Consider the following 72,089-nt stretch of genomic DNA (forward strand, 5'->3'; position numbering starts at 1 on the left):
TTCGGAATGAATTCATTCTGAATGAATACATGATGGTCCATGTACCCGCAGCCATTGGGGTGTATGGACAGTTCAGAAACCTGTCTACCAATGACATCATCGCTGGGGATTCCAATCTAATTGAAACAACAGCCTTTCTCTGTAACTGGAAAGTTAGCATGTTGAAATAAAAGTAATTGTTCATGATCAAATCTGAACTGCTGTTTCCAAATGAGTAAATCAGTACCGCGTCATCAGTGCCCATACCCTAGGTGGGGTTGGTGAAAGGGCATTTCTGTGTGGAGTTTGCACTCCCTGTGTCGTAGGTACCCTCACAAAAACATGCAGTAATCCTGGTCTCTATACTGCCTCCCCCTGGTCAGCCGGGCGCCTGATGGAGGGGAAAGGAACTGGTTGGAATAACGCGCTACGTCCTACCGGGGGAAACTCCCCCCTGTCAGGTGATAAGAAGCGGCCTGCTCACTCCTCATGCATTGAAGGAAGCATGAGCTCAGTTCAAAGCTCTCCCCAAGCTGGCAGACGGAGAGTAGCGCCCAGGATTACAAGCTTAGGCCATTGGCACTGGGTGAACAAATGGGTTACAAAATCGTGGGATAAAAATTTACAAACAAAACAAAACCAACATACAGTATACGTGTATACAGGATATCTGCACATTTCTCAAATATTATCTAAGAAATAGGCAAAAAAGTAGCCGATCTTGGCGTTGTGAGCTTGTAGATCGGCTATTTTCACGATATTTATCTGTGGAACCGAGTCAAATATGATTATTTTGGGGGGTCGCAGACTGAAAAGATTGAGAACCATGCTGGCTTAGAGGGTAGAGAGGCCATCTGGTTACTACTGCTCCCCCTGGGCACTCATCATAATCATCTGAGCAGCCATCAGCATGGCTGAAGCTGAAAACTGAATTTAATCAAAGAATTTTCCAAGTCTAAACCTTTCTCATTGAACGAACAAAACAAAACCCCATCCCATGCAAACTCCTCATCTGGGAGATCTAAAGTCCTGTCAGTCTGGAAAAATAACAAATTCCCTGAGGAAGCACTTTTGTCTTTTAACATTTGTTTCATATCCAGAGAGAGAGAGAAAATTGAATATGAGCTAATACGCCTACGCACTGTCTTCATACTCAAATCTTTTTTATTTGACGCAACATTTTTTGTGACTGGGACTTGATTTCAGGCATATTTCAACCAAATAGAATGAAATAATATAATTTATAGTTTAGAGTATAAATTCAGCTGGATGCAGTCCTTCTGTGACTGCTTGTCTACAGAGTGGCTTCTAATGTATAAAAAGCTGCCGTACACTGTTATGTCCTCGGTGTTAATTTGACCCTTATAGGGATTCATTCGGGTACATTATTTTGTACACAAGTTAAAATAACACGCAGGATTTTACAGTGCAATCTTAGTATGCAAATGTATTCCCTTTCATTTGCTTGCAATATATGCCTTGAGAAGGTCCCTAACTGAATCTCTGCTGACTACAGCACGATTTATGCTTTTGTCACACGACGGTGTCGAGCACCGAAAAAAAATCGTGGATCTACAAGCTCACAATGTGTCATGGATGTGCCGTGTTGTGAGCTTGTAGATCGGCTGTTTTAGGCGACAACGACACTGTTGTACAAGTATAAATTAGGCTTAAAAATACAGTGAGTGGGTGTTGTTTTCCTCATTATACAGACTGCTGTGCCGTATACTGATAGAAAGTGTACCAAACTCTTTTGTTTCAGGGACAAAGAGTCAAAGTTCGTACAGGGGGTGTTATGTCCCATAGGCCTACAGTATGTCACTTTGAGCTTCCTTTGTTGGGGGTGTTATGTCCCATACCTCACTTTGAGCTTCTGTTTGTTGCCATATACGTAGTTAGGATCTCAGAATCATTACATACACATAATTTCCTTGTTTTTTATTTGATTCATGTACATTGGTTCATGCCTGCAGATTTCCTGAGGCCAGCCTATGTGCAGTGGTGTAAAGTAAGTACATATACTCAAGTACAGTAGGCTACTTCAGTACAATTTCGAGGTATTTTTGGGCGGTGAAACCGCCCCTATAAGTGAGATTTGGAAAAATGTACATTTTCCTGCGCTGTGATCTGGGCCCAGGAAATTAGTAGAATTATCCTGCGCTGTGATTGGCCAATCACAGCCTATTCAGGACTGTGATTGGCCAGTGTCACATGACACATGTGCATAGCCCTATATAAGCAACCATAACTTGAAAAAAACCAAAATTTGGTTTTTTTCAAGTTATGGTTTTGTCCATCATAAAGAGTGTTTCAATAAATGTATTTATCCTTTGTACATGATTGATCGACTCCATTCAGTATTGTGATTAGCTAGCAAGACACCGCCCACTTCACACAGGGTGTGATTTTTTACTTTACTGGAGTATTTCCAATTTCCTGTACTCCACTACATCTCAGAGGCAAATATTGTACTTTTACTCCACTACAATTACTTGAAAACTTTAGTTACCAGTTACTTTGCAGATTTGGATTATTATTGCAAAACATACATTAACCACCTCAGCCCTATATATTTCGGCCATTTTAAAACAGCCGATCTACAAGCTCACAATGCGTCGCGATGCCACACATTGTGAGCTTGTAGATCTGCTATTTTCAAAAGATTTTTATACATTTGAAAACTTGTGAAATAGGACATTCTGCATGATGAGGCGGCCTACTTTCTACTTTTAGTACTTTAAGTACATTTTGATACCAATACTTTTGTATTTACTCAAGTAAATTTTGAATTCCGGACTTCTACTTGTAACAGAGTTACATTGCAGTATTGATACTTTTACTGAAGTAAAAAAGGCAAGTACTTTTTCCACCACTGCTTAGTTAGGATCTCAGCATCTTTTACATCCATCATTTCCTTGTTTTTTTTTATTTGATTCATGTACATTGGTTTATGCCTGGCCTGCCGATTTCCTGAGGGCAGCCTGCCAGCCTATGTGTGTAAAACCAAATTACTGATTGCACTCCAGTGATCTACAGCACTGAAGTGACGTTAAGTCCAATCCACTTCAGTTAGCAAACCACTTCATTTAACAAGCCTAATCAATTTTGATGGGCCATTAACCACTTGAACCCTAATAGGCCTCGCGTCCCTATTCCGGTCATGTCATCATAGATCACTGGTTCTCAACGTCGGGTCCAGGGACCCACCAAGGGTCCAAATGGACCCTTATGGGTCTGTGACTTCTCACTGAGCATTTTATAGTGTAGATTGACTAGGGTCCCAGAGGTAAAACATTGTATTGAATAGGGGGTCCGTGCTGATAATGCACAATGAAACTCGGGGGCCCTTCAAATGAAAAAGGTAGAGAATCATAGTCATAGGCTAATAGGCAAACATGAATATAAGAACGCTCGCCCCAAAACACGCTCGCCCCGTGTCAAATCCGGCGACCTCGGAACGGTTGCCACCAGGTATTCCTAAACGTAACATCAGTAAAACTATGCCTGAACCTAACCTTATTCCTAAACTTAACTTAACCTCAGTAAAACTATGCCTGAACCTAACCTTATTCCTAAACTTAACTTAACCTCAGTAAAACAATGCCTGAACCTAACCTTATTCCTAAACTTAACTTAACCTCAGTAAAACTATGCCTGAACCTAACCTTATTCCTAAACTTAACTTAACCTCAGTAAAACTATGCCTGAACCTAACCTTATTCCTAAACTTAACTTAACCTCAGTAAAACTATGCCTGAACCTAACCTTATTCCTTAACATAACCTCAGTAAAACTATGCCTGAACCTAACCTTATTCCTTAACATAACCTCAGTAAAACTATGCCTAAACCTAACCTTATTCCTTAACATAACCTCAGTAAAACTATGCCTAAACCTAACCTTATTCCTAAACGTAACCTCAGTGAAACTATGCCTAAACCTAACCTTATTCCTAAACGTAACCTCAGTAAAACTATGCCTAAACCTAACCTTATTCCTAACCTTAACCTCAGTAAAACTATGCCTAAACCTAACCTTATTCCTAACCTTAACCTCAGTAAACCTATGTCTAAACCTAACCTTATTCCTAACCTTATCCTCAGTAAAACTATGACTAAACCTAACCTTATTCCTAACCTTATCCTCAGTAAAACTATGCCTAAATCTAACCTTATCCTCAATAAAACTATGCCTAAATCTAACCTTATCCTCAGTAAAACTATGCCTAAACCTAACCTTATTCCTAACCTTATCCTCAGTAAAACTATGCCTAAACCTAACCTTATTCCTAACCTTATCCTCAGTAAAACTATGCATGAACTTAACCTTATTCCTAACCTTATGCTCAGTACAAACGAATACAAGAAGAACTGCTGGTGGCGAGTGTGTTTTGGAGTGAGCCTTCCGGTTACCACAAACATTTGGGGAAAATAGGAGAACATTTGGCCGAAGTAGCCGATCTACAAGACATTATAGATTGGCTATTTTTGGTGAAGAAATGTGGTGGAGGGGAAAAAAGCAGGGAACCAAGTAGGCTATAGCAGTGATTCTCAACCTTTGCAGGACGCGACCCCCCAAAATAATCATATTTGAACTGGGGACCCCCGAAAATAATCATATTTGAACTGGGGACCCCCCCAAAATCATCATATTTGAACTGGGGACCCCCCCCACCCTGACAAGCACTTGGAATTGTATAGGAATTGAGGCATTAGCGTACATTTAGTTTGACTCGGTTCCTCAGATAAATATTTTGAAAATAGCAGAGCTTGTAGATCGGCTATTTTCACAATTGTTGCCTATTTCTTAATACTATTCGACAATTTGGTTAACGTTTGACCAGTTTTTATAGGAGGCTGTAGGTTGTTGATTACTTTTGATGCAGTAATGTTTTTTTAGGTATTAAAAAGGTCTTAAAAGTCCTTAAATTGTCACTTCACCCCCCCTGGGGTTCCCGACCCACGGGTTGAGAACCACTGAGCTATAGATCCCTGGGGGACCCCGGTCAACGAAGTATATAGGGTTTCCATTAGACTCTATCAGCTGGAACATGCATCTCCTGTTACAGACAGTCATTCATCTTTAACAACTGAACCCAGGCTTTATGTAATACTATGACATGTTCTCCTCCTTCCCAAGGTCTGAGAGATCTGGTAATTAATCATTTATAGATGTTGCACACGGTTGCTGGGAGAACAAAAGAAAAGCGGTGGGTCACTCAGTACAGAGGCACACCGGCACGCACTCACCAGGGAATTACATCATGGGTATATAGACGTACTGTACTGGGACCTTACAGTGGTGGAAAGTAACTAAGTACATGTAACATTGTACTCAAGTACAATTTTGAGGTATTTGTACTTTACTTGAGGATTTCCAATTTTCTGTACTTTTACTTCTACTCCACTTCATCTCAGAGGCAAATATTGTACTTTTTTTATCCACTACAATTATTAGAAAACTTTAGTTACTAGTTACTTTGTAGATTTTGATTATTATTACAAAACATACATTAACCGCTTCAGCCCTATGTACATTTCAGCCTTTTTAAAATAGCCAATCTACAAGCTCACAATGCAACAGTGAGCTTATAGATCTGCCATTTTCAAAAGATTTTTATACATTTTCTTCTTGTCAAATGGGACATTCTGCATTATGAGTACTTTCTACTTTTGGTACTGTAAGCTCATTTTGATACCAATACATTTGTACTTTTACTCAAGTACATTTTGAATTCCGGACTTTTTACTTGTAACATAGTATTTCTATATTGCAGTATTGATACTTTTACATAAGTAAAACATGCGAGTAGGCCTACTTTCTTCCATCACTGAGTACAGAGGCACACGTACATACTCACCAGGGAATTACATCCTTATAACAATCTGATTCTTTCTCAATCTTACTGGATTCCTATCAAAGGAGACCTATTTCCCTAAGCAGTGCTCATCATGCAAGATGAATGCAGAGCTGGCACTGAACTCATTTTAACCCGCAGTGTTTTAGTTTGTTGCTAAATAACGCATTCAAATGAGTGAGAAATACTGGTGGTAACAGAGGATTGAGGGACTCATGGTGTGTATATAGAGACCATACGTGCCAACATCAGACCGTGAAAAATAAGATTTTCCGGTGGGGGGTCTTAGTATTTACTTAGTGAATACTGAGTCAGTGAATACTAAGTCAGTGAATACTAAGTGAATACTAAGTCAGTGAATACTAAGTGAATGCTAAGTGAATACTAAGTCAGTGAATACTAAGTGAATACTAAGCAGTGTTGGAAAAGTTACTAAAACATAGTAATATATTACTTATTACATATTACTTGTTTTAAAAGTAATATAGTTACTTTACTTATTACTCCCTGCCAAAAGTAATTAGTTACTTTACTAGTTACTGGAAAAAAGTAATATATTACTTTAAGTTACATATTACTTTATAGTTACTTTCCAACACTGTGTTGGAAAAGTTACTAAAACATTACTTTCCAACACTGTGTTGGAAAAGTTAATAAAACATAGTAATATATTACTTATTACACATTACTTGTTTAAAAAGTAATATAGTTACTTTACTTATTACTCCCTGCCAAAAGTAATTAGTTACTTTACTAGTTACTGGAAAAAAGTAATAATATTACTTTAAGTTACATATTACTTTAGTTACTTTCCAACACTGATACTAAGTCAGTGAATACTAAAGTGAAGAAGAAATTCTCATAAAGATAATTATGCACTTGGTAGGCTAGACCGAGTGGTTCTCAAAGTGGGGTCCTTGGGGGGGGGGGGGGGGGTTCTAGGGGGTCCCCAGCTAAATGTGTTCATACAGCATTGCAATTATTTTAACCGCTTTATCCATTTATACGCTGGCTATTCGAAAATAGCAGATGTACTACAAGCTCTCGTCTGCTATCTTTTGAACATTTTGTTAAGTGCTTGAAAAAACACAAATGCAACGCGTTGTGAGCTTGTCGATCGGCTATTTTCTTGCACAAGCTTTCCCCACAATAACAAGAAAACAGAAAAGACCCTAGTATAGAGCCCTGGGGGACTCCGGTGACGGTCAACCATATGGGGTTTAAGTGGTTAAATCGATTAATCGTGCACACCCCTACTCTTGTCAGTCAAACCAAATAGTTTGGGGCTGTATGTACGTACTTATGTTTTTATATGCGAGACATCTACCCAACGAGCACCAATCCAGAATTACACTTGCTCAGCATAATGTATTATTGATTTGTGTGCATGTCCCCCAGAGGAGATGTCAGTCAGATAGACAGCCTCCTCCTCTCTGCTGCTGTGATGTGTTGATGACTGACTACTGAATAAGGGATTCAGTGTTGCCAGATCTTGCGAGAGAAAATCAGCAACCGGTTCTAGAAAAAACAAGCCCAAAAGAAGCAACTATTAGGCCACATGAGCACTTCAAACCTATATACTGTACAACATCGGCTATTTGAAAGTAGCCAATCTACAAGCTCACAGTGAGCTTGTAGATCTGCTATTTTCAAACAAATCTTGAGGAATAAAGTGAAAAATGTCGAATATTTTGGGAAATAATTTACAAGACAAATCTGGTACGGGGGTCCCTGGCACAAAATGTTTTCAGATGGGGGGTCCTTGGACAAATATATATTAATTTGGGGGTCCTTTATTTGAGAACCACTGGTTTAACAACATTTTAGGAAACAAGCCCAAATAAGCAACTTAATTTTACAAACAAGTCCAAAAACCCACAACCTGGCAACTACCAATAATTTACAAGCGACTTTACAGAAAAACAAGCCCAAAGTCGCTTATAATAAGCCGACATGGCAACACTGGTGATGAGCGACTACTGAATAAGGGATTGCTGCAGAGCCCTCCAACCTGTCAGTCATTCTTCCCATCGGCCTTGCCTTGGGTAACAGGCAGCCCATGGGTTTCTAGTTTCTAAATGATTGTTTGCCTATTAAACAGCTGTATTACTAAGGTGGTTGTCAGACTTTTAAAGCCAGTGTTACTTTCTGGAGTTGCGGTTTTATTCCCCCAACTGGGACAGAAACTTTGATCAATTAGTTTGTATGGTATTAGATAATGTCTCCCATTTTGTGAAGTGAAGGCCTTTGTCAAATGAAAGCTCACTGCATACAAGGGTACCAACTATAAGTATAACAGTTGTTTTCTTTCAGAACAATACTGCCTCCTACTGGGCGGTTTGAAATTCTGATCATTTAAACCTCGAGCCATACTTTATGTGGACCCATTATTCCTCCTAGTCAGGGGTCTTCAACGTTTTTCAGGCCAAGGACCCCTAAGCTGAGAGAGAGAGGCAGGGACCCCCCCCCCCCACTACATATTTCGACCACCTAAACCCTCAATACTTTAAACTGGACCTTTAGCTCCGTGATTGGTCTGCTCTTTTTGCCCTGTTCACCAAACTTCTTGCACGAGTAGCCAATCTACAAGTTCACAATGCATCAGACAAGTTGTGAGCTTGTAGATCTGCTATTTGCGGCTAATATTCTCCCCAGAATAGGGATGCTACAGTTCAAGTGGTTAATGTAAAAATAAAAATAAAGTTTCCTGTCACACAAAGATTTGGCAGCCCCCCTGCAGTTTCTCTGAGGACCATCAGTTGAAGACCCATGACTCTAAGTCATGAGAAGGACCGTGGCATCTAATGGAAAAAAGCCAAGTGGTTACGCATTAAAAAGGTCCTATACAAATCCTATAGGGTCCTCGTATCTCCAACCCAGGGGTCAATACTTGGTCCCCTCCTTTTTTTCGCTCTACGCCACATCTGATGCGTTGTGAGCTGGACATGCAAGGAGCGACCAGAGAAAAATGCTGTTTTAGGGGTTGCTAGAGCTATATACATGAAAAATGTCAGAACCACTTTTTCTTTAACTATATTTACATTTTGTCTCAGGACAAGTATAATTCTCACAACAAGTGCATGTGCTAGTATTTTGTGGATGAAAAATAAGACTTCCGCACACCCAGTTCCTTTACAAGCAGGTGCGTAGGCGGCAAAAACAGTAGGTGAGGTGAATCTGGAAAGATTATACCCGCACACTGCCAATAGCAGGTTCAAGAGAAGTTTATTACAGAAACGTTTTGGTCGTGTAGACCTTCCTCAGGTTTGTGGATGTATTATTTGAATATCATGGGGGTACAGTAAATTCTGATGGGTTCAAGAGTGGGTTTGAACTATATTCCATGTATGAAATTCTGAAAAATGTATCCGATACATATATACACATACATATTCTGATATTTTGATTTGTAGGTGGAAAATAGGCAAAATATAGGTTTAGACAAACACTGTCAACAAACTAAACTATTCCAGGCCCAAATAAGAATTAACAAATAAATAAAAACTTAATTATCTTGTGTGGTTAGTAAATATTGGCATATTCTCTTTTTCTTTGATGGCGAGTCTAACCCTTTGTTTACGTTTGTCACAGATTTGGCCTTCGATTATTATATATTGTAAATGAAAGAGAAGGCTTCTGCGTTAAGCAAAGGACAGGAAGACGACAAGACACGCTCTGGTCAAAGCTGTTTTAATAGTTGTCACATGGAGTAAAAGGCTCCCACTGTTAGAATCCTCAATCTTTATGTGGGTGCTTTAAGAACTCGCTCCCCTCAAGCACTCATACCGCCATCATCATCATCATCAAGTATTGACATTTATCAATTGATAATCAACACAGTGTTGTTTGTCTTTTTCACAAGTTCAGCATCAAGTCCAGTCATTCATTTCTCAACAATTAAACAGGGGAAGTTTTGGGTGTGTGCACCCAAAAAATTACTTATGTTCTATCAATTACACACCTCATGAAGCCTTATTTGCTTTTGTCGCATTCCTGATTCAATAATTTGATGACCGGGTCATCAGTCAATAGGACAACAGTCTTTGAGACTCCCCCGGTCATAAAATTATTGGCTTAGGAATGCAACAAAAACAAAAAACTCAATGGATTCGAGGCTTCATGGGGTGTGTAATTGATAGAAAATAAGTCATTTTTTGGGGTGAACTACTCCTTTAAGGGTGTGTGCACCCCGCCACAAATTTAAACCAACGATATCTCAGTCTTTGTTATGTTAGTTGCAAGTCTCGCGAGCCAGACTGTTGCCTCCCACAATTTTCAAATGCTTCCGTCTAACAGTCTGGAGCAACGGAAGCTCTGAAAATGATCCGAGGATAAAGCGGATGTGACGTCTTTACAGTCGCGCAAATGTGTCCTAATATAAATCAAAATCATCAAAGCATGTATAGCTAGCTGCTTAGCAGAAATGGAAATTCAACATTCTTTTAATATATTTTCGTGAACGGAAATGACGAAACATGCCAGCTTCCCGTCTCGGATTTCGGGAGGTGATAGTTCCAGACTCTACAGTATATAGCGTTGTGGAATAGTTGTCCGGCTACGCGAGACTATGTTAGTTGAGAGTTGAATTCACACAGATGGTTGACTGATGGGTACAAGGTGTAGACGGGCGAACGAGCTATGCCAGCTAAAAGTCTTCCTGTGGTATACCTGAGCTCTGAATGATGGCTGAATTAGACTATGTTCACACTAAGCAGCTCAAATCCGATTCAGACTGGAACTTTTGCCTATTCAGACTGGAACTAGATAGGTTTTATGATGAAGTCTGTCTGAACAGCAAAAAAAAAGAGACGCACGAAAACTAATTTTTGTGAATTCAGATTTGAACCATATTCCTAGGTGGTTTGAAATGTGATTCGAATCCAATTGATAAAGTCTCGATCTGGACACTCGGGACACCGAAACCGGATTTATAACTCGGTGTAGCTCGGCAAAAAAAATAGCTGATCTACAAACTCTTTGCGACGTGTACGTCCTAAACTGTTACTTTTCAGGATTCAAATAAAAAAACGGCAAAAGCAGCAGATCTACAAGCTCAAAACGTGCCACGTCACGCCGCCGTTTCGAGCTTGTCGATCTGCTTCTTTTGATGTTTTTGTGTGACGCTGTAGTGTGATCAAGAAGGGTGTTAATTTACGGCAAAAACACAAAAAGTTAAAATATGGAGATAAGAGGTTACTGTCAGTCCTTAAAAGATCCAGATTTGAGAAACAAAACCAGATTTGCCTGCAGTGTGAGCAATGTCTCAGACCGCTGCGTCTCTGCCTACCAGCCTCCGTAACGTCAGAAAAATGATTCCGCAGCGGCGCGTTTAGCTAGCGTTCAGCACTACCTGTCAAACATAAGGAGGATTTGTTTTTTCATAGACGTTTTTCCTATACCAAACATTTCATTAAGAAAAATACACCTGAATTCTCTTTTGTTATGTACAACAGAAAAACAAAACATTAACCTGCATAATTCCAAGATTCATTTGAACATTATGTATATATATTTTTTGTTTCTGTAATTAGAAATATCACTATTTTCTGAAATAAGGAGAACCTCGAACTAGTGTAATAATCATGATCATTTCACCCATAAATCATTGAAGTACAATATTTACATATATAATACAGAGCCCATTTAAATCGAAACAATATTAAAATAATTGTTTAATAGATACAAAGGTTATTTTTTTTCTCTTTTTTTTCTTTTTAAATTCCATTCATATTTCAACAACCTTGTCAGGGAGACCTTACACACTCCAAATTGTAAAGCCGTTTCTCCTCTAACAAACTATGTAAGTGCAAACAATTTTCTGTCTTTTTTTATAAAAACAAAAACCAACTATTGCCCGATTTACACTTCCGTCGCACGATGGTGTCACACGCACGGAAAATAGCCAAACACCACACTGTAAGCTTGTAGATCGCCTTATTTTCCTTGGTGCGACACCGGCGCGCAACTAAGTATCCACAAGTTTCCTAGGGAATTACGGGCATCACTTCCTGTCGTCGGTCATTCAATTCATTCCAGGGATCAAATCGTCAACAATAAGGTGGGAACACAACCTGACAGAAATCAAAACGGGGTCATATTAAGTCTGACTACTTACACTACAACAGTGCTTTTCAACCGGTGGTCCTTGAGGGGGTTCCAGGGGGTTCCCCAGCAAAAGGTGTTAATAGATTTTCACCCCTTTATCCATATTGTATAGGTTGGCTATTCAAAAATAGCAGAAAAATAGATCTGTGAGCTGTAAGCTTGTAGATTTTTGAAAATGTATTTTTGAACATTTTCGAAAAATCTTGAAAATGTTTGAAGAATTTTGTAGAATTTTGCATTTTTTTAACACAAATCTTCTCTTCTGGGGGTCTCTGACACAAAACATTTTCAGATGGGGGGTCCGCGGCCAAATGTATATCAATTTAGGGGTCCTTGGCATGAAAAAGGTTGAAAACCACTGCCCTACAAGACCTCCAAGATACCAAGGGCTGAAGTCACTTAACAAGCACCATTGAATCCCCATGCAGAGATTCGGGTGTCACAGCAGCGACAGTAGCCAGTAAGAATGAAACAAACGGGACAGGAGTTTTAGGCTACTGCTAAAAGAGCAAGTGTCAGCCATTGATCATTCATTTGAATCAGCTGTGTGGAGGGAGATCATTTAGGGGTAAGCGGGCAGACTAATGTGACCGTTTTTTGATTCCTGTCAGGTTGTGTTCCCACCATTATTGTTGACCGACACGGCTCATTGAAATTAATTGAATGACTGACAACGGGAAGTGATGCCCCGTAAATCACGCAATAATGCCCCATGGGACACTGGAAACTCGTGGATAAATTAGGCATAATGATTGCAGCATCCAGCGTTGAGACAGGATTATGAGTAGCTATATCCCAAAGTGCTTCCAAAGCAGTCTTCGGAAAACAAAAACTTTTTTTTTGCATTTGAGTTCTGCCGTCATTACAAATTCAAAATGAAGCGGAGGGGGACAGGAAAAAAAAGAAAGAAATCAGTGCAAAAAATTCAAAACTGTGATATTTCCAATAAAGATTAAAAGCTCTTTTGTCAAAGGAGGCAAAACGTTGCCTCTTTCTTGAACACACCCCGGGAAGCTTCCTTCTGGGAGGAGAGATGGTCCGAGATACAGTTAAGTATCGATTGGAGATAAGCCCCCCCCCCTCCATCCACCCTAACAAAACAAACCATCACTCTATTCTACATTTTATAGGTCTGAAGAAGAAGATGTCCGAACAAACCCAAGAGGAGGACGTGAGCATATCAAATCTGTCTCCAGATCCTTTCATAAAACAAAAAGGTTTAAGCCGATTCAAATCCGGGAACGCATCTGTGTCATTTTAGATTTTTAGCTATAACCATTATTTTATACATTGGGCTATTCAAAAATAGCAGATATACAAGCTCATAGCGCAGCACTGAGTGACGCGCTATGAGCTTGTAGATCTGCAATTTTTTAAAAAATCGTGATAAAAATATATATTTTTTACAGCCAACATTTGTAACTCAAATCTTTGCTTCTGGGGGGTCCCTGGAACAACATATTTTGAGATGGGATGGATCCCATACATACATTACATATCATTCCTTGACATGAAAAAGTTGAGAACCACTGATATTATAGCAACATAGGTTTTTCAGAAACCCGTTAAGGATTTAGAAGACATTTTGTAGATGCGTTTCCCAGATTGAATGGGTTAAGCTAGAAGACAGTCATACCGCTTTTTTACATCTCGTCTAATCTCCTAAGACCTACAGGCACTAAGGATGGGGTTTTTAGCTTCGGAACTAGATGAAGCATTGTGATTGGCTGATACACTTCAGCCAATCACCTCTCACCTAATCCAGTGGTTCCCAAACCTTTTCTGGATCAGGGCCCACATGATTATATATTTTTTTTCTCACAGCATGTTTGGTTTAATAACCAATTAATCGATTGTGTTTCCGGCTTGGATCAACAACAGTGTACTTTAAAGTTCACAATATATAGACTAACTGTTTTTTATTAAGGTTTTAAAGAAGCATTTTACATTATTCTTTTTTATATTAACGTTAATAAAAAATAAAATCGTAGTGTTTTTGCCAATTATTTGGGGGCCCTCTTGCAACTTGCTCTGATCTAAACCGATACCTGCATGTTTTCAAGCCCGTCCTTTCTTGAACCTATAGCGCCCCTCCTCCCCCTTCGTCTAGTCTACCTTACCCCCTTGTACCTAAACTTTTTGGGCATTCTTTACCATTTTAAAATAGTGAAAATAGACGATCTACATCGACACGCTGTGAGCTTGTAGATCGGCTGTTTTAACTAAGTTTAAACGTTTTTCAAAATAGTAAAAAAAATAAGCCAATGGAAGACAGGGCCCATCATCTCTGACCGTACCAAATGCCGTCTACATTTCTGAATAATAAAGTATTCAATCAATCAATCAATACTTTCTAGAACATGAACAAAAACTGGTAGAGAGAGAATCTGGGGTAGGTTGTGGTTCTCAACGTGGGGGTCCGAGGGGGTTCCAGGAACCCAAATTGATCCATACAGTTCATGAGAGTTTACAAATGGAACCATTTGTGAACTCTCATGGTATACCGAGTGTAGATTGGGATCCCAGAGATAAAGGGAAGAAGAAAAAAAAAGTATCAAATGGGGGTCCGAGGCCTAATGCAGTGGTTTTCAACCAGTGGTCCGGGGACCACCAGTGGTCCTTGAGGGGGTTCCAGGGGGTCCCCAGCAAAAGGTGTTAATACATTTTCACCCCTTTGTCCATATTGTGTATGTTCACTATTCAAAAATAGCAGATCTACAAGCTCAAAGCACGCCACTTCGTGCCGCAATGTTGCAGATCTGCTATTTTTGAACATTTTCGAAAAATCTTGATTTTGCATTTTATTTAACACAAATCTTCACTTCTGGGGGTCTCAAAACACGGACACAAAACATTTTCAGATGCGGGTCCGCGGCCAAATGTATATCCATTTAGGGGTCCTTAGCATGAAAAAGGTTGAAAACCACTGGCCTAATGAACTGGGGGGGGTCATTGAAATAAAAAGAAGGGGAAAAAAAACGGTTGAGAACCACTGGCGTCGATATCGGGAGGTGACGACGGTTTGCGAAAAGCAAAGCTGTTGCAGGGGAGGGGAGGGGAGGGGAGGGGGTCTCGGCCCGGGGTCGTCGCCCAGTCCCTGTGGCGTGATGGAGCTGCTGTTGGTTAAAGCAGCGCCACAGGACCGGGGCTATACGACCGTCCCACTGGGAGAGTTGGCTGTGTTGTTTTGAGACGAGAGCAGTCCCTGTGGAAGGACACACACACACACACGACAGGCACAACAAGACATGTTGGAGACAAAAATGAGACGGCATCTTTTAACCACATGAACCCCCCTACTAGCGTGGTCTCATCATAGGTGGAACGTTTTGCGGAAGAAATAGCAGAACGTTGGGGCGAAAATAGCCGATCTACAATGCTTGTAGATTGGCCATTTTCGATTTGTAGTGTAGAGGGGGAAGAACTGAGTGGACCAAAGTATAGACGCCAGGTGACACGCCCCCGGTCGACAAAGTATACAAGGGTTTAAGTGGTTAAAATGTTAAGAAGAAAAGAAGCAACATTCTTTTAGAGTCTTTTAGTTGTTTTTTTATCAACCAAAAAAAAAAGGGGGGGGATGTGGCTTTAGGCATCAACATGCACACAGTGTTGAGGGAACAGTCGTGATCAATGTTTGCTCGTAAACAAAAGGAGAAAAAAAACAAAAAAAAATAGTTTCTGTGGCCCCCACAGTAGAAGCCCCTCCCCCTCCTCCTCCCATCATCATCATCATTCTGCTGTGGCTGATTCTTTTTTTGTTTTGTTTAGACAACAGGCATGGTCACATCATGGTGTCCATGGCGACAACGGGCCTGTCACTTACCACTTTCCCGGGCCTGGCCCATGTGCAAACGAAGCCCTCCTGACAGGCTGTGACCAGACAGTCCTCCAGGAAAATCAACACAGTGAGTCTCTCGTGGGCGATCTTCTTGCACACCAGCGGCTCCAGCATGGGCACCTCCTCCATGCGCGGGCACAGCAGCGTGCCCAGCGTCTTGGCGGCGTCGGCCTTGGCCGTGCGCGCCGCCGCCGCGGCCGCCGAGCTCAGCTGGTTGAGCTTGTCGCTGCTCTTGCTGCTGATGTGGCCCATGCTGTGGTTGCGCTTGTGCTCCTTATCCTTGCGCGAGTCGTGCGCGAGCGACAGCGTGGCGAACTTGCTGACGCCCGTGGCGATGAAGGCGCTGTCCATGATGCTGCTGCCCACGCCGCCGCCCTTGGTGGTGGTGGTGGTGGTGGTGGTGGCGGTGGCGCTGCTGCTGCTGTTGTTGCTACTGCTGCCGGTGTGGCTGTTGGGGGTGGTGCTGCCACCGCCGCCCCCGCCCCCACCGCTGCCCCCACCGCCGCTGCTGCTGCCGCCGCCCCCCGCCGTTGGGTTGGAGGAGTGCGGCAAGCTGTTGGAACGAGGCAGGGCGTTGGCGGCGGCGGTGGCGTTGGGGAGGGAGTTCGCCGGGTTGCCGCTGTTACTGCCGACGCTGTTGTTACCGTTGGTGCCACCGGGGGCAGCAGCAGCAGTGACAGTAGTAGTAGTAGTAGTAGTGGCAGTGGTAGCCTCCCCGGTGGTTGCCGGGGCGGGGTTAGTGGCGCTCATAACGTTAGTGTGAGTCCTGGTGCGGGACAAGGGGAGGTGCGGGAACAGAATGTCCTCGGTCAGGTCCCACAGACACAGCTGGGTGTCCTGCCCCACGGAGCCGAAGCGGTAGGTGACGCTGACGGGCCGCCCGTCCGTCGAGTTCCTCTTGGAGAGGCGCGACTGGGCGCTGTTCGCCCGGTCTCTGCCGCCAAAGTGCGTCTGCTCGTTGAAGTCCTCGTCGCTGCCGCTGAACTCGGCGGGCGGGTCGCCGGACTCGCCGCCGCCGGCGCCGTCCTCCACGCTGGTGGTGCAGTGGTCGAACGCCACCACGCTCACCCACGACTTGTGTCCGTGGCCGCGCGCGATCACCCGGCAGTCCGAGAACGACCACACCGTCACCAGGTCGTCCTCGCCGCCCGCCACGATGTAGCGGCCGTCGGGGCTCCAGCACACGCAGAGCAGGCCGCCGAAGTAGCTCTTCATGGTGCCGTGGAGCTCGGCGGCGTCAAAGCCAAACACGCGCAGGAAGCCGTCCTGGCCGGCGCACGCCAGGAACTTGCCGTCCGGCGAGAAGGCGAACTCGTTGAGCGCGCCCTCGCCCACCGTCCAGCGGAGCAAGGGGTTGCGCGCCGACTTGCTCTTGCAGGTGTGCACCGAGTAGCTCTCGCCCTGCTTCAGCAGCTGGTAGTGGGGGGGCGTGGTGCCGCAGGTGTGCTCCACGTTGTACAGGTACATGCTGCCGCTGGAGTGGGCCACCAGGAACAGGCTCTCGGAGCCGGGGACCCACCGCACGCACGTCACCCTCGACTTGTCTATCAACCTCTGGGGAGGAAGAGGAGAGAGAGAGAGAGAGAGGGAACAACTTGTCAGGGAGTCGACCCGTTAAAACCGGGAGAGCATTTGAGTCATTTTAGATTTTAGCGTTGGCTATTCAAAAATAGCAGATATACAAGCTCACAGCGCGGCACGAAGCTTGTACATCTGCCATTTTTGAAAAATCTTGATAGTGTGAGAACCATATATAAAGGTAGACTCCTCCTTCGGCTCTGAGGCGTGTGTATCTTGGCCGTGCTTCCGCTTCAGCAGGGCAAGCTGGAAACTTCCGTGTGCGTCACAAAAGCGGGCGTTCGTTTGGTAGGCCAATCAGAGGCAGGTGGGGCGGGTCTTTTCTCAAGAGGCAGCTGCGCAGCAACCAGTGCCATCTATTAGAGAGTTACGCCAACTCTGTTCACTTCTTCGGGCCAGGTCTTCTACATACACATACATAGGCGAATAGTGACAAATCCCTAAACCGGAAGTTCATGGAATGCATTGAAGTCGACGGCTCCTTGTCACTATTTCCAGCTACATGAACCACGTGACCGACGCTGTTTCTGACCCCTCATTGGCGCAACTCTCTAATCGAACGCTCTGGCAGCAACTAGTCAGTTAGACGCGCTGTGATTGGCCAGTAGTCAACGCGCTGTGATTGGCCAGTAGTCAAGTAGCCCTGCGGAAGAGCCTTGTATTGAGATACCGGTCGCTCCAATGAACTGCAGAGGCTAATGAGGTATCTAGGTTTCTATATCTATGGTGAGAACTACCGATTTAGAATGCATTTGTAGAATTGGCCTCAGGTCTTCATGGGTTAAGACAATTCTCTTGGGCTGTGTTCAGACTGATGGCCCAATTCAGACTTTTGGAATCAGATTTTTATCAAATCTGATCAACAGAAAATCATGTGGAATCAGATTTGAACCACATTCGTAGGTGATTACAATCTAATTTTTATAGGTGTGAGTCTGATACAACAAGACAAGGGCAACAGCAGAACCAATAATTCAAGTTCATACATCTTTGTATTAGAAAATATCTCAGGGAATTTAGTAGAAAAGTTGGCCCTGCTTGTCCTATATGCGGTTGTTAGTCACTCTGCAAAAGGCCTGTTTCACAGAAGACTTTTTTTGACTGGCAAACACAGTTCAAAGCAATAACATTTAATGTGTCTGTGTTCCGTTTAGGCGTTACTGTATGCCAGCAATGGACAGCTCCTGTACAGTTTAACTTCATGCCGGCACACAGAAACATCTAAATGAAACAACATTAACATGTTCATCTATCAAAATATCTGCCGTGAAAAGGGTCCTTGTATGCCCGTATGTGTGCCACTCACATTTGTCCACCAGAGGGGGCTCAAGACAGCAAATGCTTGTCTTTTCAGATTTTAGATTCAGATACAGCCTTACTGTAACATCACAGGCATAAAAGAGTGGGTGAAATTATTTATCGTACAAGCTTGTTTCTGCTTCTAAAATGTGGAATTGCAGAATAAGGATAATAACACACTAGGGGAGCAACAGTTAATCGAACTAATAAATTATAAAAAATAAAAACTTTTGTCATCAAATTATTTGCTCAGGAATGCGTCAAAAACAAATCAATCTCCATGAATTCAAGGCTTCATGGGGTGTGTGTGTAATTGATAGAAAATAAGTAATTTTTTGGGTGAACTATTCCTTTAACTTCGGTTAAGTTTGGTTGGTTTCTGCCTGACAGCGACGATATCAAACTGGGTTGGGGGGGGGGAACGTTTAAATGCAAAGAGAAATCACTGCTATAATGATGTAACCCACCTCTTCATTGAAGAGCTTGCTGGTTTCCTTCTTGATGGGGTCGATGAGCTGCACCTGGCCGGCAGAGAAGCCCACCAGCAGGGAGACGCTGTCGGCGGTGGCCGTGAGCGGGTTGAAGTCATGGCACGTGGGCTGTGTTCCTTTGTAGATCCGTTTGTCTATGGGCTTACTGAGGTCTGCAGCCTGGTGGTGGAGCCATATGAAAATACACACACAGACACCTCACATTATAGATCATTTATACATTTTTAGGAGTGCAACGGTTTTATTTCTTTGATTTGCACAACAGGAATCATATACATTACACAAATCAACACTAGTTCAAGGTGCAGGTGTGGTAATAAAATACTTAATAAAGATCATGACGGCATCAACCGGAGACACAAAGCTCTGCTCCAACTCCAGGTAAAATACCTATACTAGGCACTTCTTTCTTTTTTTCCCACATCTATAACAGGACAAGACTCCGGGGATTTTCCTCATGGGAACCTTTAAAAATGAGTAAAGATAGAATATCACACACTGTTTTACTTGCTCCAGTCCCAAGGTGAAATTTATTGCACGTTTCGACTTAAAGTGGTCTTTGTCAGGTACATCAGATAAATGTCACCTTGGGAGAAGGTAAAACAGTGTGCTGTGGATATTCTAGATTTCCTCTCACTGTTGGTTTATCCTGCGCCTGTTATAAAAAAAAAAAGGTGCATGTATGGACTGACTAAAATGATAAATATTGAAAAAAAGACCACAAGTTTTCAATAATCTTTAGACATTTTTAAAAAATACAGACAACAGCAGATCTACAAGCTCACAACACGTCGCATTGTGAGCTTGTTGATCACCTATTTTTGCTTATTTGTCATACAATTAAGTAGGTTGAACCTTCAAGTTCAACTCTCAGTCACAACAAATCACCAATTCTTAATAATACATACGGTGCCACCAACCAGTTCTTTCAAACTATATCTGAAGTAATCCTTTCCAGAAACGCACTGGAAAACGTCAAAACTTTTGTTAAAAACATCACCCACTACAGAGGCTAAAATCTGAGCAGTACAATGGTACATGTTTTGATTGCATTGCTTTGACTGAGCAGGGCTTGACATTAACCTTTTGAGGTACTCGTCCTTTCCCATTCACTTGTCCAGGCACTAAAGTTACTTGTCTGTGTAAAAATGAGCTCATATGGATGAGATGGAATACGTTTAATCATAGAACCATTAGTTCATCGTAGGTCCATCTGTATCAAACTAGATAGAGAGCAAGAAACCAAGTCATTTACCCTCAGGTGTGCAAAAGTACTCGTTGGGCCAGTAAAACAGATTGCCATTCTAAAACTGAATTAATGTTGCCAGGGGGATGAATATTAATGAGCACACGGGCTGTGACTAGCGTCTAGCGGGTGTCTCGGCGGGGGCAAAAGACACTGCCCTGGGTGCGTGATGGTAATGAAGTCTGACTGAAACATTGGAAGTCATTATCCCAAAAGACAAGGGCAGGAGGAGAGCAGCTCTGGTTGGGTATGTAGGTTAGGCTGCAGTGCCTGTGTCTACCAGCAGGAGGCTGTATATACACATGGGGGATGGACTAACTTGGCCAAAGTTAAGAGTGTACTTGGTCTGAACATGTCATGTTAAAATGTGTGTGAAATTAGGGCCATGATTTGACTTTTTTCGACGACATCGGTAATTATGCAGCCGATCTGGCCCAATTTCTAACCACTTTCAGTTTTAACCTGGAGTCTCTATTGGCGAAAAGATTTTTCCGGAAATTTACAAAATAATTTAAAAAGAAATTATATATATATATATATATATATATATATATATATATATATATATATATATATATATATATATATATATATATATATATATATATATATATATATACATACAGCTTGTAGATCAGCTATTTTCATTTAAATAGGGCTTACATGGTTAAATAAAGCCTTAAGTATTAGTCAAAAAACACTCCATATTCCAATACTCTCCAATATCGGGACCGAACCCAAGAATCTAACATTGGCCGGGCTCCAATTGTAATTAAGCATGCTGCTTGCACAAGAAAAGGACATTATAAACTCTATTGTACAGGGATTTCATCATCAACATCTGACGCCTTCTGTATAAGATGAAGCAAAAACACACCCATGATGAAAAGATAAGATGCCGAGTATGTAATTGACATTAGACTGATGAAAGTGACAAACTGATGGTTTATTTGTGCTCATCTAGTGAGCTCTTACTACCTAATTGGGAGAATAGCTTATGGCGATGAAGCTACAACACTGACAGATATGTCTTATGTAATTGGGCTCCTTGACAGTGATGTTTCAAGTACCGGGTCTCTCTCTGCCTACTATAGCCTTGTCCAGCAGCTACGAGGGCACATCACACAACTAGACACACCGAAAATCAGTGGTAGAAAAATAACTGAAATGTCTTACTTAAGTATAAGAATCAATACTGCAATGTAAAAATAAATATTGGTATCAAAATGTACTTAAGTACCAAAAGTAGAAAGTACTCATTATGCAGAATGTCCCATTTCACAAGTTTTCAAATGTATAAAAATCCTTTGAAAATAGACGATCTACAAGCTCACAATGCGTCGCAATGAGACGCATTGTGAGCTTGTAGATCGGCTATTTTCAAATGGCTGAAATGTATATAGGGCTGAAGTGGTTAATGTATGTTTTGTAATAATTACAAAAGTAACGAGTAACGAGCGTGCCGTCAATGAGTTAAAAAGTACACATTTTGTCCATTCTTAACAACACATGTAACAGGGTCCTCTCGGAATTTTATAGCACTCACCAAAATGTAAGTAGCACCAATATGTCATTGATTTCTATAGTTAAGAAAAACAATAATATAACAGTGGGGTACAATTGACATAAAATGATTTTTAAAAAATGCATGGTAGGCCCACTACTGGGGCTTTATGCAATATGCTGGGGCCAGGATTTAGACTCCATACATCCATCTCTTCACTGAGACTGAGGTATCAAACATCTGAAGATGAGGACCCTCCACACTGATTCAGTCCAATCACATCTTCATCTGTTTGTTTTTTAGACAGCGCTGTGTTCTACCGTGTTACGCTATATACGCAGTATGCCGTCCCAAGAAAATTTGAAAAGAATCATACCCTCCAGTAACCATCCGAGGAAACGTATCTGACAGGAGATGGGGCTGGGGGCAGCAAGAATGTAGAATGTAAAGTTCAAATAGCCTTTTTTATGTGATAATGTGGTGTTTGAGGTGAAAGCTTCTGTGTGACTATTGTCTTGAGGTGATAATGACCGCTGGCCATTGGAGTTTCAACATAATTCACACATTAATTACACATTATTATTAACAATAGAGCGGTTATTCCATTCAGACACCACACCGATACCAAGTATAAATCAGGCAATACAGACGCAAGAGGACAACTTGTGTCTAAATGTTGTTGATGGAAAACCAGACATGTTTAGTAACTTGATTATCTGCATCCACTCGGCTCCAGACATACAGTATAACGGCAGCCCCAATTCAACGGCAAAATGAAATGGCCTTGCGATTTGAATGACCTCAAATACAGACTGACTGGGTAGTGGGGTACACAATAATATTATAAGAGCTAATTTAACAGTGTAAATATTTAACCACACAGACCTATTTGGCTACATTTGTACAATCTGAGAGTTACAAATACTGTAGACAATTACAATTATTACATAATCATCTAATTATTTGAGATAATCGCAATTATTTTTGCATAATCGTCATAATCGTTTCCATGTTGAAATGTTTTCACACATTTTCAAATATTAAAAAAAGCTGAAATGGCAGATCTACAAGCTTACGCGTTTTAAGTGACTGTATATTTCATTTATTTGTCATATATGACCTGTGCAGTTTTTGATGACGTTGCAATGTTCAATCAATGCCAAACACACAATTAAATCGTTAATCGCAATTATTGGAGTGACAATTCATCGTCAACTTAAATTTGTAATCTGACAGCCCTAGTTACAAATGGATAAATTAACACTCTGGACATTGCTGTGACAGAGTCCTTTATTGATTCTGGATGTGAAATTCAGTTGTCATAGCAGCACCGCAAGTATGTATGAATCACAGGACAGATTACAGATATAGAGCGTCGCAGTTCCCGCCCACTTCCTGTTTTTTTTGGTGCCGGAAGAAAAAACTCAATGCATTTTTCCATTGACATTTCCAAAAATATTTATATCTATTAATTTAAGCCTCGAATCAAGCCATCACGAGATGACATGAATCATGACCATAAAACGTTTTTTTCTGTGATTTTTTTTTATTTTATATTTAATTATATGATATACTATATTTAATAAATACCCTTTGTTTTGCCGTTTTCATGTCATGTCATGATGGCTTGATTCGAGGCTTAACACATTGGGTGCCAAAACCGTATATATACGGTTTTGGCCATACTAACGTTGAGTGCCAAAACCGTATATATACGTTTTTTTTTCCTTCACAGCAACAGGAAATATCACTCCTACAAGATTTAGACTCCAATCCACCTCCTGGTTAACTTATGACTTCAAAAACCTGTATCTCGGCTCCTGTGCACTTTTTTTTTTTACAATGTTAATTTAACTATTTTCAACTGGCTGCAACTATGGAATGGATTTCCGAATGTTTTTAATTTTTTCCCCCCGATTGTACGAGACCTGTATGTGTGTAATGAGGGGATCACCGTGAGGACGGTGATCACTGAAAATATTTTGCGACTACTTGAAAAAGGTTCACATTTTTTTTAAAGTCCTGGCACTCAAAGTATAATATTTTAATAAACCTCTGGCACCCAATGTGTTAAATTAATAGATATAAATATTTTTGGAAATGTCAATGGAAAAATGCATTGAGTTTTTTTTTCCGGCACCAAAAAAAACAGGAAGTGGGCGGGAACTGCGACGCTCTATAGAGTGTTACCTCAAAGCTTCAAGAATACAAAATAAATGTAATGAGGAATAAACGTAATAAAGTAGTAACATACAGGGATTAGAAATAAGGTACCAAAAACCTTGTTTTAACCCATTAAAACCAGGAAAGATTTCTTTGGCTATTCAAAAATAGCAGATATACGAGTTTGTAGATCTGCTATTTTTTTTTTATCATGAAAATTTTAGCATAACTTCGTACAGATCCTCCATCTGATCTAAATATTTCGACTGAATTTTATGGCGGGCCTCACACATCCGGCACGGTTTATCTCCATCAGGGAAAACCAGCTGGTTGACAATGATGTTGTGTGTGTCAATTTGGCACTTGGCCAGCTCCTGGATCAACCGCTCGGTCTCGTACAGCTAAATATATATATTTTATATATAATAATATATATATTTTTTTAAAGCAAACATTTGTAACCCAAATCTTTGCTTCTGGGGGGATTCTACAAATGTCTTCTAAATCCTAGTTTAAAAAAAAAATGTTGCTATAATCAGTAGTTTTCAAACTTTTTCATGTCAAGGACCCCCAAAATTATACGAATTTTGGCCACGGACCCCCATCTCAAAATATTTTGTTCCAGGGACCCCCCCAGAAGTTGTAACAGCGTTAAAAATGTGCGCTACAGAAAAAAATATATTCAAAGATTCGCACACATTCACAATTTTTCAAAAATAGCAGATATACAAGCTCATAGCGCGGGCACTCGGTGCCGCGCTATGAGCTTGTATATCTGCTATTTTTGAATAGCCAAAGTGTAAAATAATGCTTTTTTGCTCAAATCAAAAAATGACACAGATGCGTTCCAGTTCTTAATGGGTTAAACGTTAGATTAACTGTTGCACCCCCTAATATCATGCATTCTAATCGTATATAGCCAGTGGGGCTGCTTCTAATATAGACCCCAAAATGGTCCGTCCGTTAACAGATGTGTTTGTGGTGCCCCAGTACAAGACTGGCCTAAAATAAATACCCTACATTTTTTGTTACACCGACAGTCGGTAACCTTGCGTCGGCCAGGTTGTCCACAAGGTGGAAAGTTTTCATTCCCAACTGACCAGTGAAATCTGTCTAGACTAGAGCCTATGGATGAGACAATAATCGTTGTTATAGTTTATCGTGATATAAAAAATACACAATAATCGTATCGCAGCGATTTTAATTTATCATGACATTGTCCTCCCGTCATACACTAGGATGAATTAGCTTTTGTTGAGCCGTTAGTCAGTACCAATTAAACCCTCTATACCATTGGTTCTCAAAGTGGGGTCCGGGGACCCCCAGGGGTCCTTGGGGGAGTTCCAGAGGGTCCCCAGCAAAATGTGTTAATATAGCGTCACAATAATTTTAACCTTTTATACATGGCTATTCAAAAATAGCGGATATACAAGCTTGTGGATCTTGAAGATTCGTGCAAATCTTTTAATACATTTCTTTTAAAGCGAACATTTTAACACAATTGTGTTGCTTCTGGGAGTCCCTGGCACAACATATTTTCAGATGGGGGTCTGCGGCCAAATATATATCAATTTGGGGGTCCCTGGCATGAAAATGTTTGAGAACCACTCGTGTTGCAACGCGTGGTGAGCTTGTAGATCGGCAATTTTTTGGCGAACGTTCCCCCCAGAATAGGGATGCTGGGGGTACAAGTGAGTAAACAAAAGTAACATTTTAAGTTTTACGCATATTTGATTAAAGCGATAATATCGTTAATCGCAATACTTTTTGCCACAATAATCGTGACATTTAATTTTCATTTTCTGTATCTGGGGGTGCCCAGATACAATTTAAGGACTTTTAAGACCTTTTGAATACCTCCACAATAAAATGAATAAAAATGCTGTGTGACGTGTATTATCGTTATTTCAGTTAGGCAGTGTTTAGGGGTTGCTCTACCTGGCAACACCAAGTTGCCAGGTTCTGGGAGAGAAACAAGCAACTAGCGTTAGCTCGTTCGGCATTAGCGGTAGCCTCTCAGGAACTTTCACTGCATGTTTGACTATCATGAGACTCCACAATGAGTAGTAGTAGAGAAAAAAATAACTTTGCATCGGTTATAATAGACGAATTTCCCTATGCCACGCGCTCCCATTATGACAACGGAGGGGGTTGAAAAAATGACGACAGGGGAATCTCTGGAAATAAACAATGCCACTTTTTACGTCGGTAGGTGAGTAACGACACATCAAAGATAACACTTAAAATGTCCGGATTTCTCCTTTAATAATTGTTAAATTGCAAGGGGAAAAAATCTACAAGCTCATGATGTGTCGCCAGCTTGTAGATCAGTTATTTTTTGCCATTTCTCGTACAAAGAAGTACAGTACAAGTGGTTAATAAAAACGTCCTCCCTCTTTCTTTTCTTTTTTACGCTGCTGACATGGACGTCCATTTTAACAGTGGGGTTGTTGTACAGCAGGCTTTATAGTTTTCTCAGCTGACTTTTTGAAGAATGAAGTATCGGCTGCCAAACAATAGATATTTTAATGAACACCCCAACCAGTTTTACAGGCATATTCTAGATAAGCAAATACAAACTTCCTCCATGTCAACACTCTGTGGCCTGTGGAATAAACAAGTAAGAGTCCAACTAATTTAGGATTTTGTGAAATAAAAAATGCAAGATCACAGGCACATCTACAGATTATTTTCTCTCTTTAAATTTTTATCCCATGATTTTGTTTCACCTAGTGCAAATTTGCAGGGGTTTTTTTTCACGCGGTGCAACTGCATCCGTGAATGAATGCCCAAGACTGTGTTTAAAAGAGTCAAGACAAGACTCAAAGTCTTCAGCTTTAGGAGCAACCATCATCGCTCATGGCCCTATATACTTTGTCTTACGATAAATAGCAAAAGCAGCTGGACTATATTTATTTAATAGTTGGACTTTTTTATTTTACGTTTATAAGCCAATAATATTGACCACTGAATACACTGAGCTCAACAAAGACGTATTCAACTCCACTCAACAATACAACAACAAGACACTGGCCTTAGACGGACGCGTCACAATGAGATCACAGGAGAATGACAACATGATCAAGTCATGGAACAATCCCCACTGGGACCAGTGCTCATAACATGGCTCACTAGGCCATGCCAGTCATCTGATGTACTCTCTTTCTATGACTCTTTTCTGCTCTGTTGCTTCGCTGACTTCACACCACAAATAAAAGCCTAGGGTAAACTCATCATGGCTCCAATGCGGTTTGGTGGTACTGGCTATTAGCAGCACTGGCCATTGGCCAATATATTATTGATATTATAACAATATTTGTATTTGTATATGAGACTAGATATCCTCTGGGATTTTGGATATTATAATATAAATATTGTATCGTAAGTCTCTTTTCCTGGTCGTAATCACTTAGGCCTTATGTTATACTTTACAAAACTGCCAAACATTAAAAAATATATATATATATACACACTACAGACATACAATCACATATCGATATCAAGGTAGGTAGTCAAATATGTGATATTTGACTTTGTCCATATCGCCCAGCTGGCTATGACCTTCACCAACCTGTCTCTATTTGATTTCCAAAAAAAAGACTATACACCTTTTCACACTCGACAACATAAACATTCTAAATGGGTCCAAGTTTTATTTCCTGTTGCAGAGCAGTGTTTGTAAATACTAGTAGCTGATAGGGAAATAAACTTGGACCCAAACTTGGACCCAAGCTGTCCCCTAGCCAAGTAGCACCAACACAATTCCACCAACATGCTAAAGTACTATCTCTGCTCTAAATTCCACAGCATCACCTTAGTACTGGGCAGTGTATCTGAACAGTATCTGAACTGAAGTCAGTGCAACAAGATTTAATAAAAAGGTTTAACAAGGTGCTTAACAAAGAACATAGAGGAATGAATATCAAACTCTGTCTGTCTGACAGACAGTGCAGTACGTTCAAGTGTTAAGACTTTACCCTGCCTCTGCAGAGTGTCTTCTTGTATGAGACTAGAAGCAGGGAATTGAGAATACAGGCCTCCTAACCTGATTTATACACTTGGTTGTGCATCGGGCCGGGCACCGAAAATAGCCGATCTACGAGCTCAAAATGCGCCGCCGTTCAGTGCAGCGCAGACACCGGCGTGCAACTACATCAGACAGGACTGTATCTGTCCCGAAGGACGGTCTGCTGACTGACAAAGGTTAAAACACACTGTGCCAGAAGGAACTGCATCAAACTATCATCATTATATGATCCCATTTTAAACCATTAAAACCGGGACGGCGTCTGTGTCATTTTTAGCTACTGTATGTGTCGTGTCGTCTCTGTCGGGATGAAACCTCATTATGTCCAAAACCGTTACTTTTCAGGATTCAAATTAAAATACCAAGAATATCAGATTGACAAGCTCAAAAACTTGTAGATCTGCTATTTTTGATGAGACACTGTAGTGTGATCAAGTAGGGCAGTGGTTTTCAACCCTTTTCATATAAAAAGGTCCATTATTTATTCGGCATTTGAGCCACGGACCACCATCTGATGAGATTTAGACTCTCAGAACCCAAAACTTTGAATACTTTGTTGTCGTTGGATGATATTTTGTCCACAATTCCATGCTGTATTCATGTGGTAGCATAGGAGAGATGAGAGATGACAGGCAAATGTTGATCAAAATAACAATTGTTTAATTAAGTAATGCAGATGTTTAATAATAATTTAACTCTTGAGAGCGCCCTCAAGAGTCAAAGATCTAATAAGGGTCCATTTGGTTACCAACTCGCCATCATTTAGCTATAAGCTGGAGACCACCTGGAACCCCCTCAAGGACCCACTGGTTGAGAACCACTGAAGTAGGGCATTCATTTTACGGAAAAACGAAGAGGTTAAAATGTGGACGTTTCTGCCCGACAGCAACGATATATATATATATAGCAACATTATGTTTTTCAGAAAACTGTTAGGATTTAGAAGGCATTTGTACTAGAATTGGCCTCAGGTCTTAATGCGTTAATGCCACTGCTAAATGTAGTCAAACCTGGCTTCCTGCATGACTCCATCCCTGAGCTCATACTGCATCATTCACCACATCCAAACCCCTTACACAGTGACTCACTGAACATAAATGTCATGATGAACTAAAAAATACGCTCACTTTCTCCCAGCACAGTACCTAGAAGAGACTGGACGAGACCAGTTCCATGATAACACAAACCGGACCACAGCGCTGATGAAATGTTGCCATTATTACCGTCTATCTGAGGTCCAGTACATAATATTATCAACCATATAAATTAGGGTCATAGAAGCAATGATGAAAAACACTCCCTGCACAACACCTAGAGAATGGACCAGACCACTTATATGCTGGAACACAGCGCTGTTGAAATGTTGTCATTATCGTCTTCGGAGGTCCAAATTCCAATACATCATATTTTTAAACATAAATTAGAGTCATATGGCAACGATGAACTAAAAACACTCCCTCACTCCCTGCACAATACCTAGAGAATGGACTAGACCACTTATATGATAATACAAACTGGAACACATCGCTGATGAAATGTTGCCATTACCGTCTTCTGAGGTCCAATACATAATATCCTCAACCATATAAATTAGGGTCATAGAAGCAATGACGAAAAACACTCCCTGCACAATACCTAGAGAATGGACTAGACCGCTTGTATGATAATACAAACAAACTGGAACACGGTGCTGAATGATGAAATGTTGCCATTACCGTCTTCAGAGGTCCAATACATAATATGTTTAAACATATAAATTAGGGTCATATAGCAATGATGAACTAAAAACACTCCCTCACTCCCTGCACAATACCTAGAGAATGGACTACACCAGTTCTATGATAATACAAACAAACAAACTGGAACACACATGAAATGTTGCCATTACCGTCTTCTGAGGTCCAATTACATCATATTCTCAACCATATAAATTAGGGTCATAGCAATGATGAACTAAAACAGTCCCTACATATAATTCCTAGAGAATGGACTAGACCAGTTGATATGTTGATAACAGACATCACTGATGTAAAGTTGCTATTCCAATTTCCTGTATGAGGTCCAATCTATACCCATCTTTTCAACCACATAAATCAGGGTCATAGTAACAGACATTTGGATTGGTAGAAAATATTGCTAATAAAAATCTAATGTAGGTCTGTTTTATTATGCCAGTCTTTACGCCCTCACATATATCGTTGCTGTCGGGCAGAGACCTCTTATCTCCATATTTTTACTTTTTGTGTTTTTTTCATAAATGAATGCCCTACTTGGATCATACTACAGCGTCACACGAAAGCACTAAAAGTATCAGGAAAAGCTTGTGGATGTGCTGCTTTTGATGCTGTTGAATTTGAATGCTGAAAAGTAACAGTTTTGGACACGTGAGGTTTCCACCCGACAAAGACGATGAATTAAACTCATCTTAATGTGTTGTCTACTGCTACAGCATGTAAATGTATGTCTACATTCTCGTTATTTTGTGTTGGTACGTGGGGGCTTCCCATTTGTTTATATTTGGTACCAGACATTAGGAATAAAAGTGTATAAATGGAGATAAATCTAACAGCACTTTGACATGGTTATTATCTGATAATCACCGTCACACCAATTTCTAAGTCCATGTGACACATTTGGTAACTTGTTATAACACAAGGGGACAGGATGTCAACAGCCTCTGATGATGACAACCCATTCCTCACACACACAGTAAAACCCTGTGTTAATCTATCCCTTTTGTAACTCAAGAGTATACAATACAGAGTTACATTAACAGTGAGAATAAGAATACATTGTAGATTACACACATACAAACACACATCATCATCCAGGCAAAACAAACCATGGCAATACCAGCTCATTATTGCTAACATGAAGCTAGCTAGATCAGCTCTAGGATGTAGATACCAAGGACAAGCCTGTGACATCACACACATCAGGAAGTGTGTGTAGTCCAATGTTTTCATACTTTATTAGACTTTGTCGCACTAGCCTTTGCACAAGAAGCGTCAGCTGCTTTGACACTTTTTCCTCAGCTTCAACTTTTGTCAAGAGATAGACGGCTACTTAACTGTGACTAAACTTTAATTAACATAATGAAAACAGTGCAGCCTACGCTGATCCAAAGAGCCCATGAGTACTATGGAGCACTTTGGCTCTCAAAGTGGGGTCCGGTCAGAGTCCTTGAGGGAGTTCCAGGGAGTCCCAAGCTAAATAAAAGATTAATGGTTTAACTTTAGAAAACCAAATGGACCATTACAGGTCTGTTAACTGAGTGCGAAAATGGAACCATAATAGGCCTGGTTCCATTTGTACACTCAAAGAGTTAAATGAACACTGAAGACTTCACATTGTACATTGAGCACCCGGTCTCAAAGATAAAAACAGCACATCAAACTGGGGATGCTTGAAATTAAATACTTTTTTTCAACATTAAAGGTCCTTACACACCGGCGAATATGCGAATATACGCAAAATTCGGACTCGTTCCGAATAATTAAAAGACGCTTTTTCGCTTTGCGAAACTGATGTGGACGCTTGCATTGACTTTATAAGGTTAGAGAAAAAAAAGCAGACTAAGTACTAAGTGAAGGTCAAGTTCACTAAGTATAGACGGTCTAAGTGGTAAAATGTCTGAAAATACACATTAACACGAATCCATCATACAATGATGATGATAGTGCTGTCAAACATGTCTAGGAATCTATCTATGAAATAGATGCCCCTTCTGCATAGAAGGCGCTTAGTTGTATATTAAAGTATGTATTTAAATGTCTTGATGAATTGAATACCCAGGAGGACCACAATGAAAACAAGCTCCTTTGGGTTATCCTTTTAACACTCCACCCACTATACTGTTGTTTACAAACTGTTAATAAAGTAAGACTATTTGTCTGTCATTAATGATTCAATGAATTGAGTACAAAAGACCCCAATGGAAACAAGCCATAGGCTTTCTTGGGTTTAAATCCTCTTAACAGACCTATTGAACTGTACTTTCCTGTGCTTTTTTTTGCAAACCGCTAATAAAGTATTCCCTCAAGCAATCATTCAACCAATCGAAAAGACCCCACTTCCGCATAGACGGCGCTTAGTTGTGACGTCACTGACGCATCCCTGGCGTATTACGTGCATGTGTGTGTATTCTAGGGTCAGGGTAAGTGGCCTTCCTCTTGGTCTCAGTCACCATACATCATCATCTGCGCACTTCAGCACGAAAAAAACAAACCCCTAGTTTGAAGCCCCTTGGGGAGACGGCCCGTGCGTTTCCCCTCGCGCAACCCCCCCGTCCCCGTATATCACCCCGTCGGGTCGATACGGGATGTTCTTTTTTTTTTACCTTCCTGACGCCTTTGTAGATGTAGAAGTAGAGCTCCCGGCCCACATTGAAGCAGACCCGGTCGCCGTTGCCCGACTGGTCGTTGACGTCGACGAAGGAGACCCGCACGGGGTTCGACCCTTGCGAGTTGAAGGGCACCCGGTTCGGCCGGCTGTACTCGGAGTGCGCGAGTAGCTTGTAGACGCCTTCCCGGGTGCTGAACTGGGTCTTAATGTCGTTCATCTCCTTCCCTCCTCCTCCTCCCTCCGCCGCCATCTTGGAAGTCGCCGTTCATCCTTGTACTACGAGGTGCCCCGGATGTTGGGCGACACGCACGGCGCATGCGTCGTTTTTCGCTCAACTTGTGTTGCCAGGTCTTGCTTGTTATAAGCGACTTCGTTGGGCTTGTTTTTTTCGTCGCTTGTAAATATTGGTTGTTCTTGTTTTGTTAGTTGTGTTTTTTTGGGGGGGCTTGTTTCTAAAGTGTAGTTGCTTATTTGGGCTTGTCTCCTAATCTTGTTTAAACCAGTGGTTCTCAAACATTTTCATGGCAAGGACCCCCAAATGAATAATGTAATTATCCAAGGCTTGTCCTCACACCTACAACTCATCTAACCCCTGCTCATTTTGCTAGGGTGGGATGGCTGAGTCCAGCAACTTGCAATGGGCCTGGTCTACAAGATACACTACACCTCAAACACAAAGACACCCATGTACCTGTCAAAATACTTCAAAAACGTCGACAATCACAATGGAGTTCGACAAATCACGTCCAACCCAGATTTGGCTCAAACAAGGGGTTAAATTCGTTCTACTGCTATGCCACCAAAATGTGGAATGCCCTACCAACAGTCATAAAAAGCGTGTGACTCCTCACTCTCCTTCAAAACCGCTCTAAAAGAGCACTTAAGCCCCCTTTCCACTGCAGCTTAAGCACCACACCACACCACACTGCATCAAAATATCTACCGTTTCCATTACACAAAAGTACCCCCTCTCAAATCCACAGGTATGAGTAGCAGACTCCGGTCATTGACACTCATTTGTAATGTAAACATAGGTGGAGGTCATTGATTTTTGTCTAACAATGTAATGTAGGTGAGTGGCCAACTGTCCTGTATACAAATGCAAATCACCTGTGCACGTGTGGGTGAACCATTTGGTACAGGTGGTGGCTGCGATTCGGAACAGGCCCCTGTAAAAGGTCAAAGACCTGGTTGCTTATTTCTTAAAACCTGGCAACACTGTCCCCAAGCAAAGCAAGCAAGCAGCCCACATGACTTGGAGAAGAGTAGTGTAGTGTAGTTAATGGTTCTCAAAGTGGGGTTCTGGGGACCCCCAGGGGTTCGTTGAGGGGGTTCCAGGGGGACCCTGGCAAAATGAGGAACAGTTTAAAACAATAAGCCCTGTTTTATTTGTAGGCTATTTGAAAATAACCGATCTACAAGCTCAGACCGGCTATGTAAAATGGTAAAATGTAAAATGGTGACAAATCTTCTCTTATGGGGGTACCTGTCAGCTGTCACAAAATAGTAATAGTCTATTTTCAAAAGCGGGTCCACCAAATACTGTACATCTCAATTTGGAGGTCCTCCTTGACACCACTAGAGTCAAGGAGGATTGGGTGTATTTGTCTGTCATTAAATGTTTCCATGAATTGAGTACAAAGGACCCCAATGGAAACAGGCCACAGGCTTTCTTGGGTTTAAAATCCTCTTAGCAAACCTTGTACTGTACTGAACTGTACTTCCCTGTGCCTTTATTTTGGCAAACTGCTAATAAAGTCTTCAATCAATCAATCAATCAATAGAGTAGAATGAATCTAGATCCCATAGGTGGGTCAGGTCTGGCTGTGATTGGCTAGCACGTTGCCAGGTAACCGACGGTTGGCAGCGTAAACATGAATTGCGCAAACATCAGATGGCAGAACAACTTGAAAATTTGACCTTATGGTTTATGGTAGCATATTTATCTGTCACTTTGAAAATTGATTTTCAATATAAACAATTCCATACTATTAATTTATATGTACATGCAAATGCAATAAATTATCAACACAGATTGCTCTTCTGAGGTATCTGTGCATGCAGTGTTATTAAAAATAACAACAAAAAACCATAACAAAGCGTAGGCACAAACAGTAACCTTGTTTCATACATTTTCAATGGTCTTACTCAACCCATACCTGGCTTTCAACAAACAATATTGCAATTGACTTTTATGCTATATTTTGGGTGGTAGAAATCCTTGTAGATTGGTTATTTTCAAATAGCCTACAAATAAAACAAAGCTTATAATGTTTTAAACTGTTCCTCATTTTGCTGGGGACCCCCCTCAAGGACCCCTGTGAAGTTCAAGACAGAAGGCCTTGAACTCGAACTTCCCTCAGATATCTCCACGCCAACTGTAAATCTCTACCAGTTAAGACACTAATTGAAATAACAGTTCTTTCGTGGTTATTATTTTCTATTTCCCCTATATTCACAAGATACATTATTTCATATAATGACATACACAAAACAAAACCTCAACATTGATTCAAATGGGACAATTTGGAGAAAATGAACATAAAGTGTTTATTTACCAACATAATAAACTGTCTGGTACAAAGATATTTAAACTGTAAAATCAAATGAATACAAATCAAACAAATCAAATCCTTAATGCCACTTCCATTTTGTATATTCTCAGAATGAGACACTCAAGATTACAATACATTTTCAAGGCAGTAGGTGAACTCAATCATAAATATTTAAGGGGAAACTGAAAAATAAACACGGGTGACTGACATCTGGTGGCCAATTCAGTGACACCTTATTGTTGTTTTGTTGCTTTCGGTCCCCTCAATCCACATCACCTGTGTTGCACCTGAAGTGTTCATGGAATTATTCATTTTGTGTGTTATTATTTCAGGAAACCATATCAAGTTCCTATTAAGTGAGAGAAATGCCAGCAGCCGTGTCAAATTGAATGATGAATGAATTCCTTTCAGTATTGTGACCTCAGTGGAAAGGATAGTGGTACAGTCGACTGGCCCTATGGTACCCATTAAGACCTGAGGCCGAATCTACAAATGCCTTCTAAATCAGTAGTTCTCACGCGATTTAAAAAAATCACACCCTGTGTGAAGTGGGCGGTGTCTTGCTAGCTAATCACAATACTGAATGGAGTCGATCAATCATGTACAAAAAATAAATACATTTATTGAAACACTCTTTATGATGGACAAAACCATAACTTGAAAAAAACAAATTTATGTTTTTTTTCAAGTTATGGTTGCTTATATAGGGCTATGCACATGTGTCATGTGACACTGGCCAATCACAGTCCTGAATAGATTGTGATTGGCCAATCACAGCGCAGGATAATTGTACAAATTTCCAAACCTCACTTTTAGGGGCGGTTTCACTGCCCAAGATATTTGTACATTTTTCCAAATCTCACTTATAGGGGCGGTTTCACCGCCCAAAAAAAAAATCAAAAATAGCATATGTACAAGCTTGCAGCACGTTGCGCTGTGAGCTTGTACATCTGCAATTTTTGAATAGCCAACGCAAAAATGTAAAACACAGAGGTTAACAGCTATCTTTAACGGTCAGGGGACAGATCTCATGGCCACACATGAACATCATGTAACCCAGAGTTCAGCATACTTGTCATTTGAAGCAAACTGGATTAGGACAAGGCAAAATGGCCTTACCAAAAAACATGAAAATTAATTTAAAAAATGACTCTATAGTTCACCTGCTGGATGTGGGAGATGAGTGCATCCTGGCAGGGGGGCAAGTGAGTAGACCTGCTGCTGAGGGTCTCGTCTTCTCCCACCATCTTCTTCAACATATATATTTTAAAAAAAAACATCATCCACCAATCTGAAAGCCTTTTGAAATTTGGGGTTCTTCTGGAGCTTTTTGAGTGGTGCAACCTTGACCTTGAAGGAACTAGTACAGTCCTTACCACTGAATACATAGAGTAGTACCCAAGCAGGGTGCTAGTAGTATGGCTGCCCAACAGAGGTGGCCATCTCTGTGACATTTACCAGCTGGCGGTGCCTGACTGTGCCACTGCCAGCGTCAAGGTAGGTGACCAGGTTGATGTTGTCAGCGTGATGCAGGAGAATGAAGAATATACAATATAGTGACCTCAAACTGAAATGGACACAAAACGCTGAAGTTCATGTTAAGTTATATTTAAATATCGTCTCATTTGAATTATTGAAATACTTTCTATGTTTTGTTTTGAATGTAAAAGCATGGAAGGCTGGAAGAAAGTATCACTTCTAATGTTTTTTGAACATTTTAAAGGTATTTAGGAAAATGAAAACAATTCACAATGTTCCTGTGAATATTTAACTCTTTCTGCTGGATTATTTCAAGCACGTCCTGTAACGAGATTTTGTGTACACTTAACCATGTTTGCATCTCACATTAATTAACCACTTAAACACCATAAGGTTGAGCGGAGTCCCTCAGGGCTCTATGCTAGTGTATTTTCTGTTTTCTGTTATTGTGGGAAAAACCTTTCCTGAAAATAGCAGATCGACAAGCTTACAACGCGTCTGCTGTGACAGTCAGCTTTCCCCACAATATGGATGGGGTTAAATTAATTTAAGTGGTTAAATCCAACTAAGTTAGCCGGGGTCCCCCCCAGGGCTCTATACTTGGTCCACTCTTTTTTCCCCAGTATAAACCAAATCTCTTCACCCAAAATACAAATAGCCGATCTACAAGCGCAGAACACGTCACAATCGTCTGTTTTCGCAAGTCACACAGAAGTGCTCTGTTTAGCATTATATAGAGATGCTCTATGTCCAATGGTATGTTTTGGACTAAACCTCATGAATTTCCATGCTATCAATTAGATTATTAGAACAAACTTTTGAGAAACTGTGTAGGTAGTAAATGTTCTACTTCTACAACCGTTTCCTTATCTTGGCACTGGGATATTTGTGCTCACAGGTAGGCCTGTCACAATTATTACATCATAGTCTAATCGCAATTATTTGTTATAATTGTCATAATTGTTTCAATGTTCATACATTTTCAAATATAAAAAAGCACAAATAGCAGAGTATAAAATTATTAAATATGTCAGTAATTTCTTTGCATATTCAAGTTATTTTTCATATCTGTCATATATTTTATTCTATGTAACCAGGACCTGGCTAAGATATGTATGCACTTCATTTAGGAGAGAATATCTCAACTGTTCTTGGCTAATATGACCCCAGGGAACAACTTAGGAACTGTGACTAATTCTCTATCCGGGACGAAATACCCGAAAATGACCACGCCCTTTTTAAAATGACCATAACCGGTGCACTACTTCCAACATGGCACTATCTGCTAAACCGTTGGAGCTACAGATTTACTGAGGTGCTCAAAATGTTCAGAATACTTATGTTTAGGGAAACATAGTAATGTGTAAAATTTCTGATTTGATATTTGACAGAACAGCTAAAAAAAAACGCTAAAAATTTATTACAGTCCAGGGCCATAGGGATATTTTTGCGCAAATCAATCTAAGAGCACCACATTTGTCCCAGATTTAACCCAGGGCATGCTCTAATGATTTAGCAAGGGCGCCCGAGCCAGCGACCTTCAGGGTCATCATAGTGGCCAAATCCAATATGGCCGCCACCTGACAATTATTTTGGCTATAACGTTTGAACCACATTTTGAGCTATGAATGCAAACTTGGTGTCTAAATCATGTTTTTTGACAATTAGAAACATGTTTGAATGCTTATCTTTATGATTTAATCCATCTAGAGGACACTCATTTGATTATCACAAATATGGCCACTATGTTATGAAACAACCAATCTATCTTACGATGTAATTAATTGTATTGAAACAAGAATGATTTAACAGTAGAACTAATTCCTATGATGATAGGCCTACAGCTACAGCTAATACAGTATGTTCAACAATGCTCAGCATAAAATGTAATACTATATAGTATTACTATTCTATACACCATTGACTAGTATGATATCATACAGTACTATAGTCAAAGGTGTATAGAATTATTTACAATATGTTTATATCACATCATGGTCTTGGTGTTACAACAGCAACAGCTTTACTGGCAAGATAGGTCCAGTAAGGTTCACACTAGTCATGGAGTCCCAGTACCAGCCCAATTTGAAATCTGGGATATCTGCAGCAGTGTTTACATGCTGAATCAGTGCAGCTTGGGTGGGAGGAATGTTCTTGAGGGACTGAGAAAAGCCACTGTCAGGATTCATCTACTCTGCTGTGGCCACCACCGCTCTTGCCGTACAGTATATGATGATGACCATATACTCCAATCTTTGGACATGGAAAGTCGATCTTTTCAGGCTCCAAAGTAAGGGTGACCAGAGTTTCTTTGAGATACCTGCACTCCTTTTCCCATAGTCAGGGAAGGCTGATGTTGGTCAAATGGTACCAGGTCCCTTGAGAACCTTCCTCCCACCTAAGCTGCACTGATTCAGCATGTCAGAACCTGGGAACCGTACTGGACCCATCTTGCAGATGCCAGTAAAGCTTGCGCCATCCTCCTTTGAAATATGCAAAATGGAGGTCCAGCCACACCCAGTCATAAAGATAAGCATTCCAACATGTTTCTAATTGTCAAAAAACATGATTTAGACACCAAGTTTGCTCATTTATAGCTCATCTGGTTCAAAAGCTTTAGCCAAAACCTTTTTCAGGTGGTGGCCATATTGGATTTGGCCACAATGATGACCCAGAGCGTTAATGGCTCAGGTACCCTTGCTAAATCATTAGAGCATGCCCTGGGTTACATCAATTTAGGTGCTTCTAGACTGATTCACACAAAATTATTCCTATAGCCCTGGACTGTAATATGTTGGCAGTTTCCTTTGCGCTTTTTAGCTGTTCTGTCATAAAATATCAAATTAGAAATATTACACTTTACTATGTTTCCCTAAACATAAGTATTCTGAACATTTTGAGCAACTCAGTAAATCTGTAGCTCCAACGGTTTAGCAGATAGAGCCATGTTGGAAGTAGTGCACCGGCTATGGTCATTTTAAAAAGGCCGTGGTCATTTTCGGGTATTTCGTCCCGGATAGAGAATTAGTCACAGTTCCTAAGTTGTTCCCTGGGGTCATATTAGCCAAGAACAGTTGAGATATTCTCTCCTAAATTAAGTGCATACATATCTTAGCCAGGTCCTAGACTACACCAGTGTCTCTTTCTTGACAACATGTAGACACCAGTGTCTTATGTTGAGATTCTGAATTCTGAATGTTTTATTTGATGGCCTTCCTGCCCTGGAATTCGGCCTTTGTGCCCTAAAAAAAAAAGACAACACCAAAGGCCAAGTGGCCTTGCCCTTGCCCCTAAAATGACAAAATTCCAGGCCTGGTGACAGCTCTCCTTACAGGACTGGTTGCTTTCTTTACATTAAATCTATCCTTTGCATTTACCCATCCTTACTATTAGGAGCAGTGGGCACCATTCATACACAACCTGGGGGAGCAGTAATTGCTCAGGGACACATGGACCCATAGATCAGTGGTTCTCAAACTTTTTCATGTCAAGGACCCGCAAATTGATATGTATATGTATATGTATTTATGTAATATTTTTCAAATATTTTCAAAAATAGCAGATGTAGGCTACAAGGTTGTAGATCTGCTGTTTTTGAATAGCCAACAACATAAATAGATAAAGTGGTTAAAATGATTGTGATACTACATTAACTAGCTACTTTTGCTGAGGACCCCCGGAACCTTTGCGGTCTTGTAAATGTCAGAACCCATTTACCTTTCAACAAACAATATTGGAATATATTGCAATAATAATGTGTGATATTGTCACAAAATCTGGAGACACACCTTAACTTGTCTCATGGCACACCTTCTGGGAACCATTGGTTTACTCTTGTGACAGTAACAGACAGCTAACTTGACATGTATTGTCACATTGCATTGTATTAAATTAAATTAGTTTAATACATTAGCAGACTCGCTCATAGTACAGCAATCTAGCCTATTCCTCTGTAGGCATGCAAGTGGCAAGCAGCAAGACAACATGGTGTGTAACATGGTTTGCACACATTGTTATTTCATCATCATACATGGCACATTACTTATTATCTTGAAGTTGTTCTCAGGTCCCCTTGCTTTAACATGCAATGTTAGTTCCTACCTGCCAGTGTGTATAGCAAAAGTTTAAGTAAAAGTTTGCTGCTGTGTTGGTTCGAGTCACGCGCATATACGGCACGGCACACGCGCGTGCACGCCGCCACCGCGTGCACGTGTAACGTAATGTAATCAAATACAGCACCTACACCTGTAGCCTGATACTCAGCCTGACTGCCACGGTGGAAATTAAGTGGTGGTGCCACCATCTCTCAAGAACAGATCCATAGCGAGTGGAAAACAGCAGAGGGCGCTATTTTTACTTTTTATTTGACGATGGGTTCCAAGATTAGCCTGGTAAAGCCCCTCCCTCCGGAATTCTCATTTCCATGAAATACAAATGAGATTTCTGGAGGGAGGGTTTACCAGGCTATTCCCAGATTGGCCACCACTAAATGTGTCACCTCACCTCAGGTGAGTCACCTGTGAGTGTCCAGCAAACTTTTACCACAGAGAAATGTGTGTTTTGTGTTCCACTGTGTCCTTCATGCATGGTGGAATTCTTGTTCCCAGACTTCTCACCAATTATGTACAATACGACCGCAACGACAGGATGGGGGGACGGAGTCACCAAAGATGCGTGCAGCATCCAAGTGGAGGAGATCAACCAGACACTGATAGAGAGAGACAATAAGGGGCTAGAAGAGAAATACCAACTGAAGGAAAATAAAAACGTTCTGAAGAAAACACACAAACAAGTGGAGCAGAAAGGCAAAGAGCTGAGGAATGAGTGGGATCATGTTGGTGAGTAGAATAGACACATTTGTTTGCTGAGTGTACATTCCTCTCACAATAAGAGACAATTTGTCTTTGCACTGCAGAGTGCGAAAGGGGATTCAGCCAGATGAATTTAATCACCACCCCAATCCGTACAAAGTTACTGGTTAAAGTTTGATACTTTTATCAGGCTTTATATTAACATAGGATCCATTCAAAAGCTAGAAGTAGGCTTACAGAAATTGATTTGATGACTGAAGCAATAGCCATCTTTAATAATAACCACTAATAACTTAAAAGTGACATTATTGCATTCAATTACAATGTATCACTTAGATACATGGAGTGTATGTACATTGTATGTGGGACTGGAGTTTATACAGACATAATATACATAAAGCGATGGTAAAAGAGTAACATTCCCACTCAGGTTTTTTTGGGTTGTGCCATGGATCAAAGTCAGCGGCGGACTGGCCATTTGGCGTACCGGGCAAATGCCCGGTGGGCCGCTGGGCCAGTGGGCCGATTTACAAAAAAAAAAAAAAAAAAAAAAAAAAAAATTTTTTAATCAAATATTTTCTAATTTCTAAATTCTATTTTCTAATAGGATTATTACAGTCATTTCAGGGTCGCGTGGCCCAATTATTAGTTACGTTAATGTTTGGGCTGGGATGCTTTCCAGCAGGGGCCTCAGTGCGGCTGCAGAGTTCATGTTCATGTGCAGCCTAGGGCTGGGCTGAAACAGTTCATGCAGGTACAGTATCATGCAGTGTTTCCCAACCTTTTCTGCTAGGGCACACCTACCTAGTAGCGCCATAGTAGCTGTCTGCAGCATTGGGGGCAATGTTAAGTCAACCTGTTTATACCCCACAAAGATGTCCACCGCTACCAAATGACACTTGTTGACGCCCCTTCAGGATTTTTGGCACGCACTATATACATGGGTCAGTGCACTGAAAGGAGGAGTTTGATTTCACCTTCCCGGAGTAAAACTTATTTGCTACTAAACCCAATTTACTTCTAAAAACACAATATCCAAACATTTATGACAGCACACACCAAATAACAAAAAAAAAGGATAGAGACAGTGCCTCAGTTTCACCGATTTATTTTTGGAAACTTACAACTTGCTTTGATTTAATAATAAAGAAAACTGAACCTTAAAAAAAAAAAAAAAAGCTTCAATATGAATATCAACATCAACCTCAACAGTTACTTTTCTTTGAAATTACAAACTCAGCTGTTTTGAAATTACAAGCACATAAAGCACTTGATATAATATATAGAACGAATCTAATTGTGTACTGTATGTACCGCAGATGTGTTAATCTTAAAATATTGAGAAATTGAGGATTGCATCGGCTCAAAAGACTGCTAGGCTGAAATAGATGTATTTTGGATATTACTAGTAAATTGATCAAATAGTTGTCTTGTCTCAGAGATTAGTAAATTGATAAAGCTATCAATCAAGAGGAGTTAGAGCATAGATATTAGTCCAACAAGTTAGTAATCAGCATTTCTTTACAGAATTGCTTTACAGAAACGCGGAGGTCCTCGGCCTAAACAAGTGTGTGTGTGTGTGTGTCACCTACCTAGGCAAGTGATTGAGTGATATATAAAGTCCAAACCACTTTTCTCCGTCAAGAACCCCACAGAAACCCCCATAGGGCATAGCAGTGGTGGCCATTTTGTGGTTCCACTCAAAAAAAGGCCATACATTTTTCCCATAGATTTCAAAAAATATTTATATCAATTATTTTAAGCCTAGAATCAAGCCATCCGGGCTACTGGTGAATAACACATTTGATTCTGTGAAAAACTAATTTTGAAACCCGCAAAACTAATTAAATATAGTATATCATATAATTGAATATTTAAAAAAGAAATATATATATACAGCACTGTTGATTGCTACCCACATGATAAACCTGAAAAATGATAAATAAAGTTATAAAAAAAGAAATATATATATATATATATATATATATATATATATATATATATATATATAAATTATTATTATTATTTTTTTCACAGAATCAAATGTTTTATGGTCATGGGCTAGGTAAGGCTTCATACTGTGGCCACATTGTGTTTTCCAGCTCATATTATGGTAATATAGTGTTATAAAGGCATCTATTTATAGAAAATATTTAGCCAGAAATGAAAAACCTTCTATTCCAGTCAGTTCAAACTTGTATTACTGAATGTCAGTTGCACATAGAGTTGATTCCTTTTGCTGGGGAAAAATGTTAAAGTGTTACCTTCAAAATGAGACCATGCCCATGCATTTATTCCAAATGGTTCAAGAACAACAATCAATTTACTTTGGGTATGCTGTGTATAGGCATTTTTTGCAAGTTATCCCATTTTGGCCGGGAACCCCTATTTGTAACTATACCTTTCAAGACGGGAACCCCTTTTGGGGTTCCTGTTGCTATGTGCAGTATATAGCAACATAATGTTTTTGTAATTTTTGAATACATATTTGTTTTCAGAAAACTTAGGTCAGGATTTACAGTAGAAGGCGTTTTTAGAATCGGCCTCAGGTCTAAATGGGTTGTACAGGTTAAACAGGTTCAATGCTACAAAAGTACTGTAAAGTTCATCCAATGTCATCTAATTGCCCCCCCCCCCTATTATCAATACATCCACTGTGTTTATGTTGTGTTGCAGAGAATGGAGAGAACACAGGCTCCACTCTACTGAGGAGGACAAACAGTATCAGTGGGCTTCCTCCACATAGTGAGTCCATGTTACTCTTTCACATATTTTGCCATGCTGATATTACTTCCTCTAATTCTGGAGATACAGTTCCTTTTATGTCATGACTTAAAGGGATAGTTCACCCCCAAAATGACTTTTTGTCTCCGCCAGGCCGCAAGGCATGGCGAGAGAGTATGTTTTACCCCCTGTCCGTCCGTACGTCCGTGTGTCCGTCCTGTCCGTCCGTTAGCAGCTAATCTCTGGCACCGTTGCCTCGGCCGCTGCGAAACTGTGCACGCACACTCCCTGGATGCCAATTCAGAACCTCTGGCCCAAATTTTTCAGATTGGCCAGTTATAGCGCCACCAGGAGGCCGATATGTGCAAAACACATTTATTGATACTACTCCTACATATTTTGTCCAAACATCACACAAATCGGTAAACAGTATCTCTATAGTCATGTGATCAACACAGATTTATCCGATTTCCCATATTCCATCCTGATTGCCTAAGATTGGCTTCCAAAGTTTGCAGGATTGGTCAGTTTTGAACAAAATGCCTCAAATCATGAACGCAGCTTGCAATTTCCGTGAAATTTCACACGCACATTTCTATTAGGACGAGGAACAAATGGAGGAAAGGAAGAAATGCCAACCTTTTCACATTGGCCTGTTATAGCGCCACCAGCAGGTCTAATTTTGCAAAACATATTTTTGGAACAAAATGCCTCAAATCATGAATGCAGTGTCCGATTGCAGTGAAAAGCCCTGGCTTGAACAAATGGCACCCTTTTCACATTGACATATTATAGCGCCACCAGGAGGCCACAATAACGTACCTGACCTGGCGGAGACCTGTGCTCCGAGGAGCGCCTTTTCTAGTTTTCTATGGATTAGTCACCCCATGGAGACTTGAATTCATGGATATGTTTTTGTTGTTGTCGCATTCCTAAGACAATAATTTGATGACCAGCAGCGGTTCCGGTAGGAGACACAAAGAGTCTCCTTTGTGTCTCCTACCGAAACCGCTGCCTACCGCTGGTCCGCTGGTCATCAAATTATTGGTTTAGGAATGCGACAAAAAAATAATAATCCATGATTTTTTGGGGGGGTGAACTATCCCTTTAATGACATAAAATATGTAAATGGGTATTTACATTTTTTGTATGTATATGTAAATGAAAAGAAACTAGAAAATGTGCTCCTCGGAGCACAAGTCTCCGCCAGCAGACCTGTGCTATTTTAATAGCATGGGTCGTCTTGGTAGAACGGGTCGTCTTGGTAGAATGCGTGTGGGTGTTCTCAGAGGGACACACACACTGCCCATATTTCGCCGCAGGCTGAAAACCCACCTCTTCAGGAAACACTACCCTTCCTCTCTGCCTGACCTACTTGTTGTTAACTAGTTGTACGAACGCTTGTTTTTCTATTGCTGTATTGTTTATTGGATCTTGTTTAGTCGATACACTTATTTGTTTTAGCTCATGCTCATTTGATTTAGCAATTTTTGTCTCATTTGTTTAAGGAAATAGGTGGCTGATATATTGTACTTTTACCTTAGCGCTAGGTATACTCTTGGTTGCTTGTTTTTGCAGAAAATGCACTAAAGACTTCTGGTGATTAGTAGTTTTCGTTCCCTACCTATGTTGAATACACTTATTGTAAGTCGCTTTGGATAAAAGCGTCTGCTAAATGACTGTAATGTAATGTAATGTAATGTAATGTACTGAAGGTACTGTTCCAATCAAGACTGATTGATCCTGTCTTACCTCACTTCGAAAGACATAAATGGTCTTTTGAAGTGACACACCTATTTATAGGATTTTATTTCGTCATGCGTCCCTCTAGCCAATCAAAGGCATTGGTGTCAACATATTGACACGTGTCACGTGGAGCTTGACCAATGTTAGCTTGGCTAGGGGCCATGCTAACACACGGCGGGACGAAGCAAAAAAAACATACTCTCCACCTCCGGCGGAGACAAAAATCACACCCTGTGTGAAGTGGGCGCTGTCTTGCTAGCTAATCACAATACTGAATGAAGTCAACCAATCATGTACAAAGAATAAATACATTTATTGAAACACTCTTTATGATGGAAGAAACCATAACTTTGGTTTTTTTAAAGTTATGGTTTCTTATATAGGGCTATGCACATGTGTCATGTGACACTGGCCAATCACAGTCCTGAATAGACTGTGATTGGCCAATCACGGTGCAGGGTTAGGCGGGGTACATTTTTGGCCAACACAGCGCAGGATTTGTTGTACAAATATCCAAACCTCACTTATAGGGGCGGTTTCACCGCCCAAAAAACACACACTTAGCATGCTTACACTTGTCCTATAGAGCCCCTAAAGGGGGCGTCAACAAGTGTCTTTTGGTAGCAGCGGACTAGCCTGGTAAACCCTCCCTCCGGAAATCTCAATTCCATTTCATTTCAGGAGTGAGTCTGGCCTGATCCGCCTGTCTGCAATATTGGCTGTGCTGGAGTTGGGCGGGAGTAATACCGTTGACTGACAACCCCTTCAGCCAATGATAATTTTTCCCCTTCAGCCAATCAGCAGTTCACCAGTCTTAATGTGACGCGACGGGACTTTTGAGACAGCCATACCCAAAATGGGTTGCCTTTTTCGGGTACAATGGTGTCACTGCCCGCCCCTACCGGTTCTCTAATTATTATTTTTTAAATAGGCTTTGTCATGATTAATTGACCACATATATGAAGTTAAACAACTCAATTCTATCCAAACGATATCTTATAAGTAAATTCCGTGCCTCAAAATAGAAGTTAGAGAGCTTTTTGAAGTAAAAAAATAGCGGAGAAAACTGCCCACAGAAAAAGATGGCTGCCGTTCGTGTTTTGGGCTCACTCGAACTCGCCACCTGATTGGCCAACTGTCGCTGTCAATCACAGAACGATGTGCGACGACGCTGATAGGCGCGTCCGTTTGGCATACACAGCCAATATTGCAGAGAGGCGGTTCATGCCAGACTCACTCCAGGAATCAAATAGAAATTAGATTTCCGGAGGGAGGGTTTACCAGGCTAGCAGCGGACATCTTTGAGGGGTATAAACCAGGTTGACTTAAAGGAGAATTTTGGACTAAAGTTTTCTTACCTTTTCTATGACGTTATGATATCTTAGGATGAATGGTGCAGTAGAAAAATTTCATAACTCCACCCCTGAGCTGCCACAGCTTAAAAGGTGCGCGGATAGGCCTTAGGTTAGATCACATATTTTAATAGCTTTAAAAAAAAAAAAAATTGGTGAGATCTGACGTTCATAGTGACAAAACACTATGCAAAAAAAACCAAAAAAAAACTTTTTTATTTATTTTTTATTTTTTTGGGACAGTGTTCTGTCACTATGAACGTCAGATCTAAAAAAATAAATAAAAAAAAAAGCTATTCAAATATGTGATCTAACCTAAGGCCTATCCGCGCACCTTTTAAGCTGTGGCGGCTCAGGGGTGGAGTTATGAAATGTTTCTACTGTACCATTCATCCTAAGATATCATAACGTCATAGAAAAGGTAAGAAAACTTTAGTCCAAAATTCTCCTTTAACATTGCCCAAAACAAACATGTCAGTGCTACTATGCCACGCCCCCCCGTGGTGACGACGCGTTGGCACACTCTATAGGTAGGAACTCGTCAGCTCGGTTTGTCAGAAGGCCATATAAATTAGTTGGAGCCTTGTACTACATAGGTCGAGGGGCCCTCCCTCTTATTGGTTACCTGTCCACATGGACTGTTTGATTGATGTCTATGTTGTATTACAGTGTGTGGAGAGACCACAGATGAAGAGGAGGAGCCACAGCATTGAATGGATCTGTCCTAGCTAGTGTTCCGATGCTGCCGTTTCATATAGTCCAGCAGGTTAGAAGTGTGCATTATTCTCAACATTTTTGCAAAGTGTCTTGTTCAACGTTTAAACAGTCAGTAAAAAGTATATAACATTGATGTATATGGAGTTAAGAGACAGTGGCCTGTCTCATATGATGAACCTCTGCTTCTCGAACTTCAGCTGAAGGAGGTTTTGTGACATTCAGGACCTTACATGAACTACAATTCATCTAAGACTTTGTAGGTTCTAACATGACACGGCTGAGTACTGTGTACATCTGTGGTCAGTGGTGGAAAGTAACTAAGTACATGTACTCAAGTACTGTACTTAATTTGGAGGTATTTGTACTTTACTTGAGTATTCCCAATTTCCAATACTTTTACTTCTACTCCACTACATCTCAGAGGCAAATATTGTACTTTTACCCCACTGCAATTATTTGAAAACTTTAGAGACTACTTACTTTGTAGATTCTGATTATTATTACAAAACATACATTAACCACTTCAGCCCTACTGTATATACAATAGCCGATCTACAAGCTCACAATGCGTCACATCGCGACGCATTGTGAGCTTGTAGATCTGCTATTTTCAAAAGATAATACACTTGAAAACTTGAAATGGGACATTCTGTATAATGATTACTTTTACTTTTGGTACTTTAAGTACATTTTGATGGCAATACTTTTGAACTTTTACTCAAGTACATTTTGAATTCCGGACTTTTACTTGTAACAGTATTTCTACATCGCAGTATTGATACTTTTACTTAAGTATAACATGTGAGTACTTTTTCCACCACTGTCTGTGGTGCAGTTGATAGTTTTTTCATTGTGTTGTGTTTCAGTGGCAGCAGACAGGAGTTTGGACTCACTAGTGTCTCCCACTAGGAAACACCATCCTACTAGGATGCATACATACATACGCACAAACATACGTGTGTGTGTGTGTGTGTGTGTGTGTGTGTGTGTGTGTGTGTGTGTGTGTGTGTGTGTGTGTGTGTGTGTGTGTGTGTGCGTGTGCGTGTGTGTGTGTATATATATGCCACATACCCTATATAGATATTTTTTTATTTTTTATTATCAGCAGCTAACTTAAAGTTAATATGTTATATAGTGTTATTGGGATTGATTGATTGTCACTGATTGATGGACACTGATGACAGCCACCTAATGTGCGTGTTCAATAAAGTCTCACTCTGTTGGTTGAGTTCAGCTGTGTGTGCAACACTGATGTCTTCCTGTGAGGTTTTTTATAGTTTTATTCCACCCTAAATCGTTTGATGCTTGGTGTTTTTCCCAGGTTCACATGCAAGGAACGTTGCATAACTTATTACTCTGCTAACAGGTTTACTTTTTTAAACATGCATTGAATATTCATTTTAAATTGTATAGTCTATGATTCTCGCATCACTGTTTTATAGGGTATTGTTGTTAATAATGCATGAGCAATACCCCACTAAATGCCCTGACTGCCCCAGTGGGAGTGATAAGAGAGTGATAAGACCTCTGAAAGTCTGTATCAAAGAGAACATGGTGTAACTTGCTGTGATTGCGATATTCATGCACTCCGGTTATAGGTCTATTTGTGCATGTGTGCGCTCACCGTGCTGTCATTCCCCAATGTTTCTGGGTCCGTTCATTAACGGATAGCCCAAACTGCCCCAAAGACACGATGCCAGTATTATGTGACCTCACTGATTCCCAAAACAGAAGTGGAAAAGGGGGGTGGACATTTCCTGGCAGGCTATTGCCGAATAAAGTCAGAATCCTTTAACTTCTGTTATCAGAATCAGTGAGGTCAAATAGTGCTGGCATCGTGACTAATTGTTGCTGTCCCCCTTATTATATTTGTACGGTATTTCTTACATTTAATATTAGGGGTGAATCCTGAAAGGTGAGTTTATAGTAACTTTTCTATGATTTATTCTTGGGTTTTACAGGTTTTCTAGGTAGTCTAATATTACACAGATGCCATAACAAAAATAAACATATTAAAATAAATAAATAGGCAGAGGAAATTTGAAATATTAAGTAAAGAAATTGAAAGGTCTAAATATACAATCACCAAATATGTGCATTAAATAGGTCAAGGCACACACAAAAAGATAGAGATGTAAGATTGGAAACGGAAGGATCCTCTGTGTGCCGCACTGCAAAATCCTGAGTGTTGAAGTGAAAGTTAAATTAACATTTTTGCAGTGCATGTTGAGAACTTGAGTTCCAGTAAGGCTGCTGGGATGACTGTGTGACATTGATACTTCCTCATGTATGGACCCGATGCGAAATGTCTGTTATTTTCAAATAGCCGATGTGTATAGGGTTAAAGTGGTTAAACTGATGTTGATGCTATAGGCTAGTAACATATTCTGCTGGGGTCTTTCTGGAACGCCCCCCCCCCCCCCCAGAGCCATGTGAACTTGAACTTCCCACACAAGTATAACTGTATATCTCCAGGGCCGGCTGGTATCAATGGGCTAGTGGGGCTAAGCTGGAATAATTTTTTAATTTTATTTATATGGAATAAAGATGAGAAATAATTATTAATTAATTAATAATTATAATTATATATTAATTATATGATATACTATATTTAATAAATACCCTTTGTTTTGCCGTTTTCAAAAAAAATAATCACAGAATCAAACGTTTTATGGTCATGATTCATGTCATGATGGCTTGATTCGAGGCTTAAATTAATAGATATAAATTTTTTTGGAAAAGTCAATGGGAAAATGCATTGAGTATTTTGCGGTGGAACCCGGAAGGGGCGGGAACTGCGATGCTCTCAAGCTCCGCCCTCACTGGCTTTTGACCAATGACATTTCCTTTCTGTGCTTTGTTCTGGGAAAGTGAAGGAGGATTAACAGGCAGGCGCCAGTATTCAAATGGATTGTAGATTATTTACTTTCTAATTAGTTATCAGAAAGGTATTGTGGATTTGCTTCATTTATCTGTTAAGAAACATGATTGCTGCTTTAATCACATTGGAAGTGGCTCAAGCTGTTTGGGGAAAGTTAACATCGCTAGCTGTGTGTGTGTGTGTGTGTGTGTGTGTGTGTGTGTGTGTGTGTGTGTGTGTGTGTGTGTGTGTGTGTGTGTGTGTGTGTGTGTGTGTGTGTGTGTGTGTGTGTGTGTGTGTGTGTGTGTGTGTGTGTGTGTGTGTGTGTGTGTGTGTGTGTGTGTGTGACAGACTATGCACCCACTGCACACAAAATGAAGTGGAAACCGAGCTACACTTCCTAACCGTCTGTCCATTGTACCAAGACATCAGAGACACATACTTCCCACAGATTACAACCACACACGGAGATTTTGAAAACATGACCAATGACAAAAAACTCCCATATCTGCTGGGCGAAGTACAACAATGTGCAAACACAGCAGCAAGATTCGTGAGTTGCTGTGATAGGAAAAGGATATCAAACGGAACACAACCACCCTAAAGACTAATCATTGTGTATATTCCGGCACTATACCTGCACCCAGTGATCTTGGTACATAGAAATTGATCTATTGAAGATTCTGACTTTCAAATGTACATATTTTTTGTTTCGACTGTATTGCTGTATTGTTGTATTGTGCTTTCTGCTTTGGCAATGTAAACGTATGTTTTCTCATGCCAATAAAGCCCTTTGAATTGAATTGAATTGTGTGTGTGTGTGTGTGTGTGTGTGTGTGTGTGTGTGCGTGTGCGTGTGCGTGTGCGTGCGTGCGTGCGTGCGTGCGTGCGTGATGTGTGTGTGTAGGTATTCTCTGTTGATGAGTAACAACGGAAAAAGACACCCTACAAGCTACACTTGATTTGTTTTTGATTTATTAGACATAATAATTACATGTTAAATGCTTCTCATGGAAACATCAAGGATAAAATGCCAATGGAACACTGGAACAAGGAAACTTGAGAGACAAAAAATATATGTACATGATGAGTGATTAATGAAGGGCATGCCAGGATTTTTATTGATTGCAGTGTCACAATAGTTTAATGTGAAGGCACCTAACTTTGATCAGTGAGTTAACTTTTAGGTTGGAGGAGATCCTGACCTAGGCTGTGGATGGAGGGTTTCCATGGATTAAGATTGTGGAGTGTTATTATTGTCAATTATTGAAATCCCAAACATGGAATATACTTGGACCATGCCACATTTAATGCCTGTCTCAGGACTGCCACCTGCCAGTATACAGTGGATAACTTCCCAGTCACCAGGTTTTCGAAAGTATAGCTACCACTTTAAAGGTTCTATGACATTCATTTTCGCTTTTTTTATTGTCTCCGCCAGGCCGAAAGGCACATTGGCGAGAGAGTATGTTTTACCCCCTGTCTGTCCGTCCGTCCGTCCGTCCGTCCGTGTGTGTGTGTGTGTGTGTGTGTGTGTGTGTGTGTGTGTGTGTGTGTGTGTGTGTGTGTGTGTGTGTGTGTGTGTGTGTGTGTGTGTGTGTGTGTGTGTGTGTGTGTGTGTGTGTGTGTGTGTGTGTGTGTGTGTGTGTGTGTGTGTGTGTGTGTCCGTCCGTCCGTCCGTCCGTCCGTCCGTGTGTCATTCTGTCATTTTGTGTACAGCTAATCTCCGGCACCGTTGGCTTGATCGCAGCCAAACTGTGCACACACACTCCCTGGATGCCAGATCAGAACCTCTGCCCCACATTTTTCACATAGGCCTGTTATAGCGCCACCAGGAGGCCACTTTGTGCAAAACATATTTTTTGACAGTACTCCTACAGATTTTGCCCAAAAATCATACAAATCGGTACATAGTATCTCTATAGTCATTAAACAAAACTAGTCTTTCAGATTTTTCATATTCCATCTTGATTTGCTAAAAATGGCTTCCAAAGTTTGTAGGAGTGCTCCGTTTTGAACAAAATGCCTCAAATCATGAACACAGCATGCAATTTCCATGACATTTTGCACGCACATTCCCATTAGGCAGAGGAAAAAATGCCACTTGAAAATGTTCAAATCAGCCTCATGGTGGCGCTATAACAGGCCCATTTGTGTTTTCACCTATAACTGCACGATCTGTGTAAAACTCTGTATGCGCACTCCCTAGAGGTCAAGGAAAAACCTTTGCCCTGTATTTTTTTTTCACCAGGAGGCCGACTTATTTAAAACATATTTCTTTATATTACTCCTTCCGATTTTATCCAAATTTCACGCAAATCGGTACACATGATCTCTATAGTCATGTGATCAAGCCGGATCTGTTTCATATTTCATATTCCATCCTGATTGGCTAAGATTCACATCTAAATTTTGCAGTAGTGGCTTGTTTTGAACAAAATGCCGCAAATCATGAACGCAGCGTCCGATTGCGGTCACACTTATTACACTATGTTGGAGGAACAAATGCTACCCTTTTAACATTGGCCTGTTATAGCGCCAACAGCAGGTCTAATTTAGCAAAACAAATGTTTTGAACAAAATGCCTCAAATCATAAATGCAGTCAGTGTGCTATTGCCATGCAAGGCCTAAAAAGAAATGGCACCCTTTTCACATTGGCCCATTATAGCGCCACCAGGAGGCCACAATAACCTACCTGACCTGGCGGAGACCTGTGCTCCGAGGAGCACTTTTTCTAGTTTTTTATGTTTTTTGGGGGGTTTTATGACCTCAATTACACCCAACTTTGAACATTCAGTGGATTTTCTGTGGTGTGGGGTTTTCTGAATAATTAGGCTGAAAAGTAATCTGTGATTGGCCCTTGGACAGTGAAGTCACAGGCCATTAATCCCGCCCACTCTCCTCCTCGCCCCTCCCCTCCCGGGCGGGGGCGGAGCAGAGGTGATGATTGACAGGCAAACTCCCTCAACAGCAACACCCGCAGGCAAATATTTTTTTTCATTGCAGTTGAAAAGGCTTTAGAAATGTGAGAGAAAAACACCTGCAATGGCTCACTTTTTATACACGTTTGAAGGACCATGACAAAGACTTTTAATGTGTTGTAAAACTGAATGTCATGAAAGCTTTAACCCTGACATCCTAATTTTGGGCATGTCATTATAGGCTAAAAAGATAGAAAATTACTGATCTACAAGCTCACAACATGCTGTGATGTGTTGCGATTGATTGATTTGGATAATAATAATCCAGCTTGTAGATCGGCTTTTCCCTTCCAAATAATATTTGTATTTATTTGATAAGTGGCTTGTTTTAAAATGTGTAGCGCTGTGGAATAGAGTAGACAATATGGCACATCAGGAGTCCATTATTATATATTTAGGGCTAGGCCTATGTGATTCTGGTAATATTACCTTTTTTTTAAAGCACATTTTGCTATTTTCACAGAATTGAGGCAGTTATTGTCTCCGCCAGGCCGAAAGGCATGGCGAGAGAGTATGTTTTACCCCTTGTCCGTCCGTGTGTGTGTCCGTGTGTCCGTGTGTCCATCTGTCTGTGAACAGATAATCTCCGGCACCGTTGGCCCGGTCGCTGCGAAACTGTGCACACACACTCCATGGATGCCAATTCAGAACCTCTGCCCCAATCTTTTTTACATGGCCCTGTTATAGCGCCACCAGGAGGCGGATTTGTGCAAAACCCATTTTTTAATATTACTCCTACAGATTTTATCCAAACATCACGCAAATCGGTACACACTATCTCTATATTCATTTGATCAACACAGATCTGTCTGATTTTCCATATTCCATCCTGATGGGCTAAGGTTGGCTTCCAAAGTTTGTAGGATTGGTCCATTTTGAACTAAATGCCTCAAATCACGTGAAATTTCACACGCACATTCCCACTATGCAGAGGAAGAAATGCCACTTGAACATTTTCAAATCAGCCTCATGGCGCTATAAAAGGCCAATTTGCATTTTTAACTGTAACTGCATCGATCTGCATGAAACTTTGCACGCATACTCCCTAGAGGCCAAGGAAAAACATCTGCCCTGCATTTTTCACATTAGCCTTTTATAGCGCCACCAGGAGGCCGACTTATGTAAAACACAAATTTTTAGATTAAGCTTTCATATTTTATCCAAATTTCACGCAAATCTGTTTACATGATCTCTATAGTCATGTGATCAAGATGGATCTGTTAGATTTTTCCATCCTGATTGGCTAGCATTGACATCTAAAGTTTGCAGGAGTGGCCCGTTTTGAACAAAATGCCGCAAATCATGAACGCAGCGTCTGATTGCGGTGGAACTTTGCACGCACATTCGCACTGCGTTGAAGAACAAACGCCACCCTTTTAACATTGCACTATTATAGCGCCACCAGGAGGCCGAATTTTCTTTTTTATATTACTCCTACACATTTTGTCCAAACACCATGCACATCAGTACACATTATCTCTATAGTCAAGTGATCAAGATTTTTTATATTCCATCCTGATTGGCAAATTCTGAACATTGCTGGCCCACAATAACCTACCTGACCTGGCGGAGACCTGTGCTCCGAGTAGCCCTTTTTCTAGTTAGCAATCATTTCGTTTAGCTTAGTCTTGTTGTCTTCACCTGATGCAATTGTGTGTACAGGTACCATGTGCAATAGGCCTACTAAAAATCTCCTGCAACTCATGAAATGAGCATGTTACTTTACGAGTCACCAAAGTTATTCAAGGCATTTTTATAAGTTTCTACATTATAATGAAGAAAATATATAGGCTATATCTAGATTTATTTCAAAATAAAAAATGTGCCACGGACATAGACATGTCTTGCCACAGACATGTTTGTCCGTGTACGGACATGTTGATGACCCCTGGTCACAGTGTGTGTGAGAGAGAGAGACTAGAGTCTCTCACCCTCGAAAATCGGCAAAAGTGTCTGTTTTCAAGATGTTTTGGCCATTATCTCTGGAACGGAAGGTCAAATCTGCTCAGTTCAAAGCTTGTTAGATGCGTGACTTTGAAAGGCACCTTTATGGGGTTTTCGGGTTTTTGGGCCTAAATATATTGTAATTGTTCGGGCCGGCCCAGTAGGGCCCAGTTAGGGCCGGGCCTTAATTTTCAGGCCTGTTTAGAACTCTTAGACAGACAGAGAGTGTGTGTGTGTGTGTGTGTGTGTGTGTGTGTGTGTGTGTGTGTGTGTGTGTGTGTGTGTGTGTGTGTGTGTGTGTGTGTGTGTGTGTGTGTGTGTGTGTGTGTGTGTGTGTGTGTGTGTGTGTGTGTGTGTGAGAGAGAGAGAGACAGACAGACAGGGAGGGAGAGGCTGTGTGTGTGTGTGTGTGTGTGTGTGTGTGTGTGTGTGTGTGTGTGTGTGTAACTTTAAAAGCAGTGATAAGGAACATGGGAAGAGGTCTACTGTAGGAGGAGATGAGTTTCAGTTTATACATACCACTTGCTGCTATGTTTTAAGCAGACTTAAATAATCTAACCTTGTAATTAATTTTCTGGTTCTGGTCTTATTTTGTTTATAAAGTGCATTCTTGTGTGACCCTCAACACAGGATTGTATCATTCCAGGCTCAAATTATTAGTATTGCAGCCACCACCAATAATCATGACATAAGAGCAGCTATCTGCACATACAAACAACGTTCACTGGAGCAGTGGAAGCTCTGTTTTGTTGTGGGTACTTGTGTTGTTGAGCATTTCCTATAACAAAGTATAGATAGCCTACAGTAGTGTCATTGCTGTAACTTGCTATCTGGAATGTGATGCTGTAGGGTGAACTATGAGTAGCATTATAGTATTATGGATGTCTTATAGCCCCCCCACCCAAAATCACCACCAGCCGCTACTGTATATCTCCCAACCAGCAAATCAATGAAATGTCATAACAGTTCTTTCTTGGTTATTATTTTCTATTTCCCATATTTTCACGAGATAATGATTTCATACCAATGACATACAGTGTTTATTTACTGAACTGACAGGGACAAAGATATTTAAACTATCAAATAAAATAAATTAAAATAAATCAAATAAAATCCATTTGATTCCATGTTTTATATTCTCAGAGTGAAACACAAATATATTCACTGTCATGGCAAGACATGCTTGTAGGTGAACTCAATCATAATAATAAACTGAAAAAGACACCAGGGTGACATCTAGTGGACAATTCAGTGATGCTTTTTTGCTGTTGTTTCTGTCCCCTCAATACTATGTTCATGGAATTATTCATTTAGTGTGTAATTTCAGGAAACAAGATGAAGTTCCTACATATTAAGTGAGAGAAATGCCAGCAGCCTTGTCAAATTGAATGATAAATGAATTCCATTCAGTATTGTGACGTCGGTACAGTTGACTGGCCCTTTGGTTTAACAGCTATCTTTACTGTCAGGGGACAGATCTCAGGGCCACACATGAACATATAAAATGACATTTGAATACAATTTTAAAGAGCTAAGAGAATATAAAATAAGAATTACATGATCAATATACTCACAGTGCAGATTGCGGGGCATATTGAGCCTCTTGTGGAGAGAAGAGTACAGTGGTGGAAAGTAACTATATATTTACTCAAGTACTGTACTTAAGTAATATTTTGAGGTAGTTCTACTTTGCTGGAGTATTTCCAATTTTCAATACATCTCAGAGGCAAATATTGTACTTTTTACTCCACTACAATTTTTGTTAAACTTTAGTTACTAGTTACTTTATAGATTTTTATATGATTCTTATTACAAAACATACATTAATCACTTCAGCCCTGTTTATACTGGCTATTTGAAAATAGCAGATCTACAAGATCACAACACGTCGCGATGCGACGTGTTGTGAGCTTGTAGATCAGCAATTTTAAAACGTTTTTTGTACATTTGAAACTTGTGAAACGGGACATTCTGCATAATGAGTACTTTCTACTTTTGGTACTTTAAGTACATTTTGATACCAATACCTTTGTACTTTTACTCCAGTAAATTTTTTATTCCAGACTTTTACTTGTAACAGAGTATTTCTACATTGCAGTGTTGATACTTTTACTTAAGTAAAGTGTGCTGGCTGTGACTGATGTCCGCCAGTGGGTGGTGCTGTTTTCTGAGGTTACTGGGAGGGTGCCTTTATTTTAGGACAGGTGTTTGAGATTTGTAATTAACTTCCTGCTCAAGGTGTGCTAGATTTCTGATTAGCAGGGCAGCATACCAGTTTCAGTTTGGTGTTTGAAGGCAGGCAGATGTCCTCTCTGTTTTCTTGTGTGACAAAGCATTGTCTGCGAGTATTATTTGTATGTTTATGATTAAGTATATCGAATTAATGTTCATTTATGGTACATTTGAATCCAATTGATGATGTATAATTGATCCAATTGATGATGTTTTTGTTGTAATTGTATTGCAGTTTTACTCCTGGATTTTGAGTAAAGAGAGTTAACACCTGATACCCTTGTCCGGAGTTATCTTTCTGCCTAACTGCGCCTGTCAAAGCAGTGAGGGCAGAACATAAAGAATGTGAGTACTTTTACCACCACTGGAAGAGTGTCTGCTCCTCTGAGCTCTGGTGCAGCACTGACAAAAAAACACATCAAGTACATTAAGACTAACACACTATAAAAGGACATGGAAAGAGTTTACAAAACATAAAAGAATATTAAGTTAAAATAAAAACAGAACGAATATGAGAGCCAAGTGAGCCAACACAGATTGGCTGAGATCGTGAGATAATGGGACCCTTGTATTGGCAGCATGTGGTTCGAACGTTTTAATTTCAAAGAGCCTAGTCAGTTTGGTATGTAGGCTACTGTAATAAGGCCACAGAACTCGACTCTCAGAGTTATAGACCTGTAAGGGTCCATTTGGTTCATAAGTTATGTGTGCACATATTTTTTTTTTATACGATGCATTGTGTAAACTTATTCTCCCCCCAGGTAACCTCACGTAGCAATACCACCAGTTGACCACTAGATGACAATATTGGCAAATTCTGTAACGTTATGACTCGATGTTTGAATGTAAACAAAACGTGTCTTATGTGCAATAATTCAGCATTCATAAGCAAAACATAAACATGACACCTGTTTGTTTACCTTAGCCTGGGTTCAATTCCATGTTTTTTTTTCTCCTCTTTTTCTAAACCGGATCACACGGCTCGGTTTTAGAATGAATACCGGTGACCAGTGTTGCCATGTCTGCTTATTATAAGCGACTTTGGTCTTATTTTTCTGTTAAGTTGCTTGTAAAAAGTGGGCTTGTTTAAGATTGAAAGGTCTAAATATCCAATTACCAAAAATAGGTCAAGGCCCTAGTACCAACTCAAAAGGTGTTTAGAGTCTAGAGTTTATTTGTGCACAATTTATAATATTAAAATTGACAACTAAAATAAAATAGCAAGCGGTCTTATCTGAAGTCCCATCTAGGCTACAGGTTAAAATTCCACAATGTATAGAGAACTTAAAATTAACATAGGCTACAATTAACAACTGACTATTATGAGGCAAACATAATACTACACCCACGCACTGTCTGTCTGTCTGTGTCATTCTATTAATCAATCACACCTGTTGCTTTCACTGAAACCGTGACCTTCTGAGAATTATAGAATTTACAGTAAAACCAAACTTAGAACACATTATAGGAAAAAGATAGAGATGTAAGATTGGAAACGAAAGGATCCTCTGTGTGCCGCACTGCAAAATCCTGAGTGTTGAAGTGAAAGTTAAATTAACACTTTTGCAGTGCATATTGAGAACTTCAGTTCCAATAAGGCTAATGGGACGACAGTCACCCCATTAGAGATTATTTGTTAAAAAGAAAATATATATATATATATATATATATATATATATATATATATATATATTTTTTTTTTAAATATCCAAATATTTCACATTTTGTTGAAAATAGCAGATCTGCAAGCTCACAACTTGTCACACAGCTATGTGTTGTTAACTTGTAGATCTGTTATTTACAAATAGCCGATGTGTATATGTATGAATTTGAACTTCACACACAACTCCCACTGTAAATCTCCCTACCAGCTAAAACACTAATAGAAATGTCATAACAGTTCTTTCTTGGTCATTATTTTCGCAAGATAATTATTTCATACCAATGACATAGCTGTAGTATACAACCCTCGTAGACGTATTTATGATTCTGACGTAGATTGAAGACGTCAGAATCATAAATACGTCTACGAGGGCTGTATTCTACAGCTACCAATGACACACACAAAACCTCAACATTGATTAAAAATGAACAGGAAGTGTATTTACTAAACTGACAGGTAAATAAATAGATATTTAAACAGGCAAATCAAATCCTCATTGTAAACCCCTTGGATCCATTTGATTCCATGTTGTACATTCTCAGAGTGAAACACTCTGGATTACAAATACACTGTCATGGCAAAACATGCTTGTAGGTGAACTCAATCATAATAATAAACTGAAAAAGACACCAGGGTAACATCTAGTGGCCAATATACCTTTTTGCTGTTGTTCATGGAATTATTCATTTGTGTGTAATTTCAGGAAACAAGATGAAGTTCCTACATTTTAAGTGAGAGAAATGCCAGCAGCCTTGTCAAATTGAATGATGAATGAATTCCATTCAGTATTGTGACCTCGGTGGAAAGGACAGTGGTACAGTTGACTGGCCCTTTGCTTTAACGGCTATCTTTAACTGTCAGGGGACAGATCTCATGGCCACACATGAGCATCAGCATATAAAATTACATTTGAATTCAATTTTAAAGAGCTAAGATAATATAAAATAAGAATAACATGATCAAATAAAACTGAAAGATAAGACAATGTACTCACAGTGCAGATTGCAGAATGGGGCTGTTGCTGCATATTGATCCTCTTGTGGAGAGAAGAGTGTAGTAGTGGAAAATAACTAGGAACATTTACTCAAGTACTGTACTATACTATTTTGAGGTACTTCTACTTTGCTGGAGTATTTCCAATTTTCAATACATCTCGGAGGCAAATATTGTACTTTTTACTACAATTATTGGAAAACTTTAGTTAGTTACTTTATAGATTTTGATATTCTTATTACAAAACATACATTAATCACTTCAGCCCTATTTATACTTTGGCTATTTGAAAATAGCAGATCTACAAGCTCACAACACGTCGCGATGCGGCATGTTGTGAGCTTGTAGATCAGTTATTTTAAAACTTTTTTTGTACATTTGAAGCTTGTGAAACGGGACATTCTGCATAATGAGTACTTTCTACTTTTGGTACTTAAATTACATTTTGATACCAATACTTTTGTACTTTTACAGTGTGTCTGCTCCTCAGAGCTTTGGTGCAGCACTGCCATAGCTCAGGTGAGCTATGGGGGGGGAAAAACCTCAGTGGTTCTCAAACGTTATAATTTCAAGGACCCTCACCAGTTTGGTATGTACTGTAATAAGGCCATGGAATTGAACTCTCAGTGTTATAGACCTGTAAGGGTCCATTTGGTTCATAACTATCAATAATTTTGCACATCATTTTATACGATGTAGTGAAGGAGTGTAAAACCCTACTCTCCTTCAAAACTGCCAGGTGGCTGCAATTCGAAACTGGCCCCTGTTAAAGTCATAACCTTACCCCCCCTTTCGAACTTTTTACTGTACATATTTTTGTGTTTCTTATTTTTCATTTCTAAACTGATTATATGATGTTCTGCATAGTAGTGTACATCTATCTGTCATTTAATGTCACTTTGAATTGAGTAGAAAGGACCCCAATTGAAACAAGCCATTGTGCTTTCTTGGGCTTTTTAATCCTATTTAGTTGTATTTGAACTGTACTTTCTTGTGCTTTTTTTCCTGCAAACTTCTAAATAGTTTTCAATCAATCAATCAATCAATCACGATGCATTGTCTAAAACTATTCTCCCCCCAGGTGACCTCACGTAGCAATACCACCAGTAACCACTAGATGCCAATATTGACAAATTCTGTAACGTTATGACTCGATGTTTGAATGTAAACAAAACGTGTCAGTTTTATGTGCGATAATAATTCAGCATTCATAAACAAAAGAAAAACATGGTGGGTTAGCTTGCAAGCTAGCGGCAGTGTTTATAAAAAAAATAGTAGCCTAAAGCCGTCTGTGTTAAGGCGGTTACACACCGGCGAATGTGTGAATATACGCAAAATTCGGACTTGTTCCGAATAATTAAAAGACGCTTTTTCGCTTCGCTTTTCCGCTTTTTCGCGCCATGTACGCTTGCATTGACTTTATAAGGTTTTTTTTAAAAGCGTATTATTCGCACGAAAAAATCGCCCCGGTGTGTAAGGACCTTAACAGTTGTTTTCAGTTAATGATCCATGTTGTTGTCAATGCAGTGCAGCAGATTATTTACCTGTCTGTCACAGATCAGTGCAAACTTTGTGAGATTTGTGGCTTTGCTCAGCAGAATACCTACCTGGGCAGTGGTGGAAAGTAACCAAGTACATTTACTCAAGTACTGTAGCCTACTTATGTACAATTTTGAGGCATTCTTACTTTGATTATTTCCAATTTTCAGTTTACTTCTACTCCACTACAGAGACAAATATTGTACTTTAACTTCACTACAATTATTTGAAAACTTAATACTAGTTTCTTTGTTGACCAAGCTCACAATGCGTCGCGGTGCAACGCATTGTGAGCTTGTAGATTTTCAAAGATTTTAATATATATGAACTTGTGAAATGGGACATTCTGCACAATGAGTACTTTTACCTTTGGTACTTTAAGTACATTTCAATGCCAATACTTTTGTTCTTTTACTCAAGTACATTTTTTATTCTGGACTTTTACTTGTAACAGAGTATTTCTACATTGTAGTATTATGATACTTTTACTTAAGTAATGCAAGTACTTTTTCCACCACTGCTCTTGGACTTCGCTGCCACCTGTTTGTAGACTGGGTTCAATCAGAGTGTAAAAGTGAGAGTAACGTCACGCTGTGATCTCGCCGCAAAGCGGGCCTCTATGGGCTATAGTTCCAAACATTGGAACTATCTCATTGATGTAGATAGTAAATAGTGTGGTATCTGAACAGTGTGCGAGTCAAAACATATTAAGAAATGATACTAAAGTAACCTAGTAATAATAATGTGTTGTAGAACAGACACAGTGAATGTGCTAATTCTAACGCAGCAACAGCTGTCAATCTAACAGCTGAGCCTGTGTACCTATGTTTGCGTTGCTCTTATCTTTAGTACATACCTTATATGGTAAATGGTCTACTATAAGAACTGTGTGAGATGGGTGTTTGGGATGCTTGTGCCCAGAGGGGTTGCAGGAGACGGCTCTCTGCCCCTGGATTCTATGATGCTGTTTGTTTGTTGCTGAATCTGAATAAATGAACATGGAACTTGGAAACCTTGACGTCTCTTCTTCTCCTCCATCTTATTACAACTACAAGCCTGCTAAACGCAGTTTATGCCTCATCATATACGACAAGGGCTTTGTAGGTAGTGATCAGTATCTTGAAGTCAATTCGATGTTTGACTGGGAGCCAGTAAAGGTCACGGAGGACAGGAGTGATGTGGTCTCTGGATCGGGTCCTAGTGAGCAGGCGGGCGGCGGAATTTCGTACATACTGAAGTTTATTGAGGACCTTGGTGGTGATGCCATAGAGTAGACTGTTGCAGTAGTCGAGGCGGGATGTAATAAATAAATAAATACATATTGCAGTATTGATACTTTTACTTAAGTACAAAAAAATAGTACATTTTGCACCACTGTTGCAGACGTGAGGAGATCCTCTCTTGAGTGCACTAAAGTAAACAAACACACACACGTGTAGTGTACAATGCATGTTTTCTATTATTGCATGTTTTCTATTATTAATTCTCTTTAGAGGAGGATTGTCGGAGGAAATGGAAAATCCTCTGATCAGCACAGAAGAGCTAAAAGAAATTGAAAAAGATAGGAAGAAAAGTGGGTCTGCTGGAGGAAGTCCAGTGAAATGGAAGTACTCCACAGTCATGAGTTTCATGGACCCAGTTGTTGAGAGCAGGAAAACGTCCTCAAATATAGGCAGTGAGTGGACAGGAGCTCCAGACATTGAGGAACAAGAATGTGAGGTTCCAGATCAAGAGGTAATTTAGATGGGAGCGTGTCTATGTTCCCCTGGTTCTATGTTCCCCGCCTACCTAACCCTGAACCTAAACCTAACCTTAGTGGGGGAACATTGAACCCGGGGAACATAGGGATGACCCCATTTAGATCAGTCAGGAGCCCCAAGTTGATACACATGTTGTGTAGCTGATAACAGAGAGAAAGTTAAATTTGTCAGAACAGGCAGACAAAGATGATTAATCTATCTTATCTAGTAAATGGAAAATACTGTTATGTCATGTGTGTTCTGTGTGTGTGTGTGTGTACATATATCTATATCATACGTGTGTGTTAAAAAAATAATATATATATATGTATAAAATATATATATATAGTTTTTATGACATGAGTTGACAATTTGTTTGTTCAGCTGGAAGCCACAATGAGTGGCTTGTCTCAATCTCAGCTTGATGAGATGCTGACACTGGTACCCAGCGATGGCCCTTTGCATCTGGACAACACTGCTCAGCAGATGACTGGAGCTGGTGGAGGGCCCTGTTCAGACTCAGAGGAAGGCTTCCTCTTCCGCAGAAGGCAAAGGGGAAGGCAGTTAAGCGGAAGACTACGCAGCCAGATGGCATCACTCACTAGTAGTTTCCTTGCCTACCTATGTTGAATGGACTTATTGTAAGTCACTTTGGATAAAAGCGTCTGCTAAATGACTATGTAATGTAATTCTGGTCCTATAGAACCTGATGCCAGCACTCGGCAGCAGAATTCTGGTAAGTAGTAGTTTCCTTGCCTACCTATGTTGAATGGACTTATTGTAAGTCGCTTTGGATAAAAGTGTCTGCTAAATGACTGCAATGTAATGTTATTCTGGTCCTATAGAACCTGATGGCACCACCCGGCAGCAGAATCCGTGTCCTGTGCCTCTTGGGCGCTCCACGCAGCAGCAGAATCCGGGTCCTGTGCCTCTTGGGCGCTCCACGCAGCAGCAGAATCCGGGCCCCTCGCCACTTGGGGGATCCACTCAGCAGCAGCAGAATACTCAGCGATCCACTCAGCAGCAGCAGAATACTCAGCGGAAGCGTCGCTCCGCGACACCATTTGAAACACAGTTTGAGAAACAGCTCCTGGAAGCTGTGGAGAAGGTTGGTTCTCAAACCTCTCATCCCACAAAGTCCCCAGATGATGAGGACGAGCTCTTATGCGGGCACGTGGATTCGGCTGACGTACAACATACAGATTTTTGAATATAAACAGCTTCCAACGTGTTTTCAGCTCACACTGCTTTGCTGCCAGAAAGAGATGAGTTCAAGAGAGAGAGAGAGGGAGCTTACAGAACAGAACCAGTACTTTTATGAAAAGGTCTTTCCATTTTAACTGTTGTGATAATGTTTTGTTAAATTAAGTTCATTATTTCTTTCAGATTGAATGCACAACCTGTGGTCTCTGGTTCCACATGGGCTGTGTAGGAAATCCCCCCCCTCACACTGCTTTGCTGCCAGAAAGAGATCAGTTCAAGAGAGAGAGCTTACAGAACAGAACAGAACCAGTCGACAGACATACACCTGCTTACAGTGTCTTTTGAAGTAAACGTTCAAAGTCTCGACGCCATGATGCATTTGTCTTCGGTTGTCAACGAGCAACTTGTCATGCCTGCTCAAAGTGGAGCTGTTGTTGCAGAAGAAGGACCCATCATCATACACGACGATGGCCCGAGAAACGCCTCGTTTCAGATTCAGAGACGTTCATCATCTCAACACTGTTGGGATTCTCAACACTGTTGGATCAACGCTGATGTTGCTGTCCCCGACGAGACGCCACGACAGCTAAGGACGTTGTCAGTAAACGACTCTCCTCCTACAATGTCGCCTCTTGGTGACTAAACACGGTTCCTGCACGTCCCCGACAGCAGATGATAATTTTGATTTATCCTCATGCTTTAGAGCCTTCATGAGGCAGAAGAAGGGAAACATATCTCGGTGGAAGTGCCTAACACCACAACATCCTCCCCAGCGTGACACGTCGTCCTGTGGCGTACTCGTATGCAAAGTAAGATTACAATTTCCAATTTAGGCATTTAGCAGATGCTCTCACCCAGAGCAACTTGTGTAAGATCAGTGTACATGTCATGAACCCTATAGTCAACAAACCTATAATATACTGTAGTAGTTAAAGAGAACAATGTTGTTCAAAGAAACTGTAGCTGGTAAACATCAACCCTATCTGTCTACACAACCTACTATCTAAACATTCTTAGAACTTGTGCTCAAGAACAACACATCTAAATACCAAAAAGTAACCTTATTGTGAAGGTAGATTCACCTGTAAATTCTTTGTTCAAGGCAGCAGAACTGATCCGCCAGGGGAACACAACAACACTTGATTTCCCAACAGACATGCTGGGAATCAACCAGATGAGACTGGAAATTGGGACATTTCTGCTAAACAGCTCTGGTAGGCTGCAATGTCACTTTGTATCAGCCTAACCAAACAATTAAATGTCCTGTATTAAATAGACATATCTTCAATAGATGACATGTCAGAGCTGTGTCGTGCCTGTGGGGAGAAGGAAGGAGGAGGAGAGGAAGGAGACCAAGTTAATGATTGGGTGTGAGGATTTTGATTGTTTTACATGGGTAGCACATCATCTTTCATGGAAACATATGCGTTACATTTTAAAAAACGTACTTTTATGAATAGGTCTTTCCATTTTAACTGTTGTGAGATAATGTTTTGTTAAATGAAGTTAATTATCTCTTTCAGATTGAATGCACAACCTGTGGTCTCTGGTTCCATACGGGCTGTGTAGGAAATCCCCCCCATTGCGGAGGATTTCTTTTGTCCTGCTTGCAGGACAGATGAGGAGGAGGAGTGAGGAAGAGGAGTGAGGAGGAGTGAGGAGGATGCTACAGGTTTGATGTTTACCTGGATCATTTGGAGCACTCAGTTGTTTTTCTTTGCACTCATTTACCCTTGTAATAATAATACCCTTATTATGTTCTTTTACTTTCTAGAGTGTCTGCCCTGAGATTGGGAGGTCACGTCAGGATTCAATCCATCATCAGTCATGCCAAAGACTATAAAAATGGTACCCCTGTCAGGTGATAAGAAGCGGCCTGCTCACTCATGCATTATGCATGAGCTCAGTTCGGGGCTCTCCCAAGGTTGGCAGAGGGAGAGTAGTGCCCAGGATTACAGTTTAGGCAATAGACCGCCGAAGTCTGACGTCATTTACACATCCTTTGTTTGTCTACCTGGTTCGCAGTTTTCCACCCCCGTTCTGAATCCCATAGACGTATTTAATATCGCGTCAAATAAGAACTGTGTTACAAAAATAAACAAATGACCACGGCGGGTTGACTCTTATGGATATGAAGCATCAACTGACGGTGAGAAAACGCTAATGTTACTTCCGCCAAATTAGTTACATTTTCGCCAGAAACAGACTGTATCAAATATAAGTGACTGACTATCATAAACTATACAGAACCTCCTCCCTGACAATAACGCCGACACGCGGTGTTTATTTTTGGACCACAATTCTTATATGAGACGATTCTAAGATGACCCAATGTTATTCTCCATAGAGAAATTACTTCCGCAAACCTGGGGATGAACGAGTGACGTCAGGACTTCGATGCTCTATTGGCACTGGGTGAAAAAAAATGGGTTACAAAATCGTGGGATAAAAATGTTGAAGAAAAATGGTACCCCCAAGTGCCCTGCTTGGCACCAAACATCAAGGGTTGGATGGGTTAAGGTCTTGCTCATGGAACACAAAAACACAGCCGGTGGCCAAAGCCAAGAATTGAAACTAGTACCTACTGCGACCCAAGCAAGCAGCCTCTCTATCCATTCTACAAATTGGAGCCTCCCAGAGCTGTTTAGCAGAAATGTCCCAGTTTCCCGTCTCATCTGGTTGATTCCCAGCATGTCTGTTGGGGATTCTACAAATGCCTTCTGAATCAGTAAGCTTCTTACACTTAGTTTCAAGATTTTATTTTTAAATGTAAAAGAAAATTGCAGATGTACAAGCTCTCAGTGCAGCACGAAGTGATGCACTGTGAGCTTGTACAGTATATGCACTGTTATTGTTATTGTTCTAAAGTTGTAGGCCATTTTCTGTACTGTACATATTTTAGTTTTCTAATAAATCTATGAAAAATGCACAATGTGACTATGCACTGTAATTCTTCTAAAGTTGTAGTTGTGAATTCCAACCTGTACTGCATGTTAATTCCACACAGGCATTACCCCATTAAGATATAGCCTACATATGGCAATATTTGTAAGAAATAGGTCCTGCCCATTAATTTAAGCCAATTACAGGCGAACAGTATGGTGTTACGTGACTCAAGATCATTTGTACCTAATTTAGTGGAGAATCTTTTTCCCCACACAGTGACATTTGTGTTGTGGTGCTTCCTATGGGTGTCATTGAATTCACTTTTAGCTCTGTGTTTAGGGGCCCTTCAGTGTGTGATTTACAAGTTGAGGTAGAGCAGGGGTTCATGACTTTCGCCCTTTCTTGTCAAATAGGCCTGCATGGGTTAGTCACCATTCTTACTGCTTAAAGCCTCACAATGTAACTTCATCTAATTTGGTACAATCTGTTAATAGTATGTTAATACAATATAACTTATACAATTGGTGTGGTTGTATTTTGTCTCCCTGCTCTTCTATTGAGACATTTAGACTGACAAGATTCAATTCATCCCCTGAGCAAGCATGCAGGCTCCATTTAGCTCAATGGTAAACATGTCAGCACTTGTGCAGGAAACTGGGTTCAAATCTGGGGTAGAAGAGGAAAGTTGCATAGTGCTGCATTAAATCACCTGGATAAATAGGGATAAATAATATAATCTATTGCATAAGACAGTACAAAGGTTACATGGTTGTGATGTTGAGTTGATATTCTATAAAACAGTATAATGTGTATATGCCAAATCACACTGTCAATTGGACAACAATCCAACAGTAACCAAATAGGGTTGTTGGATGGTGAACAGGACCTGGTGATGGACTACCATCTGAGCTATTCCTCTAGCCTGATTATCAGCCTGAAGAGTGGGCGGGGTCTATGGTCTGGAACCAGGCTACTATTCCTCCATTACACACCATCATCAGGCTGTTGCCACCTGAGGGGACATTTGGTTGGTGACAGCACTTCATGGTGTTGGTAACACTCATGGTTTAAAGCAAAATATAATCTCATGACTGAAAACTGTTGTTAGGCAGTCAGTGATTTACAGTCCCAATCTGTGATTTGTGAAACTGAGTGTTTCCTAAACAATTAGCACAATATGTAGAATTATGATGTTTTGTTCATATCTTTCTAAATCTATGTTCTACATTCCAGTTGAAGAAATAGCAGATTGAGGCTCTAACTTTTGCTTTTAATATGAACTATCCGAGACCATTCAGGTTTTTGGAAAATGCTTCTGAACATGCATTCTATACAGTAGCTAGTTTGACTAATTCAATTACTCTTTCATCTTAACCCATTAATACCTGAGGCGATTCTTTAAAAAATCTAAATCCCAACAGGTTTTTGAAAAAAATAAAAAATATATTTTTTCACGATTTTTCAAAAATAGCAGATCTACAAGTTCATAGCGCGGCACCGAGTGCCGCGAGCTTGTATATCTGCTATTTTTGAATAGCCAAAGACATCTAAAGTGACACAGAAGCGTTCCAGGTATCAATGGGTTAAAATAACCAATGACAGCGACGCGTCGTGCGCTTGTAGATAGGCTATTTATGGAGGAATTTACTGTGTAAACTAACTGGATAGTTTATTTCAAAAAAATAATTTGTAAACAAATTAGGCATAACACATGTCTCCAAATAGACTGATAGATGTGAAAAATAATGTATTTTGTGGACAATATTGATAATAGATCTAACCCGTCAAATTAATGTCATATTTTAGCCTAACTGGCTCCATATTTGTCGTCTCACTGTCAACCTGACATGTTTCCATAACATCCATAAGCCAGGGCCTTACTGTACTAGCTGATATCAGGGTGCCCGCCCCAATGTCTGATATATGTTCTCTACAGGAAGAAATGTCTCATTCTGTCTGCTGTGTGCTATCTATCGGCTTCTGGAATTCACAATATTCCTCTTAGTAGGGACTGTTTTCAGAACATTAATTCTTTCAGTGCCACTGATTGACCACTGACCAGTGACCGGTCAAAAGCCGAGGTCAAAGTGTTGACCCAGACATTTTGACGTGGGGTCACCTTCATCATCATTATTATCTACCATCATCATCTTCACCACTGACGACGACGTATCATCATCACTCTCATCCAATCCAAGGAGTCTCATGTTAAGTGAGAGAAATGCCAGCAGCCTTGTCAAATTGAATGATGAATGAATTCCATTCAGTGTTGTGACCTCAGTGGAAAGGACAGTGGTACAGTTGACTGGCCCTTTGCTTTAACAGCTATCTTTAACTGTCAGGGGACAGATCTCATGGCCACACATAAACATATAAAATGAAATTTGAATACAATTTTAAAGAGCAAAGAGAATATAAAATAAGAATAACATGATCAAATAAAACTGAAAATTAAGACCATATACTCACAGTGCAGATTGCAGAATGGGGCTGTTGCTGCATATTGATCCTCTTGTGGAGAGAAGAGTAGTAGTGGAAAGTAACTAGGTATATTTAGTCAAGTACTGGACTTAAGTAATATTTTGAGGTAATTCTACTTTGCTGGAGTATTTCCAATTTCCAATACATCTCAGAGGCAAATATTGTACTTTTTACCACAATTATTGGAAAACTTTAGTTACTTTATAGATTTGTATATAAACATACATGAATCACTTCAGCCCTATTTATACTTTGGCTATTTGAAAATAGCAGATCTACAAGCTCACAACACGTCGGGATGCGACATGTTGTGAGCTTGTAGATCAGCTATTTTTAAAAAGATTTTTGTACATTTGAAACTTGTGAAACGGGACATTCTGCATAATGAGTACTTTCCACTTTTGGCACTTTAATTACATTTTGATACCAATACTTTTGCACTTTTACTCAAGTAAATGTTGAATTCCAGACTTTTACTTGTAACAGAGTATTTCTACATTGCAGTGTTGATACTTTTACTTAAGTAAAGAATGTGAGTACTTTTACCACCACTGGAAGTGTGTCTTCTCCTCTGAGCTCTGGTGCAGCACTGCCATAGCTCAGGTGAGCTATGGGGGGGGGGGGGCATCAAGTACATTTAGACTAACACATTACAAAAGGACATGGAAAGAGTTTACAAAATATAAAAATATTGATTTAAAATAAAAACTGGAAGAAGATGAGAGCCAACACAGATTGGCTGAGATCAATTTCAAGGACCCTCACCAGTTTGGTATGTACTAAGGCCATGGAACTGAACTCTCAGAGTTATAGACCTGTAAGGGTCCATTTGGTTCATAACTATCAATAATTGTGCACATCATTTTATACGATGTAGTGAAGGAGTGTAAAACCCTACTCTCCTTCAAACTACCAGGTGGCTGCAATTCGAAAGTGCCCCCTGTAAAAGTCATAACCTAAAACTATTCTCCCCCCAGGCGACCTCACGTAGCAATACCACCAGTAACCACTAGATGCCAATATTGACAAATTCTGTAACGTTATGACTCGATGTTTGAATGTAAACAAAACGTGTCTGTTTTATGTGCGATAATAATTCAGCATTCATAAACAAAAGAAACATGTTGAGTTAGCTTGCAAGCTAACGGCAGTGTTTATAAATAAAATAGTAGCCTAAAGCCGTCTGTGTTACAGTTGTTTTCAGTTAATGATCCATGTTGTCAATGCAGTGCAGCAGATTATTTACCTGTCTGTCACAGATCAGTGCAAACTTTGTGTGATTTGTGGCTTTGCTCAGCAGAATACCTACCTGGGCAGTGGTGGAAAGTAACCAAGTACATTTACTCAAGTACTGTAGCCTACTTATGTACAATTTTGAGGCCTTCTTACTTTGATTATTTCCAATCAAAGTCCAATCAATTTCCAATTCAGTACTTTTACTTCTACTCCACTACAGAGACAAATATTGTACTTTAACTTCACTACAATTATTTGAAAAATTTACTAGTTTCTTTGTTGATCAAGCTCACATGTGAGCTTGATCAACAAAGAAACTAGTAAAGTTTTCAAATCGCGAATCGCGACGCATTGAATGCGTCGCGATGCAACAGCTGTGAGCTTGTAGATCTGCTATTTTCAAAGATTTGTATACATTATGATTATGAACTTGTGAAATAGGACATTCTGCACAATGAGTACTTTTTCTTTTGGTACTTTAAGTACATTTTGATGCCAATACTTTTGTACTTTTAC

General features: G+C 40.3%; 1 protein-coding gene across 2 annotated transcripts; it reads right to left on the reverse strand.

Annotated features, from left to right (window-relative positions):
- Positions 1-9,510: 9,510 nt before the first annotated feature.
- LOC308103495 (WD repeat-containing protein 20-like) lies at positions 9,511-32,681 on the reverse strand (the record flags this gene model as incomplete). 2 transcript variants are annotated; one of them, XM_080453486.1, is made up of 4 exons in its annotated part: positions 9,511-15,146; positions 15,765-17,333; positions 19,124-19,306; positions 32,427-32,681. In XM_080453486.1, the coding sequence occupies 4 exons, from the start codon at positions 32,679-32,681 to the stop codon at positions 15,090-15,092; spliced, it is 2,064 nt and encodes a 687-aa protein (XP_080309612.1). In that variant the 3' UTR covers positions 9,511-15,089. The 2 variants fall into 2 exon arrangements, with proteins under 2 accessions (XP_080309612.1, XP_080309611.1); XM_080453485.1 differs by lacking the exon at positions 9,511-15,146 and having other exon boundaries at positions 15,199-17,333.
- Between the last annotated feature and the right edge of the window lie 39,408 nt (positions 32,682-72,089).

This window comes from Gymnoscopelus braueri, assembly GCF_963280865.1.
Source record: "Gymnoscopelus braueri genome assembly, chromosome: 16".
Lineage (NCBI taxonomy): Eukaryota > Metazoa > Chordata > Actinopteri > Myctophiformes > Myctophidae > Gymnoscopelus > Gymnoscopelus braueri.